Source organism: Schistocerca gregaria, chromosome 3 (assembly GCF_023897955.1).
Source record: "Schistocerca gregaria isolate iqSchGreg1 chromosome 3, iqSchGreg1.2, whole genome shotgun sequence".
NCBI classification, from domain to species: domain Eukaryota; kingdom Metazoa; phylum Arthropoda; class Insecta; order Orthoptera; family Acrididae; genus Schistocerca; species Schistocerca gregaria.
In genome coordinates, this window is record NC_064922.1 from 278,384,281 (window position 1) to 278,456,369 (window position 72,089).

A 72,089-nucleotide genomic window follows, 5' to 3' on the forward strand; every position below is an offset into this window, starting at 1 on the left:
TTTAAGTAGTTCTAGGTTCTAGGGGACTGATGACCTCAGAAGTTAAGTCCCATAGTGCTCAGAGCCATTTGAGTCCCCATCTGTTGACTCAGGGATCGAGACGTGGCTGCACGATCCGTTACAACCATGCGGATAAGATGCCTGTCACCTCGACTGCTAGAGATACATGGCCGCTGGGATCCAGCATGGCGTTCCGTATTACCGTCCTGAACCTACCGATTCCATATTCTGCTAACAGTCACTGGATCTCGACCAACGCGGGCAGCAATGTCGCGATACGATAAACCGCAATCGCGATAGGCTACAATTCGACCTTTATCAAAGTCGGAAACGTGATGGTACGCATTTCTCCTCCTTAAACGAGGCATCACAACAACGTTTCACCAGGCAACGCCAGTCAACTGCTGTTTGTGTATGAGAAATCGGTTGGAAACTTTCGTCATGTCTTCACTTTGTAGGTGTCGCCAACGGCGCCAACCTTATTTGAATGTTCTGAAAAGCTAATTATTTGCATATCACAGCATCTTCTTCCTGTCGGTTCAATTTCGCGTCTGTAGCACGTTATCTTCATGGTGTAGCAATTTTAGTGGCCAGTAGTGTATTTTGAATTTAAGTGTGCGAGTGTAGTCATGAAGTTGTAATTAGCCTTCCTAAAATACCAAGCTATGAACAGAAGTCTTGGTGATGGCATTAGACCTTCTGTACATATTCAGCAATAGCAAGCTATGAACAGAAGTCTTGGTGATGGCATTAACCCTTCTGTACATATTCAACTTTAAGTGCGACACATTTTTCCCCATAAGAGACGAATTTAGGAAGTCTCTGTCGCTACGTTTGTGCGTTTTTGCAGTTCACGAAAGGTTTCTCCTCGGAGATAAACCCGTTCTCAGTCTGGAAGTGCCTGCCACGGAATCATTTCTTCAGCTAAGGAAAGAGGAAGGGCTGGCCTGGTGTCATTTCAGGAGAATACGTGTGGTGAGGCAAAATTTGATAGCCCAAAGAAGGATATTGTGTGACTGTTCTGTGCAGAAGGAGCTGCTCGTTATTGTGGGCCAAAAATATCCCACGAACACCTTACCGCCACTCTTTATCTTGACAGCCTCCTGTAACCGTGTCAAGAGATTTCCGTAGTACGCTGCCATAACAGTTTACGTATTAGGAATATAGTATTTAGCACCACACCGTGGCAATCCATTCCCCACCTCCCCAAGAAAAAAGTACCAAACGTGGGTATTAAGTTGTTCGATGATAGCTGGGTCTTAGCCTTTTTCAGCGGTGATGAACGCATGTGCTCCTGCAGCTTGTTTTTCACCTTTGTCTCGGGATCATAATGATGTACCCAGCACTCGTCCATGGTGATTAGGCTGCTACACAGTGTGTCCCAGGAGGTAGGTCAGTATTGAGGGATAGAACAAGAATGATAAGTCGAAGCAAAAATTTCCACTAAAGCTGTGCTCTAAAATGCACACCTTAAGGTCTATGAGCACGTTTTCGTACTCGATACTGTGTAAGTAATCTGTTCCACTGCAGGCTCTTTCCTATCCGTATTTTGACAGGTGGTCGTATGGACTAAAACAAGGAAAAAATGCCCGGTAAACATGGACTATGACTGTACATACCTTAATACCTATGAACACGTATTCATTTTCTGTTCTACTGAATAAGTGCCATTTTAGAGCCCATATTTCGTTGACATTTTGTTGTTGTTTTGGTCCGTACTATCTCCTCCAAAAATAGGGAAAGCAAAGAGTTTAGAGTAGATCTTTGTTTCACAGTATCGAAGATGAAGAAGTGCTTACAGCTCTTACGCTATAAATTTTTGAGCCCATGTTTACTGGAGTTGTTTGCTTCTAATCATGGCTCTTCTCATATCCCTTAATATTGACCATTCCTTCTAGGACACGCTTTTTAATTCATCAGGATTGAACGTCACAGCTGCAACATCTTCTCCTTTTGGGGCATTTTTTGAGTGGGTGTGAGAAGACGTGGAATCCAGCGGACGGCGACCTTTGTCATCATCAAAAGAACATGCAAGATATTTAGAACTGGTCCATCACTGATTTGCACTTTTGCGACTATCGCTTCGATTGTAATAGTCCGGCCTTCGAGCACCAGGATTGCACATCTTTTGCAGTTTCCGGTTCTTCACAGGGAGTGGGCGGTCACTTCGTTCATCGTCACTCAGACATATCTGACTACAGTGGGAGTACCTGAAGCATGAACTGTTGTTACGCTGTGCCCCTTCAAATGCAGGAAACCACTTACCCCACGATACTCTTGTTGTTCTGGTCTTCTATCCGAAGACTGGTTTGATGCAGGTCTCCGTGTTATTCTATCATGTGCAAGCCGCTTTATCTCCGAATGATTACTCCAACGTACATCCTTCTAAATCTGCGTAATGTATTCATCTCTTGTTTTACCTGTACAATTTTTGCCCCCTACACTTCTCTCCATTACTAAAGTGATGACCCCTTGATGTCTTCGAATGTATCCGATCCCTTCTTTTCGTCAAGTTGTGCCACAAATTTCTTGTCTTCCCAATTCTATCCAGTACCTCCTCATTAATTACATGTTCTACACATCTAATTCTTCTGTCGCACCACATTTCAAGAGCTTCTAGTCCTTTCTTGTCTAAACTATTTATCGTCCATGTTTCAGTTCCACACGCGGCTGAACTCCAACACTTAAGTCTATATTCGATGTTTCCAAATTTCTCATCTTCAGAGATGGTACACTTGATCAGTATGTTGCGCCACTAAATTTTGGCCTCTCTAGCGGCGTCCTACGCTACTTATATGTACCAGGATTATGTGCCTGCCACGTACAAACAAACAAAGAAAATAATAATTACGTAGTTTTTATTTATCGAGAAGCTAATTAAAATGTTATGTTTCCTCTTCGCAATGATCAAATGTTTGCCAAGCTTCTCTTTAGTCTCCTGGGGCGTTTTGCCTTTCATAAAATAATGTTTAACCAACACACGAAATTCTTTTTCGTCCATTTTTTGACAATCACTCGACTTCCTTGATTCACACGAATGCCAAATACAAAGAAATAGACTAATATGGCTGAAACTTCGTGTGCGTTCTTTCCAAAGATGCTACTAACTAAACATGACCTCGATACGCGTCGGTGGTACCATCTCTCACATATATTATTTCCCTATCAATCGCTCTCTCTCGCTCCCTCGCTCTCTCTTGCTCTCTCTCTCTCTCTCTCTCTCTCTCTCCCTCTCTCTCTCTCTCTCTCTCTCGCGCGCGCGCGCGTACATTGGTGTGTATATAAGAAAACAAACTAGTAAACAAACTAGTAAACAAAGATTATATACGCACCAATGTACTAGTTTGTTTTCTTCATCACCGTCGATTTTAGAGAAAACAGGGAAGTTGTATTTATGGCTTACTGGTTTATCATTGGAATCCTATTCGCATAATTATTTAACAGTTGCGATGTATTTTCGGTTTCGCTAATAAATGATATACTCAAACCTACGTCGTAAATCGTTCTTTCTACGAGTGAAATCAGTATCAAAATCTCTACAGTAGTTCCTGAGATCAGGGTGCATACGCAGACTCTAACTTGTAGTATGTACTGATGTCTGTTTAGATCTAAGAGACAGCGTAATTGCTCTGATCTCGCTAGAATAAATGAATTCATAAATGTTCAGCCGTGTGAGAGGAGTAAACAGAATACGGTTATGGAGAGAGTGCCATCCACCAAGTCTGTGTTTTCGGGAGGATGCGGTGAAAAGCGTAAGAATCAGTAATAGAGTTGCAGTCTTGCCTACATGATAAATGAACCCTGCCATTTTTAGTCGCAGTTGACCGTGAAATATAACAGATTTAGTTCTTGCTCTCTACCGCCACGCGTGCCATGAAAAATTTGCCAGCCACCGTCTCCGCTGTTACTTTCGCCAGGTTGTGCAGCCTCCTCATCCCGTGGCTAGAACGGCGCATCCTTATGGCCCTCCCTAGTCTTCCGTCCCTGCACCCCGACCGCCTCGGCCCCATGCCTTGCACACTGCTGGCCCATTCTTCCGCGGCTTAACAAAAGCTCCTGCGCCAGCAGTAATGCTGCCAACTGCTGCAAACAAACATCCCCACTCCGTACTCCCGCATCCGGGCACAAATATTTTACTGTCGCGGGCACGCGGCCGAGGCGACCTCTGCGGTGTAATTCCCGGGCTCTCTTCCACGTTTCGGCGCCTGCTGCCCCCTCCCCTCCCCCCACCTAACGAACGGTAATTTAACTAAGGATCGTGCCCTTCCCCTCCTTCTCCTCATACCCTTCCCTCATCTACGCCACCCCGCTTTTCCCCTCCGCTTCTTCGCTCTCGCTGGCTGGTTAGTAGCTCATCTTTGCACCTGCTGTTTGTTGCGGCTGCGGGGGGATAAAACAGGCTTAAGAGCTGAATCCGCGCGCGACGCTTCACGATTATAACAGAGCGTGGCCGGGTGACGACGTCCCACGCACGTAGGGCTTTTGTTTCTCTTCTCCGCGCTCAGTGCAAAGGTAGTGTATTAGCGAAATCTGCTAGGAAAAAGGCACCTCTGTGTTTCGCTGCTTTTGCTCACAATGGCATTGTGTTCAAGTTTGTTGCCTCAACTAAAGCCTGTAAGACAAGTAAAGTATCATAGCTTGTTATTTCATCGTATTAAGCAGCCGGTGCAGAACGAGGAAGCCGTTGAAGCATTTGCAGTGCATTCGTCGCGGTACACCCCTGGTAGCAATAGGCTCCTGTCGCCTCACATTTAAACCAGTTGCGGACTCACAGCTGACAGTCCATCGCAAAGTATGGCTCTGCGGAAGCGATGTGACGTCCGTTCGTTAACAACTGTGTTCGTTCTGTGCGGAGATTTACGCTGTGAAAACATTTATTCTGCGATATTGAAGATCCTCCGTAGGGTCTGTTGACCTCGGAAACCCTAACTCTTCGACATGTTATGATCCAAGTATCCTGCACCGATTATCATCTCACATGTAATGTTGGTTTACTGGTGACGTGCTGCCATGTCCAGATCACATCTATCTGTGACAGTCTGCTTCGATATGACGTCTGCACTCACATCATAGGCTGCGTCTAGCTGCAGCTTTCAAGCATTATACATCTAAAGTGACAACCCTTCGCCGGCAGGTGTGGCCGTGCGGTTCTAGGCGCTTCAGTCTGGAACTGAGCGACCGCTGCGGTCGCAGGTTCGAATCCTGCCTCGGGCATGGATGTGTGTGATGTCCTTAAGTTAGTTAGCTTTAAGTAGTTCTAAGTTCTAGGGGACTGATGACCACAGATGTTAAGTCCCATAGTGCTCCGAGCCATTTGAACCATTTTGACAACCCTTCCCATAACTTTTGGCGACTCAGTTTGTCACGAACTGACCTCTTTGTTGATTTATTGATTACATGATGCACATGACCTGGTATCTAAAATGGTCTCATATTTTCCAAATATTTTTGTACTTCTGTTGCAACACTTGTAGAATGTTTCCTAAATTGGCATTACAGACAAGTGGTACTATCTTATTTCTTTCGAGTATTTAGCTTTGTTTTTCTACAACTTAACAGCTCAACACTTGTACAACTCAGTTTGATGTGTCTATTGCAACGACACCTAGACTTTTTCGATTACACAGTCTTTGATAAGCCATTTGTAATTCATGTAATTGTAACTTTTTCCTTTTTGGTGAAAGTTGTTGCTAACCTAAAGGCACGGCACTTTTTTTTCTACAGCACGTCTACAAAGTTCGCTTCTCCGACCTGTTAAGTTTACTGGGATTAATTTAATTCGCTGGGCTGAAATAATTAATTGTCAAATCTGAGTTATCTCTTTTATTCGCGGATTTTCTATGAAGATTGTGATAATTTTTGTTTACGTATAACGTGGTCTGGGCAGCGAGATGAAACAGAGAAAAAAAAAATTAATTGATGTCTGGGATTTTTAGTGCCTCATTCCTGTAGCCAACCCTTATGATCTTGCTCCAGATAGTATCGTACGTTCTCGTTCTCTCTCTCTCTCTCTCTCTCTCTCTCTCTCTCTCTCTCTCTCTCTTACACACAAACACACACACACACACACACACACACACACACACACACACATACTGCTATACATTTATAGATCTCAAGCATCTACATAGTGTTTTTTGCAGTGAGTACGTAAGCCATTGTTGACAGTGATTGGTTGACGCCGTTGTGGAGACAGGATGTGAACAGATGATCGGCTTAGGAGATGATCACGTCTCCTGCTGTTGATGTAAAGAGAGCTTTTCGTAACCACTTCGTATAGAGTTTTTAAAACAGATGCACTTACAGGCAGTTTTCGGGACGAAATTTGTGGTAAGATCTCATAGGACAAAACTGTTTAGGTCATCGGTCCCTAAGCTTACACACTACTTAATCTAACTTAAACTAACTTACGCTATGGACAACACACACACACACACACCCGTGCCCGAGGGAGGACTCGAACCTCCGATTGGGAAAGTCGCGCGGACCGTGACAAGACGTCCTGGACCGCGCGGCTGCCTCGCGCGGCTCGGGACGAAAAACATCACTGAAGCAATGGGAACGAGCACAAGGAAAGTAGCTGATAATGACATCATGAAAGTAAGACCTTCCTGTCCTTACCCTGGTTGCTCAATTTCTCAATCGCCGCTTCCAAATCCTCTTTCCCGCAACTATGGACAAGCATGTGCTTCCCAGTCCTCGTAGATAACTCTCCCGATGGGATGCCTTGGAACTGTTAACTGTAGTGCACCATGAGAATAGATGTTCGGCTACTCATTAATTTTTGGAGTCAACAGCATTGGTCCACGTCTGTGGCAATCGTCTTGTTTTTACTCTCTCTCGACTACTGCCATTCGCGTACTGCCAAAGCTACCTCCCACGGATTTTCATCACGACGGATTCGTTAAGATGTCAGGCAGCGCAGGCTGGAACATCGGCAGTGCCTCTGATCTAGACGATATGCGAGTTCCTTGAGTCAGTCCAGCAGCGGCAGCTACCTGAAGAAAATATCCATTCCACGCGTTTCCACTTACCGCCGATTGTTTGCTTCGGAATTCCAGACATACCAGTTAACACTGATAATGTGGTTAATGGTGCGAAGTGGTCTCTAATACGAAAAAAACCTTATCGGCCATAGTCCCAGATAGATGGACCGGAATTCCAGACATACTAGTTAACACTGATAATGTAGTAAATGCTACGAAGTGGTCTCTAACATAGAAAAAAAGCTCGTCGGCCATAGTCCCAGATAGAAGGGCCAGAGTGAAAGACTTTTCAGAGAACAAAATTGTCAAAGCTTTCGTGGCCACTTGTTGACAAACTGCCTATTGGGTTCTGTCTCGGGTTCTTCGGCCGACGTTCATCTAATGATTTTTCTGACGTTTCGCCAGCACGAGTGGCTGGCATTGTCAAAGTTTCACCTTCCAATGCCGGTGCTGAACTGGAGTCGAGCTCGCGGCCGCAGACTATATGTACCTGGCGCGCCAACGTCCGAGGGCTTCTCCGCGGTCATTTCCGGTACGGTTCTCCTCTTGTTAGCTGCGACGGTCGTTCGCTGCAGTACGGGAAGCCAGGATCCGTTTACCTTAAGGCTTTCCTTTTTCTTGTTGAAACTGTTCGCGTGTTTTTGTATTTCTACAGCTTCTCTGAACAAGCGCGTGTGATACTGCTTCTCTGCACCCAGAATTTCCGTGTCGGCAAATTTTATTACGTTGTCGGTCTCATTCAGTGCGTGCTCTGCCACGGCCGATTTCTCCACCTGCCCCAACCTGCAATGTCGCTTATACTCTTTGATTCTGTTGTTAATTGACCGTCCAGTCATTCCGACATAAACTTTTCCGCATGTGCATGGTATACGGTATATTCCCGACATTGCAAGTGGGACTGTTTTCTCCTTCGCCGATCTAAGACACTCTTTGATCTTCCTTGTCAGTTTGAAAAACGTCTTTACGCCATGTTCGCGCAATATACGGCCGATTCTGTCCGTCACTCTGGGAATGTATGGCAGAAAGGCCGTACCCGACATTTCTTTTTCTGGTTCCTTACTTCGCTGAGTGTTCGGCTCTGTTACACTTCTAATATAATTTGTGGCTTACCGATTGCTCCTGCGTTTGAGGTGTTGCGTCTCACATATTCGTCCTGCTCTCGTTACGAGCGTACTAATCATGCCTCTTTTTCTGGCTCGGGTGGTGGATTGACAGTTTGTGCAGGTATCGGTCCGTGTGTGTCGGTTTTCGATACACTGACCGCGGAGAAACCCTCGGTCTTGGCGCGCCAGGTACATATAGTCTTCGGCCGCGAGCTCGGCTCCAGTTCACCACCGGCAATGGAGGGTGAAGCTTTGACAATGCCAGCCACTCGCGCTGGCGAAACGTCAGAAAAATCATTAGATGAACGTCGGCCGAAGAACCCGAGACAGAAGCCAATAGGCAGTTTGTCAACTGTTCAGAGTACTACAGTAAGTACTATTTTTGCACTTTACAGCGATAATTTCATTAAGAGGAAATGATTAAGCAAGCGCTGTGCAAAACGGAGCAGCTCAACAGCTGGGGGAAGTTAGGCAGAGAACTGGGCTTAATCGTGAGTAGCTTATCTGTAGCACCGCGCTGGATCTTCTGTAATAACAGGCGTCTCGTAAAACTAAGTTGAGGGGTCTCTAATAAAAGCCGGAGACCTCTCGCTCGTGCCGGGCCAAGATAAGAATTTACTGGCGCTGCCGACGGCGTCAGTACGAGAGTAATGGACCGCGCACAGTGTCGGCCGGGGGCGGGACTGGGTGGCCCAACTGCAGGCAAAAGGTCGGCGCTGATTTGTCCACTGTCCTGAGTGCACTTCGTAATTCTACTTACAGTCTGAGCCACAGCAAGTGGCACGAGTAGATCACAGGCGAGGCGCAAGAGAAATGCAGGTGCTGACGAGTGTGTAGAGAAGAATATGGCTGCTGGAGAGATGTATATGACAGGTGAGAAGCAACTTGAAACGAGTGTTCAGGCAACAGGGCTCGCCAGAAGGGAGCTTAAGACTGTCCCAGAAGAGAGATCGAGAGGTAGACTAGTGAAGAGATTTTAAGACGAGCGGGATGCGGCCTAACAAACCAGAAGGCGTTACCTTCAATTTGAAAGGCATTGTGCGTAGTAGTCGATATGACGTTTATTTCATTACAACATGTTAATTTCGATTTGAGTGCGGCATTTGCAGACTAAATACAGCGATTGCGAGCGCAAGCCCTGAGCGATACGCTGTACTAGCGCACCACGGGCATATTTGTACGTGTGTAGATACCAGCTGTCGGATGGCTGTTTATAATAATGATTCCACTTGAAGATTAAGTTCGTTAGGACTATGCTTGAGGTATGTAAATTATCTTCTTCCGAACAATGTTTATCTTCCGTTGCTAAGTAGCAGCCAGCGATACTCAACACCGACACTCGCACACTAGCGTCAGTCTTCGGCAGCTGATAATTCTCAAGAAAGTCCGAGTTAATGTTACACGAACTGCTTTTCCTATTAGCGCCTTCAGTATTCGCAGTTGTTACGTTCCTCCGTTCAATATTACTTTTGCTGTAGTCCTTTCATAAATCTTAATTACTTCTGTCATGACTTAGTTCGTCAAAGCGTTCACCAACTAGTAATGCCTTTATCTTTTCCATATAAGTTAAAGTTGCAAATTCTTTTTTCTTTAAAATTCACTAACGTAGGTTTCACTCTTTACAATTTTTCCACTGGAAATTAAAGGTGTAGACTATGATTGCGGATTATTATTTATTTTCAGAAAATTCAACACTGTAAATACTTTTCGTTACATAATAAGTTCACGCTCATTTATTGTGCTACAGCATACATTACAACAGACAGTATACGCCATAAGGAACCTCTTTCAAGTATAGTCAAGCGTGGCTAAACATGAACTGAACAGGATCATACACTTTTTACATGGTTATCTCCGGTTTGTTTGTTTTTTTGGTTTTTTTGCAAGAAGAAAATAATTAGTGCAGCAATGCAGGACAAAACGGCGGCATGTTCTACTGGTCGCTGGCCGTCGGCTGAATTTGTCGCACTGACTGGCGCGGACGTGGCCGGGTCCCAGCGAAGTACTCTCGGCCGTGTAGCTCTGCTGCGGGCTCGCGAACATGAACCGTAAACAACGCACGAGAAAAATTCCTCAATGGAATTTAAATAAATTTGCATACCCCTAAATCACAAATTCGTGTAATGCTAAAAATCGCAAGAATGTAGTTAGATTCCCAGAAATATTCAATTTCATAAACAAAAGTGTTCTAGACTACGGATATACATGTACAATGGTCGAGGGGAAGTCAAAATGAAAAGGGACTCTTCCAGTTTCTCGCTATAGGGCTTGGTAACACTGCCGGTATCCAGTATAGTTGTATGCAACATTTCTACATACATCAAAAAATGTTTTGCATCACCGCGGTTCCCAGAACTCCTGATCATAATCGTTGACTGTGGACATTGTATCACAGACACAGCCCCTCTCACTGTTCAAAGACGTCACTAAACCGGCCAAAAACATGAAAACAACCATGCATAAGCAGCGCCTATTAGACCGAGGCGGTCCGTCAGTTGGTTAGTCAACGAGGAAGGAGCTACACGGCTCGTGTTGTCTGTAGTTCAACCACCCTACACGGTCAATTCCGCGGTTCAATCGCGTCCGCATTGTTACTTTGTGCCAGGAAGGGCTCTCAACAAGGGAAGTGTGCAGGCGTCTCAGAGTGAACCAAAGCGACGTTGTTCGGACATGGAGAAGATACAGAGAGTTAGCAACTGTCGATGACATGGCTCGCTCAGGCCGCCCAAACGCCACTACTGCAGTGGGTAACTGCTACCTACGGATTACGGCTCGGAGGAACCTGACAGCAACGCCACCATGTTGACTTATGCTTTTCATGAAGCCGCAGGACATCGTATTACGACTCAAGCTGTGCGCAATAGGCTGCATGATGCGCAACTTCACCGCAGATGTCCATGGCGAGGTCCATCTTTGCAACCAAAACACCACATTGCGCGGTACAGATAGACCCAACAACGTGTCGAGTGGATCACTCAGGACTGGCATCAAGTTCTCTTCACCGATGACTATCGCATATACTTTCAACCAGACAATCGTCGGAGACGTGTTTGGAGGCAACCCGGTCAGGCTGAACGCCTTAGACACACTGTCCAGCGAGTCCAGCGAGTGCAGCAAGGTGGAAATTTCCTGCTGTCTTGAGGTGGCATTATGTGGGGCCGACGTACGCCGCTGGTGGTCGTCATGGAAGGCGCAATAACGGCTATACGACACGTGAATGCCATCCACTGACCGATAGTGCAACCATATCGGCAGCATATCGGCGAGGCATTCGTCTTGATGGACGACAATGCGCGCCCCGCATCGTGCACATATTGTGAATGACGTCCTTCAGGATAACGACATCGCTCGACTAGAGTGGCCAGTGTGTTCTCCAGACATGAACCCTATCGAACATGTCTGGGACAAATTGAAAAGCGCTGGTTATCGACGACTGACCCACCAACCAGTCTGAGGGATGTGGGCCGAATCGGCATTGAGGAGTGGGACAATCTGGCCCAATAGTGCCTTGATGAACTTGTTGATAGTGTGCTACGACGAATACAGGCATGTATCAATGCAAGAGGACATGCTACAAGGTATTAGAGGTACCAATGTGTACAGAAATCTAGACCACCACATCTGAAGGTCTTGCTGTATGGCGTCACAACATGCAATTTGTGGTTTTGATGAGCAATAGAATGGGCGGAAATGATGTTTATGTTGATATCTATTCCAGTTTTCTGTACAGTTTCCGCTACTCTAGGAACCGAAGTGATGCAAAACTTCTTTTGATGTGTGTATATAACGTGTCACTCTTATTCCCGCGTTAGTCGTTTTATTATAGCAGACCGCGAAACATGGCAGCTCCATTGTTGATCTGCACCAAGATGGAAATGAGGGCATTGATTCGCTTTCTGTTTGCGGAAGGTGTTACACCTGCGGAAATTATTCGTCAAAAGCAAGCGCAGTGTAGTGACGTTGTTGGTCGCAAAGCAACATACACGAGTGGATAGGGCGCTTCAAACAGTGAAGACTGTCTCTTTGTGACGACGAAAGATGGAGCAGAGGACGATTTGGAAGTCGTTGAGGGTACGGTGGTGGAAAACAGGCGAATCACAGTGGACGAAATCGCCAATAGCTTCCATATCACACATGGTTCAACGTATTCCATCTTACACGACAGGCTAAATTTTCGGAAAGTGTGTGCAAAGGTGGGTACCGAAAGGATTGTCATCGCAGGATCGACATCTATCGTAAACATTTGCGTCTTTATCATAGCGAGGGAAATTGATTTATGTAGAAAATCGTTACTGCTGACGAAATGTGAGTGCATCATCACGAACCGGAAAGTAAGGCTGCGAACATGGTTTGGATACGCACATCATCAGAAGTTAATAAATTTAAACGTCAACCATCAGCTGGTAAGATTATGCTAACACTTTTCTGGGACATGAAAGGCGTGGTAGCCGTTCATTTCACCCCAAGAAGCGAAACTGTGAACACTGAGAAATATTGTAATGTGATGCGAACGAAACAAACCTGCAATCAGATCCGAACGTAGCGGAGAGCTGCGAAAAAGTGTTATCCTGCAGCAAGGTAGCCGGCCGCGGTGGCTGAGGGGTTCTGGGAGCTTCAGTCCGGAACCGCGCGACTGCTACGGTCGCAGGTTCGAAACCTGCCTCGGGCACTGATGTGATTTCCTTAGGTTAGTTAGGTTTAAGTAGTTCTAAGTTCTAGGGGGCTGATGACCTTAGATGTTAAGTCCCATAGTGCTCAGAGCCATTTGAACCCATTTGCAGCAAGATAATTCTCGACCACATTCTTCCAAACAATAGAGATGGGATTACAATTGCTGGAACAGTCGCTATGCAGTCCAGACTTGGCTCCAAGCGATTTCCGTATGTTTGGACCACTGATGGAAACGCTCAGAAGAACAAGATTTGCTACCGATGCAGAAGTCATGATGCGGTGCGAAATTGGTTGCAGATGCAACCAAAAACTTTTTCCCGAGAAATTCGTTACTGAAGATTCACACGAAAGAATGGTATTTTATGTACACACCCTATTTTTACACGTTATCTCCATCCCGTTATGTGGCCTTCCTCCAGAGCGAAACAAGGGCGTGTATGCCCTGTCGATACCAACCCTTCTCTTGGTGGCGGAGCCAATGCTTCACTGTGTGAATCACCTCCTCATCGTCCTCAAAACGTCTTCATCGAATGGCACCCTCTAATGGCCCAGACAAGTGGAAGTCCCAGGGGGCTAGGTCAGCGCTGTTCGGTGGATGGCATAACACTCTCCAACCCTGGTTTGCTATGTGTTCAGCAATTCTCAGACTTGAGTGGGGCCGAGCGTTATCGTGTTGCAACAAAACATCTCATGGGCTGCTGTGGCGCCGAAGTCGCCGGAAGCGTCTTGAGTTTTGTTAATTTGCTTCTGAATTAATGGTACCGCTTCTTGGCAACACATTAATGAATATCATGCATTCACAGTCCCAGAATACGGTGATCACGTTCTTACTGGGGGATGCAATTGCTTTGATCTTTTTCCTCTGTGGGAGAGGGGGCGGCGCCATTTCGACTGTCGTTTTGTTTCAGGCTCAAAATGGTGAATCCAGGTTTCATCACCTGTCACAGACCGGAACAAGACCCCCCCCCCCCCCCCTCTCAGCTTCAAAACGTTGCGACAAATCAATACAAATGTTTTTTTCTGTGCGATATGTGATCCATCGTTTAACACCACGGGACCCATCTTGCACACACTTCTGAATATCCAAGAGTGCGGATAATTGCACACACACACTTCCTTTGGCGACTGACAGACACGGCGCCACCTGCCGAGTCGTAGTGCGTCTGCCCTCGCGAATGACAATATCAGCTCGCTGCAACATGTCAGGTGTGACAGCCGTGGATGGTTTCCCCGGCTGCTGCAAATCGTGGAGCTCCGCCGAACCACCTTCTGACGACCTCACCCTCCGTGTCCAGCGACTAACTGTACTTCCGTCGACAGCAGAAGCTCCATAGATTTTGCACAAGCGTTTCTGAATACTCTCCACAGTTTCTTTCTCTGCAGTGAGAAATTCAATGATGGCACGTTGCTTGTAACGTATATCAAAACTGTTCTGCAGCTACGCTGTCTGTCGGAAGTGACCGAAACTTGGCGCGCTCACTCAGGACACTTCAGATAATACATACGTAGCGTTTCGCATTTGTAGGATTGTTTTCGGCTGAGAAAAAAGTGCGGCGCATTACTTTCTGGGCAACCTTAGTAGTAAAAGTGTTGTACAGTATGGACAGGAGATTGATAGTGCGACAGTTCTTTGTATCTTGTGGACTACCTTTCTTGTTTATTAGGAGTATTTAGGCTTTATTCCAATGACTTGGTAATTTTCTACTGTGCAAACAATTCGAAGATATTTTAGCTTTATAGATTTGTCATCCGGTAGCTTTAAGACATGGACTGACATGTCATCACTCCTTGGAGCGGTTCCTTTTTTCATCTTGTTTGTAGAATGTTTGACTTCTGAAGGAAGTACAGGACTATTACAAATGATTGAAACGATTTCATAAATTCACTGTAGCTCCATTCATTGACATATGGTCATGACACACTACAGATACGTAGAAAAACTCATAAAATTTTGTTCGGCTGAAGCCGCACTTCAGGTTTCTGCCGCCAGAGCGCTCGAGAGCGCAGTGAGACAAAATGGCGACAGGAGCCGAGAAAGCGTATGCCGTGCTTGAAATGCACTCACATCAGTCAGTCATAACAGTGCAACGACACTTCAGGACGAAGTTCAAAAAGATCCACCAACTGCTAACTCCATTCGGCGATGGTATGCGTAGTTTAAAGCTCCTGGATGCCTCTGTAAGGGGAAATCAGCGGGTCGGCCTGCAGTGAGCGAAGAAACGGTTGAACGCGTGCGGGCCAGTTTCACGTGTAGTCCGTGGAAGTCGACGAATAAAGCAAGCAGGGAGCTAAACGTACCACAGCCGACGGTTTGGAAAATCTTACGGAAAAGGCTAAAGCAGAAGCCTCGCCGTTTACAATTGCTACAAGCCCTGACACCCGATGACAAAGTCAAACGCTTTGAATTTTCGGCGCAGTTGCAACAGCTCATGGAAGAGGATGCGTTCAGTGCGAAACTTGTTTTCAGTGATGAAGCAACATTTTTTCTTAATGGTGAAGTGAACAGACACAATGTGCGAATCTGGGCGGTAGAGAATCCTCACGCATTCGTGTAGCAAATTCGCAATTCACCAAAAGTTAACGTGGTTTGTGCAATCTCACGGTTTAAAGTTTGCGGCCCCTTTTTCTACCGCGAAAAAAACGTTACAGGAGACGTGTATCTGGACATGCTGGAAAATTGGCTCATGTCACAACTGGAGACCGACTAAATCTTTCGACAGGATGGTGCTCCACCGCACTTCCATCATGATGTTCGGCATTTCTTAAACAGGAGATTGGAAAACCGATGGATCGGTCGTGGTGGAGACCATGATCAACAATTCATGTCATGGCCTCCACGCTCTCCCAACTTACCACCATGCGATTTCTTTCTGTGGGGTTATGTGAAAGATTCAGTGTTTAAAACTCCTCTACCAAGAAACGTGCCAGAACTGCGAGCTCGCATCAACGATGCTTTCGAACTCATTGATGGAGACATGCTGCGCCGAGTGTGGGAGGAACTTGATTATCGGCTTGATGTCTGCCGAATCACTAAAGGGGCACATATCGAACATTTGTGAATGCCTAAAAAAAACTTTTTGAGTTTTTGTATGTGTGTGCAAAGCATTGTGAAAAATATCTCAAATAATAAAGTTATTGTAGAGCTGTGAAATCGCTTCAATCATTTGTAATAACCCTGTATTTCTGGTATTTGGGAAACAGGGGCGTCAGTTTTGTCTTGCATTAAGATATCATCATTAACCTTACTATACAGTTGCTACAAACATTTTCAATATATTCGGGTCACGGAGGAATAACTGTGACTACTATACCCAGGAAACTCTGTGGAAGGATTATGAAACATTTTTAGAGGCTGACTTGATCAAAATGGAGGACGAAAACAAGCTGGCTTAAGAGCGGGAAGATCAACTACTTACTATTTTATTATAAACATAGCCTATACAAAAAAGATAAATTTATCATCAAAATTACGGACGAGGTAGTTAACAAAATGAAGGAATGCTGCTCTGGAACAAAAATAGCACGGATGAAGCTAGATAGTCGTAAGACGCAGACTGACACAGGCAAAGAGATGGTTCCCGGCAAAAAAGCCTACCACCATCAAACAGATACTACTTGGGTATAATTAAAGTGAAGCTACTCACGAAGATCCAATGTGGCTGTAATTTTCGTATGGCAGCGAATCTTGCTAGTATGCTAATGTATTACTGCGGAAGCAGTTTACACTGGAAAAAAAAAATAGTTGCATAATTGGCCACCAGATGCAGTTTGTATGACGGTATGACATCCTCGCTGTCATCTGACAAGCCGAACTTGAGTGAACAGTATGGCTATCGAGAAGAGAGTGAACGGCAGCAATTATAGTGCTGCACTGAGAGAGTATCGCCAACTGAAAGGTCCGAGGAGAGCCCTGATGTCACGAAATTGTTTAAATAAGACGGTAACGAAATTTTAAAACTTGGGTTAACTTGATGCGACACTTGGGAGAGCAAGGCTACCTATCCTGGTGGAAGTTATTGACGAGGTGATTATTGGTGTGACAATGCATCACGTGCCTGGGTAGTGCTAGTGCTCGTGGAGTGTTACGACGGTTGTCCATCCCATGGTCAACAGTACGGAAAGTTTTGCGGTTTATGTTATACTAGTGCCCCATAAGATCCAGGTGGTGAGCAACTGAAACGTTACAACCGGCAGCAACGTTCTGAATTTACTCTTCAATTTCTGGGACGGATCGATGTTGGTGACATGTAGCCGAACAATATTCTGTGGAGTGACGAGGCACATTTTACACTACAGGGTGCTGTGAATACCCATAACAGCCTATTTTGTGGTTCTGTTGAACAGCGTGTTGAGCCCGAAGAGCCATTTCACTCGCCACATGTAACTCTGTGTTCTGGATCCACACGCACCTTTAGTGTCGGTCCGTTTTTCTTTGAAGAGAAGACACCTAGGGGGCCTGTCATGGCACAGTGATATCCGCACGTTATCGAGACCTCCTTGTACAGCTTGTGATTCCTCATTTGGAAGAGCGCAACTGTGTGGAATCCCACTGTTAGATGGGCCAACACGTCATGCCGCTCCCCCAGTGAAAAATCTGCCTAATGCAGCCTTCTACGAACGTGTCATCCCCAGAGTTTTTCAGATGCTTACTTTCAAGATCACCTGATCCGAATCTATGTGACCTTTGGCTCTAGGGACATCTAAAAGAGCGCTTTTACGCCGGATACTTTCGGTCTGCCTGATCTGAAAGGCAGGCTCAGATTCCACCTGAACTGATGGAAGCAACTGTTGATCATGTCATGTTACGGTTGCAGCGTCTGGTCCACGTCTTCGGTGCTCATATTGATCAAACTGACAACTGAGGTTACAAGTGAAAGCGAACGCGTTTTACAAGTAAAATTTTGTAAGATCTGAAGATGCCAGCAAAGTATGTCGAAACCTGTTGTTGTAAATCAAGAAATATTTATCCGCTCTTTTCTGTAGAAAGTTTTTAGCAAGAAAAACAGATCGCTGTACTAATTTCTCAACATGAGAAAATTCAATTAAAGTTGACGACTTGCTCGACATGTGCAGCTGCCAATTATTTATTTATTGCCAAATTATAGACCTGTTACCTGATGTTTAAAACAGGTCGTACATCTTACATTTTCGTTTTTCATCGTTTTACAGTTTTCTTTCCTTTTTTTATCTACAACATTTACAAAGAATAATACTTGTCAAAATAACAATAATTTAAGGTTGAACTATAAATAAAATGTTGTTGTTCTTTAAGGAGAATGTAAAAAGAAGCTAGGATAGATCAGAGATTTGTTAGTACCATCACCGAATGTGACTGACGGTGAATACCTCGGAATGGTTTCTTCGAGCCGTTGACCGCCAATCACTTACACACACACACTAATGGTTATTAGTAGAGAAATAATGTTGCTTATTTTATTTGTTACTAATCCTATGTATTAACTACTTTAGGTGCCCATCCATGTACAGCAATTGGTGTTTTCTTGGCTAGATTGCCAGCACGTTTGCTTATTTACTGTCACATCTCAGCTTCCTCCTCCTGTTCCTCCTCGTTGTCACTATTTTCGCTGTCACTGTGGGTATCGCAGTCCATCCTCTGGAGATTGCTGGTAGGCTGCACATAGGCATGTCTGTTATGTCGTGTCCGCATGTACTCTTCATGTGTTGTTTTTGAAATACTGTTTGTCAGTGCGTTTAATTGTGCCCATTGTTCTTCGTCTGTTATTGCTGTGTATATATCTATGTCTGTATCTGTGTAATCTAAGTGTAGCGTATGTCTATTGTTCGCGCATTGTCCGCAGAAAAAGACAGTGTGTTCTGGGGAACCTTCTTCCCCGCATGTGCATGTAGGTGTCTGCCTCAGACTCACGCGGTTTAAGTGCGTGGAATAAGGTTGTGTCCGGTTAAGAAATGTACCATACCGCGGCTGGGATCGATATGTCTCATTCGCAACCGCTCCCTTATGTCAGGGAAGAAGTCGTGCAGTCTACGTCCCTTATGACTTACATCCCACTCACCTGGCCATGTATCCATACGCCAACTTTTAAGGTGGCGTATCGTCTCTATGGGCACACAGGTTATTGTGTGTACCTTATCTAGCCTCCCCATCTTTAACCAGTACCTTGCAGATCTGTATTTAAGCGTGATATCTGTGGGGCATATTTCGAGCACCACGCACAGCGCATCCGCTGAGGTGGTACCGAAGGCTCCAGATAGCCTAAGTAGGACACTTCTCTGCCCTCGTCTCACCGATACTTTGTTGGTGACCACGTTCAGTCTGTGTGCCCACGTGCTAGCTGCAAAGCTGAGTGCTGATTCGAAGAGCGCACAGTGGTATGTACGTATGAATGGTAGAGGTAGTCTGTACTGTTTTGAATTTATCCTCACCAGTTTGTGGAGTATTTTTTCTGCTTTGTCTGTTGTTAGCCCTATGTGTTCGTGGAAATTCAATTTTTCATCTATGTGTACCCCAAGGTAGCGCCAATTGCAGATGATGCGATCGATGGCCAACCGATGATCCGAATCAGGACAAAAAATAGTTAGCATAATTAATCATCTAATAACTCGTGCGGCTGCCTGTTTGTAGTATTATAAACAGATGTATACTCTCTTTCAAATTCTGAAGGTGGCAGGGGTAAAATACAGGGAGGGAAAGGCTATTTACAATTCGTACAGAAAGCGGACGGCAGTTACAAGAGTCGAGGGGTATGAAAGGGAAGCAGTGGTTGGGAAGGGAGTGAGACCTGGTTGTAGCCTTTCCCCGATGTTATTCAATCTGTATATTGAGTAAGCAATAAAGGAAACAAAAGAAAAGTTCGGAGTAGGTATTAAAATCCATGGAGAAGAAATAAAAACTTTGAGGTTCGCCGATGACATTGTAGTTCTGTCAGAGACAGCAAAGGACTTGGAAGAGCAGTTGAACGGAATGGACAGTGTCTTGAGAGGAGTTATATAACATGAACATCAACAAAAGCAAAACGAGGATAATGGAATGTAGTCGAATTAAGTCGGGTGATGCTGAGGGAATTAGATTAGGAAATGAGACACTTAAAGTAGTAAAGGAGTTTTGCTATTTAGGAAGTAAAATAACTGATGATGGTCGAAGTAGAGAGGATATAAAATGTACACCGGCAATGGGAAGGAAAGCGTTTCTGAAGCAGAGAAATTTGTTTACACCGAGTTTAGATTTAAGTGTCAGAAAGTCGTTTCTGAAAGTATTTGTATGGAGTGTAGCCATTTATGGAAGTGAAACATGGACGATAAATAGTTTGGACAAGAAGAGAATAGAAGCTTTTGAAATGAGGTGCTACAGAAGAATGCTGAAGATTAGATGGGTAGATCACATAAGTAATGATGAGGTATTGAATAGAATTGGGGAGAAGAGGAGCTTGTGGTACAACTTGACTAGAAGAAGGGATCGGTTGGTAGGACATGTTCTGAGACATCGAGGGATCACCAATTTAGTACTGGAGGGCAGCGTGGAGGATAAAAATCGTAGAGGGAGAGCAAGAGATGAATACACTAAGCAGATTCAGAAGGATGTAGGCTGCAGTAGGTACTGGGAGATGAAGCAGCTTGTACAGGATACAGTAGCATGGAGAGCCGCATCAAACCAGTCTCAGGACTGAAGACCACAACAACAACAACGATAATGACGGTGCTGCCTACAATTAACTGAGAGATTTGGGATTGTGCCTCTCCCCGAGGACGGCACAGCGCGTTAATGCAGGATCATCATGACGGTGTGCGAGGCGCGGTGTCGTGGTGCACACATCTCGCCAGCAGCGGAGGCGCCAGGCGCCGGGGGATGGAGCTGGCTGGCGGCGGGCCGCAGTAATAAACCATCGGCCATTGTTCGCTCCCCCCCTGGAAATGCGGGCGAAATCAGCGGCCTCTCTATCCGGCGCCCGCAACCCTCTCCTTTTGTAACGGATGTTGCTGCCACAAGGAATAATGAGAAATTGGAAAGCCGTGGAGCGTGGGACGGGTTGGCAAGGAGGAGGGGTTGGGGGGAGGGGCGGAGGGGAAGTGGGGGAAACGGAAGGGGAAGGCAGTGGTGAGGGGGGTGGGGGCAGACAGCCCGACGTGGATCACGCCGAGGAGACAGCCAGACTCAGAGAGCAAGTGGAAAGTGCTTTCGGAAATGATCTATTGCCAGTGAAATCAGCTTCACTCGCTGACAAGTGTCGCATCTTGATGAATAGGCCGATCCAAACGGCGTCTCCCCTCCGAACTGTGTAAAGACCCGCCGGCGACATCTTCTGTCGTTCAATTCCTTCTGCCATGTCTGAAAAATCCTCACTTCTTACGCAGCGGTCGGATGTTAACCAGCGCTGTTCCTGCTGTCCAAAAACTTCATTTGTCGATACACATTACTCTCCCAAATCTAGACTGACTGCCACTGTTTACGTATCCCACGCGGCCAGAATGAGAAGAACTTGCCCCAGTTACCGGGTGAGACAAATATTGCTACGCCATCAGAGTCTCATGTCATTACTATACCCAGTATCAGACCGCGGGAAGGCATGGACTACGAGTCTACGCTACTGGCTATTAAATATTCATTGGACAAATATATCATACTAGAACTGACATGTGATTACATTTTCACGGAATTTGGGTGCATAGATCCTGAGAAATCAGCACCGAGAACAACCACCCCTGCCCGTAATAACGACCTTGATACGCCTGGGGATTGAGTCAAACAGAGCTTGGATGGCGTGTTCAGGTACAGCTGGAAACACAGCTTCAACACGATACCACAGTTCATCAAGAGTAGTGACTGGCGTATTGTGACGAGCCAGTTGCTCGGCCACCATTGGCCAGACGTTTTCAATTGGCCAGACATTTTCAATTGGTGAGAGATCTGGAGAATGTGCTGGCCAGGGCAGCAGTCGAACATCTTCTGTACCCAGAAAGGCCCGTACAGGGCCTGCAACACGCGGTCGTGCATTATCCTGCTGAAATGTAGGGTTTCGCAGGGATCGAATGAAGGGTAGAGCCACGGGTCGTAACGTCCACTGTTCAAAGTGCCGTTAATGCGAACAAGAGATGACCGAGACGTGTAACCAATGGCACCTCAGACCAAAATGCCGGGTGATAACGCCAGTATGGCGATGACGAATACACGCTTCCAATGTGCGTTCATCGCGTTGTCGCCAAACACGGATGCGACCATCATGATGCTGTAAACAGAACCTGGGTTTATCCGAAAAAAAATGACGTTTTGCCATTTCTGCACCCAGGTTCGTTGTCGAGTACACCCACGTAGGCGCTCCTGTCAGGGATGCAGCGTCAAGGGTAACCGCAGCCCATGGTATCCGAGCTGATAGTCCATGCTTCTGCATACGTCGTCGAACTGTTCGTGCAGATGGTTGTTATGTGGCAAACGTCCCCATCTGTTGACTCCGACATCGAGACGTGGCTGCACGATCCGTTTCAGCCATGGGGATAAAATGCCTGTCATCTCGACTGCTAGTGATACGAGGACGTTGGGGTCCAGCATGGCGTTCTGTATTTCCGTTCTGAACCAACCGATTCCATATTCTGCTAATAGTCATTTGGTCTCGACCAACGCGAGCAGCAATCTCACGATGCCATAAACCGCAATCGCGATAGGCTACAATCCGACCCTATCAATGTCGGAAACGTGATGGTACGCATTTCTCCTCCTTACACGAGGCATTATAACAACGTTTCACCAGGCAACGCCGGTCAACTGCTGTTTGTGTATGAGAAATCGGTTGGAAACTTTCCTCATGTCAGTACGTTGTAGGTGTCGCCACCGGCGCCAACCTTGTGTGAATGCTCTGAAAAGCTAATCGTTTACATACATAGCATCTTCTTCCTGTCAGTTAAATTTCTCGTGTGTAGCACGTTATCTTCGTGTTTTAGCAATTTTAATGGCCAGTAGTGTATCACAAAGAGACCTATTCTGAGATCAGCGCAGAACAGCATTTTCTTAGCCGAGGGCAGCGTCCAGTGACATAGACACATCGACAGAACGACTTACGGAGATAGCATTGACTTATAACTAAATATACTGAACTGAGGACACATCGCAGTGGGAGTCCTGAACCATGAGAACTAGGTCTCGGCAACAAAAAGGGGGAGGGGGGGGGGGGGAGGAGGGTTGGTGGAATTCGGTGAAACCTTATCGCATGGCGGGGACTGCTGCTCTCCCGCTAGTATCGCGAAACATTCGCAATCGTCAAACGGCGTTCGATTCCGAACATCGTTATTAGACAGCACCGGAAGTCACGAAACCTATAGCTTTGCCTTCGCATGGCAGTGCGTAACTACCGACAAGAGGCTGTCGCAGGCGAGTGGGCATCGCAGGCGAGAGGGCAGCTAGTGGACCTTCCAAGAAGATGTTCCTGAACGATCCGGGGCGGCGGCGCTCAGGGCTTTTGTGAGGTTGTTGGCACCTCGCACTAGCGTCTCTACGGCTGGAAAAAGCAATTCCGGTGCCAACTTGCTGGGTAGTTAGGCGGCTAGATGTCGCCCGCTGGGCCAGAGAACTCGACGCTGCCTTTTTGCCGCAGGAGTTTCCTAACCTGACGCAGCCTCGGCCGTTGAATGGCGCGATGTCCCGTGTTCGTGCGTGCCTTCAAGAGCAAGAAGACGCTCCGTTTAAACTTGAATCTTTTTAACGGCCGGCACCATTCTGAACAAATTCCTCTCAAAATTTCGGCAGCAGAGATCTGTTTACAGATTTCGGTTCCTTTCAATGTAGTATTATAGTTTTTTTTCGTTTTTGTAATTATTTAGTCTTTCCTCCAGCCTCGACGTCAATCTTGTTGTGTCTAGGAATCCTGCATACTCGGTTTGCTAGACAAACAAACAACTGGTATTAATGAGTTTTATTACAAAAAGAAAATTACAATACTTAATTTTGCTAGATGTGTTGCAAGCAAAGGGAGGCGTACAAACGAATGTGATCTGCAGTGAGTGCTGATCTCTAACTCACAAAAGTCTGTCCCACAGTGCTATCGACGTTCCTAACAAAGAAGCTCCTATCCAAGTGGCTAATTTTGAAACTTCTATTGAACTGGGCCTTCACCAGTCGGTCGCGGCGCTTATGTCCTCTCCACATAGAGGCCGCTGCTGTTGCGTTGTCGTCCTGGAAGGAGGTCCGGTCAGCGTGCGGTTGGCTGACGTCTTCTCACAGTGCCGCGCGGGGTAGCCGTGCGGTCTGAGGCGCCTTGCCACGATTAGCGCGGCTACCCCTTCGGAGATCCGATTCCTCCTTCGAGCATGGGTGTATGTGTTGTCCGTAGTCTAAGTTAGTTTAGGTTAGATTAAGTAGTGTGTAAGCTTAGGGACCGATGACCATAGCAGTTTGGTCCCATAGGAATTTAAACACCAAAATTTTCATCTCACGGCCCGCTCTTCCCTGTCTTTCCCGACTGGCGTGCCGGCGCTTGAGCTTAAGCCGTAACATTTATCTGCTTTAATCCCCTGTTGTTTCTTTAGACAATTCGATATATAATTTATTCGTGAATTATGGATAGAGCAGCGGTTTGTTCCCCGTCGAAATGAGCCGAATCTGTCACCTGATTTCATATTTAGTAGTTACTTCTCGACTCATCTTTCGTTTCCGGCCGCCTACGCAGTCGCCACTGCACGTGGCGTTCTTGGTAAGGTTACATTATCTGTATCGGAGCATAGCACATTACACTTTCGTACTTGACAAACTTTGGCACTCGGATTCTTAATTATAGCCTCGATCATACTTCGGTAGGGCATCTTGCATCACTAAAAGGCTGAAACGGTCACCCTGTCCCAGTTAGGCGCCGTCCTACGTGAGAGAATTGTTGCGATCGCGCGGAAATGTGTAAAGAATTTGAAACCACTATGTAACGCAGCTACAACTAATACGTGAGGTAGCTACAACATATATGCCTATGTTCAAACGGAATGTAACTTGCACAACACTGTGTGCGTATTATATGAGTGTCAGTATCACTGAGCTTTAAGCCATCATTAGGATAAGCTATCTCACTGCGTAATTGAATATGAAAAAAAATGCTTAGAATCGCGCTCCCATGTTACGCTCTTATATTGTTGCTACACTAAACTCTTGCTAATACAGCCCTCAGTAGTCCGGCCTCTCAGTAATCCGGCACCCATCCAGCCTCTAGTCGTTCAATAAGAAATGACGTCTACAATAATGAAATTTCGTCTGAAACAATGTTGTTAGTTAAGGGGGATAGGACGTGAAACGGGCCGCCTTGGAGCAGGAGAGGCACCACAGGACTCTATAATTTGCACTGTCTATACTTTTACAAATAAATTCATAAAACTTTGTCAGCATGACCAGGAAGGATGCAGGATTCACACTGATAGCAGAGGAAGTTCAAAAACATAACAAAACAAATTTTTTTACATGTAAAATTTCATCATTTTTTCACTTGGTATTGGCTGCATTTGTTGCTGAAGGCACACTTTTCTTCATAAGTAAGAGAGAGTCTTCGATGAATTTCGCGCAGCATACAAACCGTACTCACTGGTGTATAAAACTCTAGAATTTCCCAAATCTGTTAAAAACTGTGGTAAAAATTGAGATATTTAACTATAAATTTCGAGTTTTCTCTAAACACGAAGTTTAAAACTTAACAGCCCATACATTTTTTCCATAGATTAAATAAATTCCAGAGTTTCATACACCTGTAAGTATGGTTCGAAAGGTGTGCAAAATTCATCGAAGAATCTCTCTTACTTATGAAGAAAAGTGTACCTATAGCAAAAAATGCAGCCAACAGTAAGTGAAAAAAGTCATGACATTTCACATTTAAAAAATATTATTTTTTCGTGTTTTTAAACTTCCACTGCTATGAGTGTGAATTCTGAATCCTTCCTGGTCATGCTGACAAAGTTTTATGAATTTATTTGTAAAAGTACAGACAGTGCAAATTAAAATGTCCTATGGTGCCATTCCTTCTCGGAGTCGGCCCGTTTGACGTCCTACCCCTCTTAACTGTAATGTTCAGCATTCCTGTACACATTGAAATTGTGGCTTCCCTTAGGAATCATTATCATGGCTTCTAAAGGGAAGCACGTTATGCTAGACCTCAAGCAGAAACTCGAAATTAGATATAAACTGAACCGAGGTTCTTCGCAGAAAGCCACTGTTCCTCGCAACAGTGTTGCACGAACAACTATTCATGAATAAACTTCTGCAGAAAAGAGGTAATCGTAGGTATGTTTCACATTGGGACCCTGGTGACGGTCACCAGCGACCGTCACCGACAGAGATACATTCGTTTGAACTGGAGCGTTCACACCGGGACACCACACCGCCTCACCGAGCCACTGTGACGCAGCACTGACTCACCCTCTCCACATGTGATGGTCAGGGTCGCTGTGTTCACTGCAGTCACTGCCGGACATGCTTTAGTTTGAGTGGGAGTGTTCGCACTGGCACTCAGATCACAGACACAGCGCTGCATATTTGCCAACAGACGGCAGTCATTTTTGAGACAGTGACACAAAACATTCATTCTCCATTATACTGTAAATATTGTAGCCATGAGTTTAGATTCGATTAACACGGAAGACTGTATAAGTGAAGTAGAAAGTCGTCCAGCTATTTGGGATATCGAAAGCGATGACTATAGCAACAAAGTGCTGAAAACGAATGCTTGGCAAGAAATTATAACTAAGTTTGCATCTGATTTCAATGAGAAGATCATGGATGAAAAAAACAAAATTGGTAAGTTGTATGTTGTTTTTCACATTTAATGCCTTACTTTTCAGACCATAAAAGAGTAGTGAAATTTAGATGCTGCGCGTGTAAAGGCTAGGAGTATAGTAACCTTGAAGCTCATTTGCATCCCTCACCCCCTTTTCTTTTGCATTTACCAGCAATACGTGAATCTTCACGCAGTCTTAATGCGATAAGAAGGGACAAAACGGATGAGCGTGGAAACCATGAACTCATCCCTACAGGGCGAATGAAGAAGAAACCAAAAAAAATACTTATATTTCAAAATTTTCATAAAGAAATTAAGTGTGCGTCTTATGGTTGTCTTAAGGTGCTCCATTCCTGTGATTTGTTCTTTCACTTCTCCTAGAAGTTCATCATTATGGTGACTACGAAAACTTTGGGACATGTTTCATAGTGAATTTCATTCGAAAATACCTAAAAAACTTCTCAGATTGTCTCAGGTCGACATAAAGAGTATAAAACAGTATTTTCTCCAGCCAGCCTCATAGCAGTGGATGTAAGTGTAATGAACGTTTTGTCTTCACCTCCTTCTGCTCCCCTTTCTTAGAAGAACAGAAGTTCCTCCTCGCTCGAGTCCATTTCGCTAACTCATCAGTTGGCAATGCTTGCGGTGTCGGACACCGGTGACGCAGAAGTGTTCATCACAATTGCCGGCGCCCGTTACTGGTGACCCTCACCAGTGTCCTAGCGTGAAACGGACCATAAGCTCAGAGATAAGTTAGGATGAAACTGATGAAGAAGACATAGGAGGAGATAACGAGAATTCTCAAATTGCTGGAGCTGAAACTGGAGGCGTCTTTCTAGAGTTTATTATGCAACAGTCTGAAACATGGCAAGACATATGAAATGCTCGTAAAGCCGTTGTGTGGTAAAGCATACGTCGCGTATCAAAGGTGACTACGAAAACTTTGGGACATGTTTCATAGTGAATGTCGAGTGATACTAATATGCATGTACACACTCAAGGACTAAGTTTTCTATAAAAATAAATGTATTTTTTGATTTGATAAAGTAGAATCTGGAAATTCTGGTAATCGTGCACCCATATGTGAGAGGAATGGCCGGCTTAGCAAGAGTCTAGTCTATCGATATCTGAGTACTTATACAGTGCAAAGAGTAGCGTTAAGTTGGCTATATTGTTCTCAATGTAATGGAGAGTTCTGCCACACTCCTTACACGTATTAAACAATCGCCAGCAGTTGAACTGTTCTACGTGGGCGCTCTTGTGCAGGGGCATCATGCAACGCACGATGCGAGGCAGCGAACGTTCCATCATTGGAGTTTGATATTTTCGCGAGAATTGGACGGATTGCGGTTTGTATTTCAGCTACACTTACACTAACTCTACTCACGACTGTTTGTAAGTTTAAAGCTTGCCCACCATATGCTGGAGGCTGGACAGCATGGTGACTTGTGTTCCTGCTCGTCAGGCGTGTTTTTAATGATTCAGTGTTTTACGTAAAAATCAGTTCTTGTAGTTTTGTCATTTTTTCTTCCTTCCTCACTGCTATGTGCAAATACATTTCGATCTTTGTAGCTACCGCTTTAAAATGTCGTAATGGTAGAAAGTAGCAAAGTGTGTAAATAAATAATAATGACGGTCAAAAAATGGTACAAATGGCTCGGAGCACTAAGGGACTTCACATCTGTGGTCATCAGTCCCCTAGAACTTAGAACTACTTAAACCTAACTAACCTAAGGACATCATACACATCTATGCCCAAGGCAGGAATCGAACCTGCAACCGTAACGGTCACGCGGTTCCAGACTGAAGCGCCTAGAACCGCACGGCTACACCGGCCGGCCTAATGACAATCGAAGGAAATGTTGTCATTTACGAAATTTTGTATGGCTGTGCTGCCTGTCGAAAGAAAAGTAGTATTCAGAATTTTTTCTGATGAACTTCTGCGTGTCAGGTTGAAACTGTATATGAAATAAAAAGCAATAGTGATTTTGGCAGAATCATTTCAGTACCGGTAAACTTATCTGTGATCACAATTCTCAAGGCGTTGCGTCTCTGTATGTGTGATGTTGTTTTTCCAAAAGTAAAAAAAAAAAAAAAGAAATCTCTTTTACAGAAAGAAATGCGTCTTTCTGATATCCGACGAATCCGCAACATCCGTTATTGTCTGTCAGATGCCCCATCGTGACCGTAAGTCTCAAGAATACATAAGCACTGCTGATTGTCTGACAGTGGTGCCATCAGCTCGTCGGATATCGGCAGAGTTATTCAGAAAACGCTGCAAGCCGTTTCTTCCGGCAGCGTAATGAGGCACTGGAGCTGAATCGTTGCGCCGTATGCGGGTCCTTGTTCTCCCGGCGCTGCCCCGCGACCCGTTATAGTATACGAGCGCTGTAATGCGCCCACCTTTTTCGGCCTGACCAGTTCAACATGATCACACTGACAGAACCACAGGCACATAGACACAGGCAACAGAGCATGCACAATGTCGGCACTAGTACAGTGTATATCCACCTTTCGCAGCAATGCAGCCTGCTATTCTCCCATGGAGACGATCGTAGAGATGCTGGATGTAGTCCTGTGGAACGGCTTGCCATGCCATTTCCACCTGGCGCCTCAGTTGGACCAGCGTTCGTGCTGGACGTGCAGACCGCGTGAGACGACGCTTCATCCAGTCCCAAACATGCTCAATGGGGGACAGATCCGGAGATCTTGCTGGCCAGGGTAGTTGACTTACACCTCCTAGAACACGTTGGGTGGCACGGGATACATGCGGACGTGCATTGTCCTGTTGGAACAGTAAGTTCCCTTGCCCGTCTAGGAATGGTAGAACGGTGGGTTCGATGACGGTTTGGATGTACCGTGCACTATTCAGTGTCCCCTCGACGATCACCAGAGGTGTACGACCAGTGTAGGAGATCGCTCCCCATACCATGATGCCGGGTGTTGGCCCTGTGTGCCTCGGTCGTATGCAGTCCTGATTGTGGCGCTCACCTGCACGGCGCCAAACACGCATACGACCATCATTGGCAACAAGGCACAAGCGACTCTCATCGCTGAAGACGACACGTCTCCATTCGTCCCTCCATTCACGCCTGTCGCGACACCACTGGAGGCGGGCTGCACGATGTTGGGGCGTGAGCGGAAGACGGCCCAACGGTGTGCGGGACCGTAGCCCAGCTTCATGGAGACGGTTGCGAATGGTCCTTGCCGATACCCCAGGAGCAACAGTGTCCCTAATTTGCTGGGAAGTGGCGGTGCGGTCCCCTATGGCACTGCGTAGGATCCTACGGTCTTGGCGTGCATCCGTGCGTCGCTGCGGTCCGGTCCCAGGTCGACGGGCACGTGCACCTTCCGCCGACCACTGGCGACAACATCGATGTACTGTGGAGACCTCACGCCCCATGTGTTGAGCAATTCGGCGGTACGTCCACCCGGCCTCCCGCATGCCCACTATACTCCCTCGCTCAAAGTCTGTCAACTGCACATACGGTTCACGTGCACGCTGTCGCGGCATGCTACCAGTGTTAAAGACTGCGATGGAGCTCCGTATGCCACGGCAAACTGGCTGACACTGACGGTGGCGGTGCACAAATGGTGCGCAGCTAGCGCCATTAGACGGCCAACACCGCGGTTCCTGGTGTGTCCGCTGTGCCATGCGTGTGATCATTGCTTGTACAGCCCTCTCGCAGTGTCCGGAGCAAGTATGGTGGGTCTAACACACCGGTGTCAATGTGTTCTTTTTTCCATTTCCAGGAGTGTATATATATAAATGACCTAGCAGATAGCGTCGGAAGTTCCATACGGCTTTTCGCGGATGATGCTGTAGTATACAGAGAAGAAGCAGTATTAGAAAATTGCAGCGAAATGCAGGAAGATGTGCAAGGGATAGGCACTTGGTGCAGGGAGTGGCAACTGACCCTTAACATAGACAAATGTAATGTATGGCGAATACATAGAAAGAAGGATCCTTTATTGTATGATTGTATGATTGTATGATAGCGGAACAAACACTGGTAGCAGTTACTTCTGTAAAATATCTGGGAGTATGCGTGCAGAACGATTTTAAGTGGAATGATGATATAAAATTAATTGTTGGTAAGGCCGCGGGTGCCAGTTTAACATTCATTGGGAGAGTCCTTAGAAAATGTAGTCCATCAACAAAGGAGGTGGCTTAACTAAACACTCGTTCGACCTATACTTGCGTCTTGCTCATCAGTGTGGGATCCGTACCAGGTCGGGTTGACAGAGGAGATAGAGAAGATACAAAGAATAGCAGCTCGTTTCGTCACAGGGTTATTTGGTAAGCGTGATAGACTCTGCAAGAGAGGCGCTCTGCATCGCGCTGTAACTTTCTGTCCAGGTTTCGAGAGGGTGCGTTTCTGGAGAGGTATTGAATATATTGCTTCCCCCTACTTGTACCTCCCAAGAAGATCACGAATGTAAAATTAGAGAGATTCGGGCGCGCACAGAGGCTTTCCAGCGGTCGTTCTTCCCGTGAACCATACGCGACTGGAACAGGAACGGGGGATAATGACAGTGGCCCGTAAAGTTAACTCCGCCACACACCGTTGGGTGGCTTGCGGAGTACAAATGTAGATGTAGATGTACATTCTTAACGGTAGTATAAAGATACTGTACGTTAATAATAGGGCCTGGATCATAGCAAAACAGGGGTACGTGTTGGCGTTTATTCAGTTATGTTTCTCCACGGCTGTAGCATCGTCAGATTGCGTTTATTTCCTCTGAACATATAACGGTAGAAATTGTCGAATTTAAAACATTTTTATTTATGCCTTATGTGACTTACATTTGAATCTGATTTTGTGTATTTTCCGACGATCCATTTGTCACTTATCTGTAATAAGTGCCAAATGCTAAACAATTGTACCTTGACAATGACACTGGAAAACTGTGCCTAAATTATAATGTCGGACAGAAAGAAAACATGAGATTCAAAAAATGGTTCAAATGGCTCTGAGCACTATGGGACTTAACATCTGAGGTCATCAGTCCCCTAGAACTTAGAACTACTTAAACCTAACTAACCTAAGGACATCACACACATCCATGCCCGAGGCAGGATTCGAACTGCGACCGTAGTGGTCGCGCGGATCCAGACTGAAGCGTCTAGAACCGCTCGGTCACAACGGCCGGCCAAATATGAGATTGAGGAAAAGTCTTTCAATTTGTCAACTTTCATACTTCGATGTGCTCCGCACCTTTTTACAAGGATTATTAGCCACGTCTAATATCTTATTGCAACATTTTTATATTTGGCCATGTAATGGCTTAATCATGGTAGATTCCCAGAAAATAAATAGGAAGATCGTACAAGTATGAATATTGACTGTAAGCTTGGTATGAGGTAAAGACATACAGTGCACACCGCTTTTGTCAACCCATTAAAAGGTCACATGCATTGGGCAGACGCCGGTTTCACGCTCATTGATTGCGAATTAGAGGTCAAAATTGACGCAGTTACGTTTCATCTATAAGCAGACAGCCCCAAAAGTCGTATATAGAGTCTCTCTAACGCCAAGCGAGTTAGTGTTCGGCAGAGTTCGAGAGTTCCAGAGAACGTCAGCACCGTCGGTTGAATGAGCCTACAGCAGATACTATGTAAGTGAGCAGTCACACTCAATTAATTTTGTGCTCTAACAAGAACTTGCAAAGCTTGCCTGTACGTACCTCTCGTCTAGGGTTATTGGTTTCCATTGTGCATTTGTCTAATGTACCTATGTCTGTATCTTGCTTTCATTGTAACGAGTAGTTCAACTTAAGGGTTCGATTAAATCAATAGAATCTGGCAATTTGGTGGTTCGTGCTCTGTAGTACCTTTCATTACTGTGTATACCTGATTTTTTAATCAATGTTACAGGCAAGGGTAGCCATTTGTTCTGGTAACTGATCGGAGAATCCAGTGAGCCTCACCTATGTTTTTATAAACCACTGCCTGAGGTCTTCTGCACGTTCATTGCTAACACAAGAAGAAGCAATAAAAAGCAGACTAGCAAACCAAACGAGAATCTCATTTTACTATAATGACCTGACATCCAAGTCTTTCAGTACTGCTTTACTTGTGCATTGCAGCGTTCAGTTTTCGGAATGTTTCTGTGAGATTGCCTCTATACTCTGCTGCGGCGTGGTTGAACGTAGGTCAAGTGCGGCATATCGGCGATGGGTACATTTAACACCTGGAGGCGTCAGCGACACCGTGGTATCTGCAATAACATTTATTTATTAGGCAAAGTGTAGAGTCCGCGCACAATACCACGGCCGGTAGATGAGCAGACGGCAGAGCATGTGTAAGGAGAGAGGTAGTGGTGGGGGTTACAGGCAGGTGCTGTAGGGGAAATGCCGAGCGCTGGAGGGGACGTGGCGCTCACATTTTATGTAAATGTTAAGTGGAGCATTTCCACACTCACACTTAAATAGTCCCCGTTCAAAAAGATTTGTCACCTCTGCTTCGGTTAGTATCTAAAAAGAATTCCGCCAAAAATGCAGCAATATATTTTCATCTGGCTTGTTTACCGTTTATAACTTTCAAAGAAGCGTCATGAGTGGTCAATTTTTGAGTAAAACTTACACATTTCTCTTGTTGCGATGTTAAAATTTGCTCCTTGTGGCAAAACACAGCAGAGTTTACACAATCTCACCTCAGGAACAGTCCACCGCGATAGCTGAGTGCAGCCGGCACGGTAGCTCAACAGAGTAAAGCCGGCCGCGGTGGTCGAGCGGTTCTAGTCGCTCAGTCGGGAACCGCGCGACTGCTACGGTCGCAGGTCCGAATCCTGCCACGGGCATGGATGTATGTGATGTCCTTAGGTTAGTTAGGTTTAAGTAGTTCTAAGATCTAGGGGACTGATGACCACAGATGTTAAGTCCCATAGTGCTCAGAGCCATTTGAACCATTTTTTGAACAGAGTAAAGAAAACAACGATGAACTTGAACGGATGTCATCCGACGTCCACCTCGACCAAACGCAACGAACAGTACCGAAAAAGATGAGAGAAAATTTTGGTAGAGAAAAAAAAGTGGTCAGCGTGACGGATTGCCGTCCTACGAGCCCGGGTTCGATTCCCGCCTGGGTCGAGGAATATTCTCCGCTCAGGGACTGTGTGTTGTGTTGTCTTCATCATCATTTCATCCCCATCCGGCGTGCAGGTCGCCCTATGTGGCGTCGAATGTATTAAGACCTGCACCAAGGCGGCCGGACCTGCCCCGCAAGGGGCCTCCCGGCCAATGATGCCAAACGCTCATTTCCATTTTACCTCACTAACACGTTGTGCAGACGTAACTGCGAGAGAATTCTGAAACAGTAGGCTATTAAATTTACCAGATCAGGAACTGAGGAAGAGTAAGTTCAGAAGCTTATGTAAAAAGCATATCTTCGGTACAAAATAAGCGTGTAATGACTTCACTTATGTTGTTCCAAAACCCGTAGCATTTCTCGTTTCAGCAGCTATCGATGGCCCTTAAAAATTAAATTATTATATTAAAAAAGTAAGTAGTTGTGGAATGATACGGTAGATAATGACGTTTTGCGTAATAACCATGTGGCAAAGTGCTCTCCTCCCTCGATGCTATCATTAGCCTAAATTTCATTTCGATAACTCAAGCAATTTGTGAAATATGAGGATATTTCACTGTGGCTTTATCGCTGGCGCAGCGCCATCGCAATTGAGTATGCTACGTCAGATCAGTTTTCTCTAGATTGGCGACAAATAGAGACCTCCACGCAAGTCTGAAGAAAAATTCAATATGTCAGCTAAATTCCGTACACACCAATATATTATGTAACATGGACCAAACGCAAAATAAAGCACCTCTATTCTTCATTGTAGACTTTTTCGAATTTCGCGCAGTGTCTACTTCCACTTAAATATCACAATAAATATGACCATTAACAAAAGGTGGGCACATCTTCGCCGATATGGCATGTAAAGCTGTAAGTTAATCAAAAATGGATATTTTTACCGAATAGTTTGTGTAAAATCGTTTGAGAAAGTTTGCTGGGGTGCGCCTTGATTCTATTATCGCTGACAGGCCAAAGGCTGCAAATATTGTCTTCCTCCCCTTCCGAACAAATGAATGAACTCGCCCAGCTCTTATGGACGAAAATTTGTCACTGCGCGACGGCCACCGTATCTTGCACGGACTCTACATATAAGTGTCTTCAGAACTGCTGTCGGCAGCCAAGCGTAAACGCACGTGCCACGAAGAATTGCTTTTGCCTTGTGAGAGAGTCATGACGTCACTGCCATAGGTCAGTGCCAAGACTTTGAGCTGTGCTGTTGACGGAGGTGCTAGAAAGGCGTCACCTGCTTAGACATTCCACAACCAAGCGCGGCGTGCTCAAGTGGAGATTGCCCGCTACGGTCCAGGATGTCAGTTGTCATAAAGATTAAGGCCCTAGCCATTCACCATGGATCGCCCAAGACTACGGCAGATGCTTATGAGTCGGCCAGGAGAATGCACGGTTGGCCTCGCCTGGTCCGCGTGGATATGGCAGTTTGCAGCGACACGGACGTAATAGCAGAGCAACTGAATGTGTCTTTGAGCTCTGAAAGCCTCATTATTTAAAGGGTCGAGTGCCCACCTTTTTACGTGGTGACTCTGGGTGTACGAGCGCATTTGCACTGTTTTATCACACCTGTCAATGCTTCTTATCTCACTGTGGTAACCCAGTAATTATTCTGGTTGACCGATCTCCATTCTTTTCTGCCTATGTTTGCAGTGGCGATCGGGCGGCGAAAGCACGTAGTGTTACCCCAAAGTGACCTGTTAAGTGGCACAGCAATGTTTGCAATCTCTGTCAGCCTCGCTCTCAGGTTCTGTGGCAACACTCAACTCGTGGCCTGGCATTTGTTACATTGGCGGTCCGGCTTGTTGACATTCCAAATGGCACTTTGGTCCAGCACTAACCTTCTCTTCTCTGAGGTGGTAGAACTTTTAAAACATTTAAACATGTAGAATACAATTACTACGCTGCGCAACCAGTTTGTAAATTGGAAGTGGTGATGTGAAATTAAGCAAAAGTTTTCACTAGACAGCGGGTGATATGATACATCGAAAACACCTTGCATATGCTATTGCCTGTGGCTGACGCACCGGTGTGTAAACCAAATATGTAATGTGTCTGAATAATACTCTACTATAGTTCATCGTTTGTCCAAAATTAGATAGCTAGTAGAAAATAACATTAGTTAAGAAATACCACACTCTAGATGTAAGGGCTATGTAATGACACATCATTGTTCATATAATAATAATAATTACGTAGATGATAGACAGTGCTATTACAGAAGACATCCGGTATGAAGCCTAGAAGTAGTTGCTGAAACTCATATTCACCCACTGTCTATGACAGTTTGACCAATTATTCTACACATTGGGCTGGATTGTAATAACATAATCTATTATTGGCTTTGGACATACATGAATTAAATGTGTTAATTATATCTTAAACTTGCTCCCTGTTTCACGCATGAGTAGTGTTGCTACTACATCAATATGAAATGGCATACTAGATGAAAAATTAGTTTCGCAAAGTGCTGAAGTGATTTTGACCTATTTCGTCTCATACTAAATCCTGTTTCCTTTGTTTTCTTGCAGGTAAGATGCTGCTGCATTTCATCATGGTTGGCAAAACGTGAGTGTAGTACATATTCACCGGGACGAAATCATAGTTAATTTACTGTATCTTTTTTAGTTCTGTGCATGTGGCAGTACTTGCCTTTTCCCATCAACTCAACATCATCTTCTCAATATAAAATGTTAGAGATGTTTGTAATTTGAAACGCGCAATGGGGACCATCTTAAAATGAATTCGTTCATATATCATCTCTGTGCGCATGTGTGTGTGCGTGCATAGACTAAAATACTAAGAACCTGGTTGTAAGTTATGATCATTTTATTAAAAGGCGCTGGCACGTGTTGTGTTTCAAATAATGCTCGACGTTGAAGTGGGAAATATGGAAAACAGGAGTGAGAAAATCAGGAAACTCTCTGTTGTACGCCAATACTGCCTTTGTCAGATACATAGGTGTTCGCCAGATGAATTACTGGTAATCGCTAAAGCTTCGGAGCTGATGGTAAAAAAATCGTTCTTTCACGCTGGCTCCCAGTAAAATTACGATAATGCAACACTGATTCTGCAGAAGCTGTTGGTCTCCCTGGAGTGTTTGAGGGCCGCTGTGAGCTGTGGAATGCAGAAGATCAGCAGATCCTAGAACAATAAATTGCACCCTAAGGAAAACCCATAGTGTTTACAAAAATAGAACAACAATGCACAAAGAGAAGAGCAAATTAAAAGCTGTTAATCCTATCATATGCTATGTAGGAAATCGCGTAATGAGGGCACATGTTGCACTTATATTTAATTGTTATGGATGGTGAGGCATCTTCAACAAGCTGACACTTTGTCCAGATCTGCGAGTCTTCCTGAGGTGGTGAAAATAAAGCAAATCTTCGTTCCGAGGTCTAGCACATACATCATAGAAAATAGGCTGTTATAGAATACACTCAATAAGCAACCATTAAAAAAATTATACTGGTGAAAATCACGAAGAAATGACTTTCAAATACGCACAGAAAGGTCAAGAAAAAGATATCCTGAACTACACAGGGTAATTCAGTTGGGTTTTATACAACGCGCGATGTATTCAAATACCATACGCTAGATTTTCATATTCTCTTTCTCTCTACTGTAAGACCATTAGTCCTACAGAAAAAAATGAACTGAACCTTTTTGTAGCAAATTTAATTTATTTAAATTTTGTGCTGGTATACGTTTTCACTACAAGCCACAGTTTTGCATTCATTAAAGAAACGTAGAAAAGTGACCTTCAATGTCACCCCTCATTCCTACTCTCAATACTCACCAGCCAGGATTTCTAGTACGTTATTCACGGCACTCCTTCCTACTAATGTAAAAAAATGTGCGACTGCACGAATTATTTCCAACATTCGAAATTTTTGAGTCTCCATTACTGGCCATATTACACCGCCGGCTTAGTCTAGCACTTACAAAATGTAAATTTTACATAACAGTTTTGTGACTTTTAGCAGCATAAAGTAAACAATTACATCACTGTATTGGTCTGGCCTTCGGACTACGAAACTACTGTGCTTGTATGGGTCCAATTGTCAACGTAATTGGTTTTAGCGTAATGTTTACAAAAGTAGTTTCTCTTTGATTACTCTCATGAGCGCGTTTAAATTGATAATATTTACGAATAGGCAGCTATTCTGGAGGCATAATAACCCAACCAAGAGAGACCAAAAAGCTGGAATATCGGGAATAGATGGTGTAGTCGGAAAAACTGTACTGTGATACGAGATAGTTCCACGAGCAAAATACTAGAAATCCTGACTGGAGAGGGATTAATATTGGGGGGAGCAGGGAGCATATATTTGCAGAACACTTCTGTAAGTTTTTCTTGAATAACTCGAAACCATGGCCTCCAGCGAAAACATATTCTAGTACAAAAGTAAACAAAGTAAAATTGATACTAAAAGGTCCTGGTCATTTTTTCTGTAGCCTAATAGCTGGTGTGTAGCGGCCAGCAGAATATGAAAATGTCATGTGTTGTTTTTGAAGGCGTTGCAGATTGCATAAAACCCATCGGTAGGGACAGCTGAATCACCTGGTGTAAAACTACAATAGATGAAAAGGACCACATGAAATTCCTACTGAAGATGCTTCGAAAATAAAAGAAGTGAGATGCGTCTGGTAACCTGAGAAACAGCTTTTTGTTTATAACCACTTCATAAATGAGCCCATGAAAGTAATCAAAGAGAAACGGCTTTTGTAAACCTTACGCGAAAAATAGTTATGTTGACAATTACCTATGCGTTTATAGTATGAACTGTTCTCGATGCACTTGTCACATAAACTGCCTACAGAAGTTCGAACTTTTGAGAAAGACCACAGTTATCAATCATTTCCCTGGCGAAACGGCGCTATTTATTATCGATAGCTCCAGTTTTTATAATCAGTGAAAACGACAACTGCACAGAGAACACTCCGTGCAGTGTTCGTTTCGTCGCGGAGACGGAATTTGTATCGTAACAAGATAACAGTGTTCGGTGTCGTGACTAAGGAACGACAGAATATGGATAAAATACACGTAGTTTTAACTTTCAGCCTGACGAAAACATCGGGCGATGTTACAATTGAATCCGTTTTTCGCCACATCTAAAATTTGGTACTGTTACTCACTGGCAGTGGAGGCGATACGACGGCGATAATGTTCAGTGACATGTTGCTACATTTCCCATGTTTATCGGTTCAGATATGAGCGTCGTTTCCACGTCGCACCGGTCGTGGTATCCGTTCTGTAGAAACCGCGCCTGAATTTATAGTACTGAATACTTCAGAGTGGGAGATAGGGCGCTGTAACGTACAGGGGTTGGGGATGGAAAGAGACCTGGTATTCGAAACGGGAATTGAGCGCTTCGCAAGGAGACAATACTCGTCTGGCAGAGGTTCGCGTTCAAATACGGAGGAAAACGCGCGGATGAATAGGCGCGCGGCCTAAATTCCGAGCGCCTTACAGGAGTCCGCGCGGAGCACAGAGGCAGTCAGCCAGGATTTGCCGGGCCCGCTATAAAACGGACGCCCGCGGTCGAAAGCGAGGGACCCGGAGCTCATCCCGGCTCAGCGCCGTGCGCCAGCCGGCAGGCGCCGCCAGCCTCGCCTCGCCTCCGCCCCCCGCCCCCGCCTCCGCCACGCCCCGTGTGCCGCTTTGAAAGGCGCACCGCCCACCCCCGCCGGCCGGCAGGGCCAGCTCGCCACTCTAGCGGGCCGGCGGCTGGGGCCGGGGAGTCCCCGCCGCAGCCACTCTGCCGGCGTCAAAGCGGCCCGCGAGCTGCGAGCCGGCGGCCTCGCCACAAGTGGGGGCTGGCCTTCCGGGAGCCCGGCGCGCCGACACTGCTGCCAACCTCCCGCACTGTTTCCCAAAACGGAGTACACCCGACGCCGGCCACACCCGCGCAAGGCCACTTATCCCTGAGAAAGATTGTATTCTGCACAGGCCCAGGACAGAAACTGACAATCGGAAGCTACCCAAAAACGCCAATGAAATGCTCTCCGTCTTCTCATAGCATCAGATAAGAATACTGGGCCCAAAAATTAGTCCTACTAGAAGACATTGTGTTAATATCGTTTAAAACTACCCCTAGACTCGATAACAGCCTCCGTTCAGCGAGGGAGTGAGTCCACAAGTTTTTTTCGGCTACAGTACGTCATATCCAGCAGAAGTCATTAACGTGGGTTGGATAAAAGGTAGTGGCAACACTGCTATATTCCATACCGGACATGGGCACTTACACGTTCGCTTATCAACATTAGTATTAATAATAAAGGGACTGGAAAGGGCATCAGATCATGACTCTATTGAATTATGATAAATATCTACATCTACATCCATACTCCGCATTTACCTGACGGTGTGTGGCGGAGGGCACCATGAGTACCTCTATCGGTTCTCCCTTCTATTCCAGTCTCTATTGTTCGTGGAAAGGAGGATTGTCAGTATGCCTTTGTGTGGGCTCTAATCTCTCTGATTGTATCCACATGGTCTCTTCGCGAGATATACGTAGGAGGGAGCAATATACTGCTTGACTCTTCGGTGAAAGTATGTTCTCGAAACTTCAACAAAAGCCCGTACCGAGCTACTGAGCGTCTCTCTTGCAGACTCCTCCACTGGAGTTTATCTATCATACCCGTAACGCTTTCGCGATTAGTAAATGATCCTGTAAAGAAGCGCGCTGCTCTCCGTTGCATCTTCTCTATCTCTTCTATCAACCCTATCTGGTACGGATCCCACACTGGTGAGCAGTATTGAGGCAGTGGGCGAACAAGCGTACTGTAACCTACTTCCTTTGTTTTGGGGTTGCATTTCCTTAGGATTCTTCCAATGAATCTCAGTCCGGCATCTGCTTTACCGACGATCAACTTTATATGATCATTCCATTTTAAATCACTCCCTAATCCGTAATTCCAGATAATTTATGGAATTAACTGCTTGCAGTTGCTGACCTCCTACATTGTAGCTAAATGATAAGGATCTTTCTTTCTTCAGCACATTACACTTGTCTGCATTGAGATTCAATTGCCATTCACTGCACCAGGCGTCAATTCGCTGTGGATCCTCCTGCATTTTAACACAATCTTCCATTGTTACAGCCTCTCGATATACCACAGCATCATCCGCAAAATGCCTCTGTGAACTTCCGATGTCATCCACCAGGTCATCTATGTATACTGTGAATAGAACAGTCCTACGACACTCCCCTGCGGCACACCTGAAATCACTCTTACTTCGGAAGACTTCTCTCCATTGAGAATGACATGCTGCGTTCTGCTATCTAGGAACTCTTCAATTCAATCACACAATTTGTCTGATAGTCCATATGCTCTTACTTTGTTCAATAAACGACTGTGGGCAACTGTATCGAACGCCTTGCGGAAGTCAAGGCACTCTCGAGCAGTATTCCCTGCATGTCTGCATGATTGAGCCACTAACTTAAAGCGTTGGTGAAAAGGGTCGGAAGTTGAGAATTGTGGAATCTAAAGTCTGCAGATGGCGTAGCTCGCCGGGCCGCAGTGGGCGGCAGGTAGCGGTAACCGGAAACGCGGGACAGTGCTGCGCTTTTGGGGATAGCTCGTCATCCGGAGCCAACTGTGCTGGGCAACACGTGGCGTTATGACCTACTCGATCGTTGGGTAGATCTCAGAAATGGCGTTGGAGGGATCCCGGCGATGATAGAGCGTTCGACATTGGCCGAAACTGAGTATTCTTCCGCCGCGTTTTCGTACGCGTGGGAGACGGGAGAATTGTGGAGAGAGTGGACTTCGCCTTCAGCCAACGAGTGGTACGGACCTAGAGACGGCGTCTTGGCCATCGTCTTCGATATGCTGTCTGAATCGCAGCACTGCACCAACGCGTGTTCCCGGTAATACGGGCTCGTAATTGCAAATTGTTAAAGTGCCATTCTCAGGAGTGTGTGGATGTACAAAGAAATTCACATTTTTTTTTGTAAATTTTGTCAGTTGTGGGGGATATCAAATTAAAATGCCAGTATTACAATCGTATTATCGACTTCATTGTAGCTAGCATTTACCCTGTCCCAGTTAGCTTTACATGTACTCTACCCACTGCACAGCTTACCCAGACTGGAAGGAAAGAAGGTTTGCGGTCTTCTATGTCAGTGACGGACAAATAAGCTTACAACCGTACTACATGCCCTCAGTACGATTGCCCCATAACTCGGTCACCTTTCCGCACACAGGTGGAAGGTCTCGTACACCGTCAGCGCGTCCATCTCTATCGATATCTGTCAAGGACTGCCCTGGGTCGCAGGCGATGTCGCCTATTGTGTTGTAGCACATGCCACGAAGGGTTTCACTAAAATTGGTGAATAGGCTGTAACGGCGCGGAGTCTTATCGGATGAATACGGTGGATGACCTAGTATCTCTCACCTTCGCACACGCAGGAGCTTCTGCACTGCGTTTGCTGGGTGACATTGTGCATTGTCATGATAGATGATGGGATGGAGTACATCGGCGATCCACATACGGCAGGGAGGCAAGGAGCTCAGTTGTCATGTTGTTCAAGAGAGGACGTCCCAACCGAGGCCGGTCTGGAATGACGTACCTGCGATCGCGATACACTTGCACTCTCCTCGCCACCGTACGATATGGCAGTGCTATATTACCACACGGCTCATGCAATCCTTGAAAACATTGTTGCGAGGTCCGACAACGTGCCGCCTCATTCTTGACCCGTGCATGTTGTTCGTGTTTCCTAAATATACTTTTCGGGCGCTTGAACCGGCCTCCTGCACTTTCAGACAGTAAACGCTGCAACTGCCACAAACACAGCTGCTGCCGCTGACTGTACTACTTCAACTAATCTTCTGCTACCAGCTACAGGCAGCACACGTGAAACTGCATGTACATCATGTTATGGCAGTGTTGCCACTTCTTTTCATCCAAACCCTAGTATAACGGGAGACTTTAGGCTCACCACAGTCATACTTCTCCGTGACGTCACTGTGACGTGTACGTGTTCAGTTTCAAATGGTCGGGATGTCAATCGACTTTTGTGGTTGTATCGAGTTCTGAAAAGTGGAAGGAGACGCCGTACTGGATTTGTCGCTTTAGTTAAAGCTCGCATTTGAAAGGTTTCACATTATAACTTATGTCCTATAATTATACATTGCCTCAGAACACCATCAGATTAAGGATCACTCAAAACCGCGACGGTAATGGCACAATTTATTATAATTAAATGTATGGTAATGACATATTGGCGCTCAGGTGAAAGGACACACTTATAAGTCATATGTATTCATCCTGGTGTAGTGGTCAAAGGTGTAAAGTAACGCAATCAGAAGCAAGTGCTTTGCAATCAGAAGCAAGTGCTTTGCATCCTGCTACTTCTAATATTTTTTTTAACTATGGTTTTCTTAAGGATTCTGAGGCTTCGTTATTAATGTAATGAAAGTATGTTCTGTGTTATTCGACTTTATGTACGTATAAAAGCACTCTCTTCCAGGAGTGAGTTGTCATTGTCATTATTTACAAATTAAGCATGAAACAAGTGCTAGTAAATCTTCAGAATTCTTTGATGGTATGGTAAAACAAAAGATTAATAAATTTGAAAACTAATTGAAAGGTAACTTAGGCTCAGGCGTCTATAAAGCATATGAGAAAAATTTACAAGCTAACTATTTCAAGAATACTTATTTTCCAAACAAGGACATCTTCAATTAAAGTACATATGTAGAGCAAATGTATTTGGTACTGGTACAGGAATGTTCCTGCTGCTGTTTGTTCTAGTGGTTTGTTATTTTCAAGTGCAAAGGAAGAACTCTATTTTTCTTGCAGTGAATTGTAATTTTTCCCATAGCTACGGATCGTACGTCATACAACTTGCACACTTCTACCACTGGGGGAGCGTAGTGCTAAGCACTTGCTGTAATACACTACTCGCCATTAAAATTGCTACACCAAGAAGAAATGCAGATTATAAACGGGTATTCATTAAACAAATATATTTTACTGGAACTGACATGTGATTACATTTTCACGTAATTTGGGTGCATAGATCCTGAGAAATCAGTACCCAGAACAACCACCTCTGGCCGTAATAACGGCTTTGATACGCCTGGGCATTGAGTCAAACAGAGCTTGGATGGCGTGTACAGGTAGGGCTCGAAATGCAGCTTCAACACGATACCACAGTTCATCAAGAGTAGTGACTGGCGTATTGTGACGAGCCAGTTGCTCGTCCACCATTGACCAGACGTTTTCAATTGGTGAGAGATCTGGATAATGTGCTGGCCAGGGCAGCAGTCGAACATTTTCTGTATCCAGAAAGGCCGGTACAGGACCTGCAATATGCGGTCGTGCATTATCCTGCTGAAATGTAGGGTTTCGCAGGGATCGAATGAAGAGTGGAGCCACGGGTCGTAACTCATCTGAAATGTAATGTCCACTGTTCAAAGTGCCGTCAATGCGAACAAGAGGTGACCGAGACGTGTAACCAATGGCACCCCATACCATCACGCCGGGTGATACGCCAGAAAGGCGATGACGAATACACGCTTCCAATATGCGTTCACCACGATGTCACCAAACACGGATGCGACCATCATGGTGCTGTAAACAGAAACTGTATTCATCCGAAAAAATGACGTTTTGCCATTCGTGCATCCAGGTTAGTCGTTGAGTACGCCATCGCAGGCGCTCCTGTCTGTGATGCAGCGTCAACGATAACTGCAGCCATGGTCTCCGAGCTGATTGTCCATGCTGCTGCAAACGTTGTCGAACTGTTCGTGCAGATGGTTGGCGTCTTGCAAACGTCCCCATCTGTTGACTGACGGATCGAGACGTGGCTGACGATCCGTTACAGCCATGCGGATAAGATACCTGTCATCTCGACTGCTAGTAATACGAGGCCTTTGGGATGCAGCACGGCGTTCCGTATTACCCTCCTGAACCCACCGATTCCATATTCTGCTAACAGTCATTGGATCAACGCGAGCAGCAATGTCACGATACGATAAACCGCAATCGCTATAGGCTACAATCTGACTTTTATCAAAGTCGGAAACGTGATGGTACGCATTTCTCCTCCTTACACGAGGCATCAAACAACGTTTCACCAGGCAACGCCGGTCAACTGCTGTTTGTGTATGAGAAATCGGTTGGAACATTCCCGATGTCAGCACGTTGTAGGTGTCGCCACCGGGGCCAACCTTGCGTGAATGTTTATTAAAGCTAATCATTTGCATATCAGAGCATCTTCTTCCTGTCGGTTAAATTTCGCGTCTGTAGCACGTCATCTTGGTTTAAATGGCTCTGTGCGCACGTCATCTTGGTGGTGTAGCAATTTTAATGGCCAGTAGTCTACATATGTAAATAATGAGTATGATGTTGGCGGGTTCTTACTTCCAAGTAAAAGAAAGGCTGCAATAGTTTCCAAAATTGCAGTAAATGTACCAACTGACGATAGAATGAGCTGAGGCCGCTCCACTCGAACTATAAGCCGCTGCTAGGGCTATTCTACGACTTCTGCATCGCTCTCAGTGGGTTATGCACAGTGCTGGTGACACCTTTGAAGGATAGGAGAACTTACAACTATCTTTTACAGGTTGTAAATAAATAGTTACCACTATTACAGATTGAGCCCTCGTATCACTTACTGACAACAATATTAACTAGGCTACAAAATCGTGCTCATATTAGAATATCTTTATTTAATTCCTGTGTTACACACCGAGGATTGCCAAGTAAGTGTTGGCTACTTGCAGATAACAATGAAAGTAATGCGTTTACCTGTCAGCCAGATTAATGCGTTGCATAGTGTGAATGGAGGCACAAATGTTGAAGCTGTTTTGCGGCACAGTGATGTGGATCATACGGTGAGCGAAACTTGGCGAAAGGTGTGAACATGGAACTGCCTCGTACTGAGAGAAACTGTCACTTTGGAAATATTTGGCAACCAATGCCGTACAATCGCAATAAAGTCATGAGATGTTCAATTGACTCTTTTATTAGAACATGTTACGCGTTTCGGGATTACACCCATCTTCAGACATCTGCTACAAAAAAGTACAAAACATAAGTTTGCAGCACACTCAACACGTCTCAACGTTACAGCAAATGAGATCTGGTCATATGAGCTACATACCACAAACTCGTATGACCCTATCTCATTTTCTGTAACGTTGAGACGAGTTGAGTGTGCTGTACACTTATGTTTAGTACTTTCTTGTAACAGATGTCTGAAGGTGGATGTTATCCCGAAACGCGTAACATGTTTTAATAAAAGAGTCAATTGAACATCTCATGACTTTATTACGATTGTACGGCTTCGGTTGCCAATTATTAACGTGAAAATGATCGCAGGCCTCAGACGGGATTTTATGTGCTGTATATGTCACTTTGGAAACACAAAGAGGAAGAGACATCTTTCATAGCCAAAACGGCTACAGTACGAGCGTTGTTTGTGCGTGGAAATGATCTTCACGTAATGAATTCGTCTAACACTAATTAGAAGAGGCGGTAGGTCTTTAATTATCACACAGACGAGTCTTTTTCAGCTGAACGATCAGTTCCTTTAATAAGGACATTGGGAGAGAACTTTAAAATGAAACTTCTGTCTTGAGCATCTTCGGTACTTTTGCCGTAAAATGGAAGGAATAACGGGCCGAAAGAAGAAAGTAGGTGATATTGGCCTGTCTGTATCACCTCCGTTAAACTATGAATGTCAATATCACTTTGCTCTATCTTGAAGGTTGATTCTAGGAATCTGGAAGTTCCTGTGGTTTGGGGCATTGGCACGTGCAAAAGTACAAGTAATCATATAATACTCGTATAAGAGTTCTTTTTTATTGTAAAATTACGGAACATCCGTCGAGGAATAGCAACTACCGCTGCAATTCGTTGCGACATTTTTATGACCTTAAATATTGTTTCCTTTCGGTTCAAACGGCAAAAATACTTACATAATTTTTTATAACGGTCTAGGTCGTTAACCATCGTTGCGCGGTTGATTGCTTACTCCAAATTCTCATAATGTAATGCTATGGTAAAAGATATTTTGCACTGCTAGTTTCTTCTTGAAAATTCTTCAGTGACCAGTTAGCTTCTAAAAAAAATTTCATTGATTGCCACTTTGTGCAACAAACCGTGGGAGAAACATCGTGGCTTGTAGATGAGCGTCTGGTGAAAGACCTTGTACATGTTGAACGTTATACGTAAATATTCAGTTTCTGTGAGGTACCGTCGATGCGCCGCTACGTTCTGTAATAGGGGTGCTAGGCCGACAGGTTTTGTGCTGACAGTTTGATCTTTCACGACAGCCTGCAGAATATGTTATCATTCTTCACTCGTTTGATTTAATGTTGATCTAATTTTGTCTACCGTTTGTGACGCTACGGACCCTGACTCAGTAACGCGACTGTAAACAGCAGCAGAAGTCGGATGACTTGCCTATCTTCTGTGAGGAAACAGCTGAGCAGCCTCACATACACTGATTGTCTGCCAGAGTGTAGCGAACTAATGTCAGCGAAAGGCTCAGTGCTTTCTGGTAGCTTCTGTTCGAATTGTTAAGTTTGATAATGCAAATCCTAATCTTAAAGGCAACAGAGCTCCAATTATGTATTTATTTTTTGCTTTTTGTTTTAATGCGAATTTTGTATTAATATGGACAGATAGTGTGCTTACCGTGTGCTGTGAGATGGCCACAGTACAAGAACAGCTGAAGATTGTCTGGCCATGGTCAGCCGTTTGCAGCTGCAGTCTCAGGATGGGTGTAGCGGGAAAGAGGCGAGTCGCATACCCAGCCACGGGTATCTCTTGTTTCGCCTAATGACTCAGCTGCCTAGGGACCTTCGAGGTTGTGGGAAGATTGCTCGCACTTCCGGACGAGTGCCCTGTTGTAACCTGGATGTGCCCTGTTGTAACCTGGATGTGGATCATACGGTGAGAGAAACTTGGCGAAAGGTGAGAACATGGAACTGCCTCGTACTGAGAGAAACTGTCACTTTGGAAATAATTGGCAACCAATGCTGTACAATGGCAATAAAGTCATGAGAAGTTCAATTGACTCTTTTATTAGAACATGTTACGCGTTTCGGGATAACATCCAGCTTCAGACATCTGTTACAAAAAAGTACAAAACTTAAGTGTACAGCACACTCAACACGTCTCAACGTTACAGAAAATGAGATATGGTCATATGAGCTACATACCACAAACTTGTATGACCCTCTCTCATTTTCTGTAACGTTGAGACCTGTTGAGTGTGCTGTACACTTATGTCTTGTACTTTTTTGTAACAGATGTCTGAAGATGGATGTTATCCCGAAACGCGTAACATGTTCTAATAAGAGTCAATTGAACATCTCATGACTTTATTACGATTGTACGGCTTGAATTGCCAATTATTAACGTAAAAATGATCGCAGGCCTCAGACGGGATTTTATGTTCTGTATACCTGTCACTTTGGAAACACAAAGAGGAAGAGACATCTTTCATAGCCATCTCTCATGACTTTATTTATTGTAACCTGTTCCCGTCGCCCGAGATGGGAAGTGAGCGTGAGAACTGGCCGTCCGGTTTCGCCCGTTCACCATACGAGTGGACAAGTGGCCGCTCCTTCAGCGGTGTCCGAGCAAGCACATATGGAGAGGAGTTCACTAGTTATCGGGGGATCCAATGTTAGGACCATTATCGAGTTGCTTACAGGAATAGCGTCCATGACTGGGAAGAAGTACAGTGTCCACTTGGTATGTCTCCCTTGTGGCCTCGTACAAGATGTGCCTGCAGCTATCGAAGCTATCCAGCTCTGGGTGGAAGGCCTACAATCGTGTGTTGGTTTTGCTTAAACATAAGAAGTAGCAAGACGGACGTTGGGACACCTGACCGCTGGGGCACAACAGAGTATCAACCGGCTGGCTGTAGCCATACGGGAAGGATTATACTTTTAACTACGAAAATCTTGGACGCAGCTCAGAGGAAGTAGGAAGCGTCACCTCGGAAACCACGCAGGCTGGGTTATTTCCAAGGATTTTTACTCAGAAGCGTACCATTGTTCCTCGCAAACTTTACGCGCTGGACGACAAAACACTAAAATATGGTCGGTCGGCGTTCGGAAGAATCCGTAGAGAGGGAGAATATTCCGTGGTTTCGGGAATATGATTCGTTTTATGAATTACGAGGGTGGGGAGCCGAGCCTTACTGGGATGCCAGCGGTGGAGAGACGTGGACTTTCGTTGTGAGCGCCCGTGTGTGACGATCGCTCGATATCAGCTTTGTTGTTACAGACGGACTTGTTGTCTTTGCTCTCAGGAGAGTTTATGTTTACAACAGTTAGGCACTGTACTGTTGCGAACCTGTACGATTCTGCATTTCTCCTCCGGGTTGGAAGTCGTCGTTGAGTATGCAGCGTTCAGTAATTGAGAGCACTACCTCTGCCTCTACTTATGTTGAGACGTTATCTGATTCCGCCCTCGTGGCTGGGAGTTCGCGTTTCTCGTCTGTAGAACACAAGAGGAGAAGACAGTATTAAAGTATATTAGTCAGAGGACCGCCTTCTGCCGTCCTAGTGTTTGAAAGAGTTTATTTGTGGCTGGAGTTCTTCCATCGTCGCAGACGAGAACGAGAACCATCACTTCGGCGCACCGGGCGCAGTACATACGGTGATGTCACAAATTGCTTCTGCTTATAAGGGATATAAAAGCTAATCATCTGTGATCACGTTAGTTTATTTCCACTGAGGTTCCACACCACCGTAGATCATCTTTGAAAGTAGTGTCTTCCAGTGTTTGGTATGTAGATGATGTCAGTCGTTTCGCGTTATTGATATTAGATCGCGCAGTCAGAATAAGGGGCAGAGTTGGACAATTGATTAGTAATTTTACTTAGGAAATATAAATTTTGTAATATAAAGGTTTTTTTAGTCTACAATAAATATATAAGCAGGAACAACGTTTATTATTAGTAGTATTAGTTCCCTTAATCATTCATTTATGTTTAGTTGTAATTTATATGTTAAACTCCATTAAGAGATCCTAAGATCTGCTTCAGGAGATAGTCAGACAGGGCCAAATCTTCATTTCAGCGTTTATTATTTTCCGTTGCGCACATTCATTTTACACTCGCTTGGAGTAGCATCTTGGAAGCAATGTTAATCACTTAAATATGTTACCCGGAAAAATGTATTCCTGGAATTTCAGTACTGTACAATAGTTATTTGTTGGTGTTTCGATTGTTTTGCGGCAGTTTATATTTTCTGTAGTTGTGTACCTGAGCAGTGCCGCGGGCCTTCCAGTTTGTTTGTAACATAATGTAAAATGGTAACACATTATTATGAACCAGTGAAACATTTGCGATGTACCTATATGAGTCCTAAAAAATACTAGTAATACACATGAGCGTCGACAGAGTTGCTGGGTTAAAGAATAGAACGGGCCAGTAGGAAATTATGTAGCAGAGAGAAACCAACATCAAGAGTTATAGTTGTCAGTTCTGAATCTAGCGTAAGAACTTTAATAGTTTCATCTGGTAAGTGTTCGCAGGTAATCTTCACAGAAGCCGATGAAGACTGTGTAGGCCTCTTCGTTTCTGCTTAACTCGTGCGACCTACATCCATTTGAACCTGCTTGCTATAGTAAAGCATTGGTCTGCGTCACCAAACTACCTATTCCTTGGTGGTTCGGAAAGTCTCGTGTCAACCACACCCTTAGTTCAATCATAAAGATCTTTTCTCCCCCATTCGACAGAACTTTATCTGCATGAGCATACTTCTTCATTTTTAGTGAAAGAAAACATTTGTCGCAGATGGAGGAAAAAAAAAAGCAGCACTGGAACTAGTTATCTTGCTTGGCCCGGACTTAAAGGGCGTCGAATGCATTGTAATCACGAAGAAAGAAGTTCTTCTATGGTCGCACATTTCATCCGCTTAACGACTTCCAAGGAAGAAGTATTACTGGGGTAGTACTAACGAACCAAAAGAGGATTTTCTTTGCAGCAGATAAACATCTTTCAGCATTATCAGACAACATGGCTGCCGATAAAAGCTGCTCGTTCCTCTTTTATACCACCACTATTATTATTGCGTCGATCTGCTTTTGTGGCAGGCTCTTTTTCCTCTGGCTATATTCTCACTCTTGTTCCGAAGTATCGGGTACACAACCTCTCCAAACCCGTTTGTGCAGATCGTGCTGTCAGGTGTTACCAATTAGAACAAAAAGTACTTGCTAGTAGGTACTACATATATTACTTGCTCGTATATTAAAAGAAAGAATAGTATTGAACTAAAAAACCGCGAGTGCATTGCAAACACGTAATGTTGTGTTCCTCATTTGTTTGCTTCACCATATTGTGAGCCACATCTTACCCTCTTTTAACAAATGCAGCCAGTAATTTTCGATTGTCATTTCACAAATAACGCACGGATTACGATGACTGAGAACTGGGTGCGATAGAAAACAGCGAAAATTACGCAGGGTAACGAAAAAACGAATCCTGTTTCTCATCCATGATCGGTACTTTGCGTGGTAAAAATCCCAAAAGACATCCACAATACTTTAAATGAAGATGCAATGTGGTACTGTTTCCTGTAGGTTAATCGTTTACAGGCCATGCACGGGTGAAAGATGATCTAATATGTGGCCTGAAAGCAGCAATAGGTGACTTCTGTGTGGAAACTGTGGCTGAGGATACTGACGAGGACTTTACAGGGGCACTTACGTAGCATCGGGATTCAACCACCGCTGCTATTCCTATTTTTGGCGAATGATGTTAACAAGAAGGGAATTTCTGCAAAGTGAATCTCTCGCTATGATAGCTATTTATTACAGATGAGTCTTGCTTTTTATGATCAAAAGTAGCTTCGGTAGCCTAAATTATACAAACATGAAAGAATTTCTTGGCCTCGTTGTTTGTTTTCCTGAATTTCCCACAGTTGCACTTCCAATTTATCAGTTATCCTCTTATAAGAAATGGACAGTCACTTGACCCATAGCATATTACTATATTTACGGTGAGGTGCCATTTTCATGTACGGTGTAACACGGACATAGACAAATATTAGCGTCAGGCTGATGTTTTTATACACACATCAAAAAAAGTTATGCATCAGCTCGGTTCGGAGAGTTCCGGAACCTGTACAAAAAATTAGAATAGAGATCAACATAAACATCATTTCCGCCCTGTTTATTGCTCAAGAAAACCACACATTGCATGTTGTACCACCATACAGCGAGACCTTCAGAAGTGGTGGTCCTGATTGATGTACAGACCGGTACCTCTAACACCCAGTAGCATGTCCTCTTGCATTGATGCATGCCTGTATTCGACATGGCATACCATCCACAAGGTCATCAAGGCACTGTTGGTCCGGATTGTCTCACTCCTCAACGGTGATTCGGCGTAGACCCCTCAGAGGGACTGGTGGGTCACGTCGTCCATAAACAGCGCTTTTCAATCTATCCCAGGCATGATCGATTGGATTCATGTCTGGAGAACATGCTGGCCACTCTAGTCGAGCGATGTCGCTATCCTGAAGGACGTTACAAGATGCGCACGATGGGGGCGCAAATTGACGTCCATGAAAACGAATGCCTCGCCAATAAGTTGCCGATATGGTTGCTGTATCAGTCGGAGGATGCACGTATCGCACAGCCGTTACGGCGCCTTCCATGACCACCAGTGGCTTACTTCGGCGCTACATAATGCCACCCCAAAACAGCAGCGAACCTCCACCTCGTTGCACTCGCTAGGCAGTGTGCCTAAGGCGTTCAAGCTGACCGGGTTGCATCCAGACACGTCTCCTATGATTGTCTGGTTGAAGGCATATGCGACCCTTATCGGTGAAGAAAACGTGATGCCAATCCTGAGCGGTCCATTCGGCATGTTGTTGGGCTCATTTGTACCGCGCTACATGGTGTCGTGGTTGCAAAGATGGCCCTCGCCATGGATGTCGGGAGCGAAGTTGCACATCATGCAGCCAATTGCCCACAGTTTGAGTCTTAACACGACGTCGTGTGGCTGCACGAAAAGCATTATTCATCATGAGGCGTTGCTGCCAGGGTTCCTCCGACCCATAATTCATAGGTAGCGGTCATCGATTGCAGTAGTAGCCCTTGGGTGGCCTGAACGAGGCATGTCATCGACAGTTCCTGTCTTGCTGTATCTCCTCCATGTCCGAACAACATCGCTTTGGTTCACTCCGAGGCCTGGACACTTCCCTTTGTTGGGAGCCCTTCCTGGCACAAAGTAACAACGCGGCCTCGGTCGAACCGCGGTATTGACAGTCTAGGCATGGTTTGAACTACAGATAACACGAGCCGTGTACCTCCTTCCTGGTGGAATGACTGGAACTGGTTGACTGTCGGACCCCCTCCGTCTAATATGCGCTGCTCATGCATGGTTGTTCACGTCTTTGGACGGATTTAGTGACATCTCTGAACAATCAAAGGGACTGTGTCTGTGATTGAATATACATAGTTAACGTCTGTCTTCCACAGTTCTGGGAGTCAGGGTGATGCAAAACATTTTTGGTGTGTGTAGCTTTTCGTCTGCTTACCTGTTACCTGGTATAGAACGGGAGCAAAGGAAGATGGGTTGAACTATGAAGTTATGGAAAGGTGATCAATCATCGTCTCCTAACTGTTCCTCTTCTGTACACAGAAAGTGCTGTAAAATATGTTCATATCCTTCTACTTTTAGCGCTTTCTTAAGCGCAGTAAGGGGACAACACCCTAACCACAGCCCGCCCGGCTAGCCGCGCGGTCTAACGCGCTGCTTCCCGAGAGGGAAGGCGGGCCGGTTCCCGGCACGAATCCCCCCGGCGGATTAGTGTTGAGGTCCGGTGTGCTGGGCAACCTGTGGATGGTTTTTAAGACGGTTTTACATCTACCTTTGCGAATGCGGGCTAATTCCCATTATTCAACCTCAATTACACTGTGTCGGCGACTGCTGCACAAACACCGTTTCCACGTACGCGTACACCATAGTTATTCTACCACGCAAAAATTGGGGTTACACTTGTCTGGTATGAGACGTTCCCAGGGAAGGGGGGCGGGGACGGGGCCGTCCGCTGGGGACTGAACCGCTCAAGAACCCTGGGTTCGGTGTGGGGCGGCAGTGGAGTGGGAGGTTGTAAACCACTGGGGGCTACGGCGGGACGGAGCCTCTCCGTCGTTTCTAGGTCCCCGGTTTAATACATACATACATACATACCATAACCACAAAACACTCTAATACCATAACATAACGTCTTCTATACTTAACTGTTAGCACTACACATAATGGCAGGTAACATCCTTAAGGCATCGACTAACCCAAACCCATCCGTCGGTTTGCCACGGGTGTAGCATCAGCCATTACTCCAAATTAGTCGTTTCCGGCCATCCACAGTCCAGTTGCGTCACTTTGTACTGACCACGGAAATGTGTGGCTTATGAGGACCTGCTCTAACGTTGTATTCCATTCTTTTTAGCTCCCTACGCTCAGTCATTGTGATAGCTGGACGACTGGTAGCACTTTTAAACTCAAAAGTGATTCCTTCCGATGATTTCGTGTGATTTTTTACCAGCTCCCTCCGGAATGATCGAATTTTACTGTCCATCAGTACATGGGATTCTGCCTGATCTTGGTTGAGCTGTGCTTGTTCCTTCTCGTTTCTGTTTCACAGTCACATCACCACTATCCGACTTGGGAAGATTCAGAAGGGGTGAAGTGTCTGTGATGGATTTGTTCAGTTGACATCCAGTGCCTAGCCTATGTTTGGAGTTACTGAGCTCTCCCGACCGAACGATTCTGCTTCTTTACTGACAACACAACACTCGTTGCCTCCTTTTATACTGGCGGGTCCTATTCTCGTGCCATCTAATGACCAATTCTGTATGAACAGGGGCGTCCGGATACTTTTTATGGTTTGCATATACACTATGTGACCAAAAGTATCCGGACACCTGGCTGAAAACGACTTAAAAGTTCGTGGCGCCCTCCATCGGTAATGCTGGAATTCAATATGGTGTTCGCCCACCCTTAGCCTTGATGACAGCTTCCATTCTCGCAGGAATACGTTCAGTCAGGTGCTGGAAGGTTTCTTGAGGAATGGCAGCCCATTCTTCACGGAGTGCTGCACTGAGGAAAGGTATCGATGTTGCTCGGTGAGGCCTAGCACGAAGTCGGCGTTCCAAAACATCCCAAAGGTGTTATATTGGATTCAGGTCAGGACTCTGTACAGGCCAGTCCATTACAGGGATGTTACTGTCGTGTAACCACTCCGCCACAGGCCGTGCATTATGAACAGGTGTTCGATCGTGTTGAAAGATGCTGTCCCCATCTCCGAATTGCTCTTCAACAGTGGGAAGCAAGAACGTGTTTAAAACATCATCGTAGGCGTGTGCTGTAATAGTGCCACCCAAAACAACAAGGGGTGGAAGCCTCCTCCATGAAAAACACGACCACACCATAACTCCACCGTCTCCGAATTTTACTGTTGGGACGACACGCGGTGGTAGGCGACATTCACGGGGCATTCGCCACGCCCACACCCCTGCCATGGGATCGCCACGTTGTTTACCATGGTTCGTCACTCGAAACAACGTTTTTCCATTGTTTATTCGTCCCATGTTTACGCTCCTTACACCAACCGAAGCGTCATTTGGCATTTACTGGCATGATGTGTGGCTTATGAGCAGCTGCTCGACCACGAAATCCAAGTTTTCTCACCTCCCGTCTAACTGTCATAGTAACTGTAGTGGATCGTGATACAGTTTTCAATTCCTGTGCGATGGTCTGGATAGATTGTATATTACACATAATGATCCTCTTCAATTGTTGGCGGTCTCTGTCAGTCAACTGACGACGTCGGCCTATACGATTTTGTGGTGTACGCGTACCTTCAATTTTCCACTTCACTATCATATCGGAAACAGTGGACCTAGAGATGTTAAGGAGTGTGGAAATCTCGCGTACAGACGCATGACGCAAGTGGCACCTTATCACCAGACCACGTCCGAAGTCCATGATTTCCCCGGAGCACCCCATCCTGCTCTCTCACGAAGTCTAATGACTACTGAGGTCGCTTATACGGAATACCTGACAACCTAATATGAAATACGTATGTTTTTTTAGTGTCCGGATACTTTTGATCACATTCTTTTGATCATATAGTGTGGTGTAGTGTGAATGGTCACACGTTTCTCTACTTGGTGGGAGAGTGAAATTGAAATGTTGAAATATCTCAAACGGCAGAGACTGGATAAAAGGCGCCATACACCCCGCGAGAATATGGCTGTAAAATGTCGAGATTATTCTTTAAAGGCCGAAACTGTTAATGTACTACAGCCTCCTACAAGTCTATCCCGCAGAGGGAACAGGCTGTCATTCTTCTCTTAATGTATGGAAAAGTACCAAGTACCCACAACCTCGCACTTCAGTGAATATATATAGTAGTAGTTGCAGGAGTAGATTGAAGTGGAGGAAATTGTCTTACAATGTTAATTTGGTTGACTGAAACGACAATAATATCTTAAGTTGATAAGCTACTGTGCGTTTATAAAGGGCAGGAATTCCGTCGCCGTAACTTTCTGTAAAAGTAGGTAACCGAAGTTCTTACCAGGAAGTGGAAGTGGATTCTGCAGTCGGCGGTACAAGGTGTGGTCTCGCCAGAGGAGAATATTCGGAATATTGTTGCAGCGAGCGAAGAATAAATCGCGTTCTCACAAAAGAGGTGACCGGATGGCTGCCTCTCTGCCCTCTTGCAGGGCAAACTTGGCGTTGTTTAGGACTGTCTTCCCCTTCCCTCTCGCATTCTGAGGCGAGTGCTGCTGACTCACTCTGGCGGGTAAATACATTCCTGCGCCCGCAGCGACAATGAGAACAGGGAGAGGCTGGCCGCGCCCGCTGTTTATTTCATTCCGCGGTCCTCGGCATAGCAGCATAACTCGAGTATCGTCAGAGTGTCGCCGGGAGTGTTCCGAGGGCACAGCCAAGTCCTCTGCGTACGGGACGAGACGGCGACCCAGTTGCAGAGTTAGGAAAATCAGTGCCCTCCGTAATTCAGCGGGCCCGGTCACGCCGCTTCCCTGGGGAAATAACCAGTGTGCATCTCGTCTAGAGCTTCGATGACGCAGTGCGGTGCAATAGCTGCCCGTCGCTTCCAGCCCACTGTGCCAGCTTTGGCTTGAACAGTACGCTTTCAGTTTGGCAGTCTTTCTAAGGCTGCTTTTCCATTTATCGGAATACTGCAACATTTACCGGATGACCAGTCTGGAAAAAGACTGATAAATTTTGACATGTTTAATATTTCCAGCTGCAGTCAGACAGTATTCGTCGAATCTTAAAAAATGAAGCCACAGAAACTGAACACTCTCGCCCTTTCTCTAGCGAAGACACAGAAAGATGTCAAACCAACAAAGGCACCAGGTTTCGACAACGTTCACCCTGAATTCATAATAAACTGTGGCAAGTATACAAAAGTGTGGTTGGCTCAATTTTTCACAAACATCATGCAAACTGGCAATATCCCACAAGAACGTAAACAATCTAAGGTAATAGCTATTCTAAAGCCTGGGAAGCCAGCTGACAACCCAAAAAGCTACAGACCAATTACCCTGCTGTCTGTAATTTACAAATTACTAAAGAGGCTTATATATAACAGAATTAGCCCAGAATTGTTCAGGGCGATCCCAGTTGAACAGGCAGGTTTTCGGCCAGGAAGAAGTTGTACTGACCAGGTGTTGTCGCTCACTACTTACATTGAGGCGGGATTCCAGAGAAAACTGAAAACATCAGTCGCCTTTATTGACCTCTCAGCAGCTTAAGACACTGTGTGGAGAAAAGGCATCATGTACAAAATTCTTCGAGTAATTCCTTGCAAATCTATAGCACGCTTAATAGACAGCATGCTCAATGACAGCGTGTTCCAAATAAGTAGGGACACTGACTTCAGCTCCATAAAAAAAAAAAAAAAAAAAAAAAAAAAAACCTGAAGAATGGCTTACCACAAGGATCAGTGCTTGCACCACTGCTGTTTAGCCTCCGTATTGCAGACCTGCCGGAAACACAATCAAGAAAGTTCGGGTATGCTGACGGTTGGGCCCTCGCTACAAGATGTAGCACAATTGAAGCATCTGAGGATATCCTAACGAAAGACCTGAAGATAATGGGTGAATATTTCCGTAAGTGGACACTTCAACCAAATGCTTCCAAAACAGAGTTCAGTTGCTTCCATCTCAACAACAAACTCGCAGGAAAGGAACTCAACATTCCATTTGAAAACATCGTTCTCATGCATACTAAAACTACGAAGTACTTGGGCATGACGCTGGACAAAACACTATCTTTTAAAGAGCACCTAACAAAGACTGCCGAAAAATTAAAGACAAAAAATGGTTCAAATGGCTCTGAGCACTATGGGACTTAACTTCTGAGGTCATCAGTCCCCTAGAACTTTGCTTAAACCGAACTAGCCTAAGGACATCGCACACATCCATGCCCGAGGCAGGATTCGAACCTGCGACCGCAGCGGTCGCGCAGTTCCAGACTGTAGCGCGTAGAACCACTCGGCCACTCCGGCCGGCATTAAAGACAAGAAACAACATTATTCAAAAGCTCTGTGGTACTACCTGGGGAGCAACGGCCTCCACTCTCCGCACCTCTGCTTTAGCAATTGTAGTCTCGGCTGCCGAATACTGTGCTCCGATTTGTCTAAACAGCCTACATGTAAAAAAAGGTGGATGTCCAGTTGCACAACACTCTAACCTGGTTTTGACCTACCACGCAAAACATGGGCCACTCTAAATAGGATTAGAACTAGTCATGGCAGATATGCTTACTCCCTGTATAAACGGGGTGAAATACTATCCCCTCAGTGTGACTGCGGAGAAAGTCAGACCATCAGCCACTTTGTTGAAGAGTGTTCCAGAAGAGCCTATAATGGGAGCCCCGACGAGTTCCTGCTCGCAACTCCAGAGTCGATAGATTATATTAATAGACTTGATGTTTGTTTGTAATCCGTAAACTTTGTTATATTAGTAATGTTTGTTTGCAATTATTAACGTTTGTTATATTAGTGATTTGTCTGTTTCTTTCTTATGTGTCTGTATTGCCATACGATAAATAAAATGACCTAACATTATTATTCAGTGTTTCTGCATTTCACTTTTTCTTCAGGTTCAAACAGGGCTCGCTGGCTCCTCCAATTTATTATACAAAGTGAACCAAAACTCCTGTTGGAGGTTGACGATGGGTATTTTTTGAGTATTTTGATATAAACGAACAGTCGCCTCCATTTACTCATTGCAGAATAACCGTATGATTATGATTTATTTGGCTTATTAATCCAGATAACACTGTCCGAACAGGCCTTTAAGGCCCAACGGTACGACCGGCCGCCGTGTCATCCTCAGACTTCAGGCGTCTCCGGATGTGGATAAGGAGCGGCATGTGGTCAGCACACCGTTCTCCTGGTCGTTGTCAGTTTTCGGGATGGGTGTCGCTACTTTTCGATCAAGTAGTTCCTCAACTGACATTACAAGCGCTGAGTGCACCCTGCTTGCCAACAACACTCGGCAGTCCCAGACGGTGATCCATCCAAGTGCAAGCCGTGCCCGACAGCTCTTAACTTTGGTGATCTGGTGGGAAGTGCTACCAGTACGTCAAGGCCGTTGGCAATGCGGTAATCCTCAGATGAAACCAAATACTGTGGCGTGGTTGCCGTTGGGCAGCTGTACCGTTGCATTCAGTGAACCTGTACACGAGGTAGCTATCGGTCAACTCTTCATCAGTAAATTTATCCATACTGCTGTGTGTCAGTGTTGACGCACAACTAACATTGGCGGAGAAACAAACCCTAAACAGAGCAGAACAGTACTGAATGCGAGCTTGTGAGCATTTCCGTTGTCTACATCGAGTACCGCGAGTGAATGGGACAAGTTTGTTCGCAAACAACACTCACAGCGGATACCGTGGATATTAGCTGTGTCGTGTTGATATTTTCAGTGCAACACAAATTAAAAGATAAACGAAGGTAAGAAATCAAACTAACTGCAATGAATCTGTACCGACCCAAAGGAAACCACGCATTCGTAATACCAAAATACGCCGAAAATATTCCTGAACTAGCTCTGAAACTTTGACAATGATGTTCTGATTCAGACTGTACTTTGTTTTAATTTACTATGTGTAATTCTTTTAGTGCAGGTTGTCGAGTTTGGACCAACTGTAAACCGATATTCCTTTCAGCCAAATACTAGGTGAGCTCTGTTTAGTAATTTTTAGTTCCGGCAGTTGCTTGTAACTAAAGAGCAAGAAAACGTGCCGAAAACCTTGGTCAAAGCCTCGGCATGCGAACTGTTTTTAATTTAATTCTGGGTCAATACATCCCCAAAATTTGAGACCCTAATGCGTGTTTGAGTATTTTTTCATGAGTATGTGAGAGAGGACTACATTACATACACGACATTCTCTTACCATGTGTGTTTTGTTGTTCTTACGTGCTTGCGCTTTATTTCGATAACATAGCACGATGACATGAGATTCACTATGGTGCCCAGTGTCCCGCCAAACTACTGTTGCCATTAGGACGGTCGTAACATTATGGCTTTTAATTATTAAAAATGTAGATCTAGTTCTGCTATTATGTAGGGTGGGAGTTGTTTTGTTTCTGTTTCCTAAATGAATCATAGTGGCTAACTGTTGCGCAGTTCTTGGTCGAATTAGTCTAACACACAATCAACGCTCTGATTCATCGGCAGATATTAGCTGTAGTTTACGTCGTCGCTTTGATAAATAATCTGCATTTTGTTGACCAAAACTTTTCATAAAGTATTTGAAGCCATTTTATTATCGATCAGACTAATGATCGAAGCCCGGGGAACACATTCCCAAAATATCACGCCGCTTTTATAGCATTTGACTGTCGCTAAAACGTATTCATTTAAGTGTATTTTCTGCTAGATATCTCATGTGACATTTTGGGGCTGCTACTGTAGGTGTGTTGAGAACACAGAAAACTCAGACTTCTTTGTGAGTTAATATAAAGCTCAAGGTGTTAACTTAGAACCTGATGGCGGTACTGCTATCATGGTCAGTCTAAAATGTCCGTACCGCTGGAGATTTCTAAACGCCTGTTTCATTAGATGATAATATTTGTTCACAAGGTGAAGGATCGAGTGTTTTTCTGCACAGTTAATATTCGAAATGTTGTCATTTATCTTGATATTAACTCCATAATGCCTCAATAAATTGCTAGATTAAAGATAAACATCATAAATTGTGATGCTTTATAGATAGCCGAAACATCGAGGAGAAAGCAACACTTCTCAGAAGGGTTGGTAACTCCATAAAAAATCAGCATCTACCGCCACCGTAATTCAAAGACAGTTAACCTTCCAGTTTTAGCGCAGCGCAGCGCTCGGCATAGAGGGGTTAAGTACTTACAGGACGAGGTAGGTAAATCGTTGCGCGGAGAACCATATAGGCAACCCGTGCAACCGCGCTTCGTCATAAAGCTGGCGCAATCGAGCAGCGACTCCCAGTAATGCAGAGGAGTGCCTCACACAGAGAGCATCCCAGAATGCCACTGAGAGATACAACACCTAGAATCGCTTCTCGGATTTTGGCAAGATCAATGTGTCCTTTTTTGGGAATCAGGGGCTCATTATTTATGATCATATACAGTCAAATTAGCCGGTCGAAGTGGCCGTGCGGTTCTAGGCGCTGCAGTCTGGAACCACGAGACCGCTACGGTCGCAGGTTCGAATCCTGCCTCGGGCATGGATGTATGTGATGTCCTTAGGTTAGTTGGGTGTAACTAGTTCTAAGTTCTAGGGGACTAATGACCTCAGAAGTTGAGTCCCATAGTTTTCAGAGCCATTTTTGAACAGCCAAATCAGCTTCACAAACACCAGATTCTTTGCGCCACACGTAAATAGCTTCATCTTGGTCCACCTAACGACGTCCACGAGTCCTTAGGGCAAAAGTCATTGGAGAGTAGGAATATGATGTACCAGTATCCTTATTGAAGACCTCAGCAACATTAAAAGGACGATAAGTAATGAGGTCACATTTATTGAAACGTTCAAGCCCACCAACACTCTCTATGTCTCCACAACAAACAACAGCCACGGTAAGCCATCCACACTTACCGCATACATTCACGCCCAGTCGTACCCACTCGTCTCGGCCACTTTTATTTGCCCTACCTTGCATTTTTTTCGGACAAAAGCTTATGACTGCTATAACAAATACAATGACCATAGTCAGTGAACCGAGTACAGAAATAAAAGCCTCCAACAAGAAATGAGCAACGACCTGCAACAGGAAGGCCACCCTACAAAGCAGAATACTGAATACACTCCTGGAAATGGAAAAAAGAACACATTGACACTGGTGTGTCAGACCCACCATACTTGCTCCGGACACTGCGAGAGGGCTGTACAAGCAATGATCACATGCACGGCACAGCGGACACACCAGGAACCGCGGTGTTGGCCGTCGAATGGCGCTAGCTGCGCAGCATTTGTGCACCGCCGCCGTCAGTGTCAGCCAGTTTGCCGTGGCATACGGAGCTCCATCGCAGTCTTTAACACTGGTAGCATGCCGCGACAGCGTGGACGTGAACCGTATGTGTAGTTGACGGACTTTGAGCGAGGGCATATAGTGGGCATGCGGGAGGCCGGGTGGACGTACCGACGAATTGCTCAACACGTGGGGCGTGAGGTCTCCACAGTACATCGATGTTGTCGCTAGTGATCGGCGGAAGGTGCACGTGCCCGTCGACCTGGGACCGGACCGCAGCGACGCACGGATGCACGCCAAGACCGTAGGATCCTACGCAGTGCCGTAGGGGACCGCACCGCCACTTCCCAGCAAATTAGGGACACTGTTGCTCCTGGGGTATTGGCGAGGACCATTCGCAACGGTCTCCATGAAGCTGGGCTACGGTCCCGCACACCGTTAGGCCGTCTTCCGCTCACGCCCCAACATCGTGCAGCCCGCCTCCAGTGGTGTCGCGACAGGCGTGAATGGAGGGACAAATGGAGACGTGTCGTCTTCATCGATGAGAGTCGCTTCTGCCTTGGTGCCAATGATGATCGTATGCGTGTTTGGCGCCGTGCAGTGAGCGCCACAATGAGGACTGCATACGACCGAGGCACACAGGGCCAACACCCGGCATCATGGTGTGGGGAGCGATCTCCTACACTGGCCGTACACCTCTGGTGATCGTCGAGGGGACACTGAATAGTGAACGGTACATCCAAACCGTCATCGAACCCATCGTTCTACCATTCCTAGACCGGCAAGGGAACTTGCTGTTCCAACAGGACAATGCACGTCCGCATGTATCCCGTGCCACCCAACGTGCTCTAGAAGGTGTAAGTCAACTACCCTGGCCAACAAGATCTCCGGATCTGTCCCCCATTGAGCATGTTTGGGACTGGATGAAGCGTCGTCTCACGCGGTCAGCACGTCCAGCACGAACGCTGGTCCAACTGAGGCGCCAGGTGGAAATGGCATGGCAAGCAGTTCCACAGGACTACATCCAGCATCTCTACGATCGTCTCCATGGGAGAATAGCAGCCTGCATTGCTGCGAAGAGTGGATATACACTGTACTAGTGCCGACATTGTGCATGCTCTGTTGCCTGTGTCTATGTGCCTGTGGTTCTGTCAGTGTGATCATGTGATGTATCTGACCCCAGGAATGTCTCAATAAAGTTTCCCCTTCCTGGGACAATGAATTCACGGTGTTCTTATTTCAATTTCCAGGAGTGTATTTTCGACACAAATGAAATGTCCTACAGCTCAAGATGTATTCCTTTACGGCTTTTGCTGATAAGACTTACTTTTCCTACTTTTTACCAGTACTAATTCCCGTAAGAATATGGTAGACATTTTTAACCACCCTGCCTACACTTGATGCAGGCCTGTCTCGTGCTGTGCATTCTCCGTGACGGCACCAGCCAGACATTTCTGTCATTTCGGGCGATTGGAATGGGTGGCAGCCTCCGTTACTCACTAGGCTGTTGCCTTTTTTGCTGAGAAGCGCTTTAGGCGAGAAGAAGCGCTCGCTCGTGTGTGCGGTTGGGGAGCTGCAGGTGACAAGCGTCGCCTGACTGCCTGAGTGACAGCGACAGGTAAAACGCAGACAGCGCTCCGCTTTCCGCCCGTCTGGAGCACCCTCCCCGGGGACTACGGTCGGTTCCTGGCGCTTGTCGCAGAGTACACACGCCGTACCATCGTGCAGCTTCTTAATCTTACCATCAACGGTTCCCAAATACACTTTAAGACGAGAGAGAGAGAGAGAGAGAGAGAGAGAGCGACCGACGCACCACGAAGAAATTATCCGAATAGGATGGAATGTACAGATACCAAGTGATTTCTTCAAGAGAAAGAACTTCACTAATTGTGCAAGTGAATAACGTGTTGCTCCACCTCTGACTGTTACGCAAGCAGGTATTCGGCTTGTCATTGATTGGCAGAGCTGTTGGATATTCTCCTGAGAGATATCGCGCCACATTTTGTCCAGCTGGAGCGTTAGATCGTCAAAATGTCGGCCTGCTTGGAGGGCCTTGTCCATAAAGCTGCAAACGTTCTCAAATGGTTAGAACATTACGGAAGGCGAACTACTCGCTGTTGAGAGGAATGTCGTCACACGTATTGCCAAATGCATTGAGGCTGACGGACATCATTTTGAGCATTTATTGCATTAATGTGGTATTTACAGGTAATCACGCTGTAACAGCATGCGTTCTCAGAAATGATAAGTTCACAAAGGTACATGTATCACATTGGAACAACCGAAATAAAATGTTCAAACGTACCTACGTTCTGTATTTTAATTTAAAAAACCTACCTGTTACCAACCGTTCGTCTAAAATTGTGAGCCATATGTTTGTGACTAGTACAGCGCCATCTTTCACAAAGCGAAAAAAGTGGTCCAAATAAAACATTCATATTTCTTTACGTACTACACGAATATGTAATAAAAATGGGGGTTCCTATTTTTTTTTTAATGCAGTTGATATCCGTTTCACCTATGGCAGCGCCATTTAGCGGGCCAACCATAGCGCCATCTGGTTTCTCCCCTCAAGCTAGACGAGTTTCGTTCCGTGCAGTTTTTTCGTTTGATGCTTATTTCGTGAGATGTTTCGCCCGGTCAACGTCAATGGACGACCCCGCATACAAGGTATGTTACTCCTACCTAATTTGTGTGAATAAACTTAAATGCTAATAATTTGCATGCATAAGCATTTAGTGCACTAAACGTTTGTTGCATTCCATTTTTATTGCAATATTAATGGCTAGCAGGATACACAGGGAATTCACGAACGATTCTATCTGTCGTTTGGGTGATGATTCCTAGTGTCAAAACACGGCAACAATCTCCTTATGAATACGTATATCGTTACAGAACCTACAGTAGCCTCGTACTAGACATGTTCAATGTATCTGCGATACATGGCTGGCAGTGACTCAGAAGCGCTAGCGAAGCCACTTCATTATACACGGGTGCTGTCGAACAGCTGCATTAGTGTTGCAAATTCGGTGTTCATGGTCGGTGATGTCGTTAACTAGAGTTCTGTACACCTCTCGCTTCATGTGTCTGCACCACCAACACTGTACTGGATTAAGGTACGGATATTGAGCAGGGAGAAACGCTGGTCCTCGGTACGCGATCCACCGTCTTGAGAAGGTCGCGTCCTGACACCAGATTCGAAGCTTAAATGCACGGCAGCCCTGCCATGCACGATCTACGGGGTGATTCTTATCAACGGTGAGGAGCCCCTGAAGCGACGTAGATGACGCTGAGACAAGTACTTTGAAACGTCCCCTTAGAAAAATTTATACATGACTGTGCTTAAACTGACACACAATATTTTTGGCGCAACGCAATCTGACTTTCAATAATCCTTACAAGAGAATGGCCCTGACTAAATTAGCCTATACGTTTCACAAATCACTTACCTCACAAAAATCTTCGTTACTCGAACTACTGCAATACAGAGAGCGCCAATACTGCTAGCTAAATAAAAGATTCTAACTACGGAAGGCACTAACAACTGATAGGTATAGTTAGCAAATGAAAGATTTTAATAGAGAACAAACAATGTATTTACCTTAGTAGTCATAATATATATAGCAGTTCATGACATCCATTCTTACAAATTTCAAAACTCCGCCATCTCTCTCCCCACATTCACCACTATTGGCGGCTCACCTCCAACTGCGCAACGCTACGTGCTGCTCACATCCAGCTGCCCAACACTACAATGGCAGACAACAATGCAAACTAGCCACAGACTGCACACAGCACAGCCAGTGATTTTCATATAGAGCGCTACGTGGCGTTACCAACAAAAACCTAAACATCCTACTTACAACTTTAATATAAGATATACGGGGGCGCATATGTCGGGCAACACCTCAAAAGTGGGTGACAAATGTTGAGCGATTGGGCCTGTCGATCCTATCCTCCCTGATAGAGGGCAGTGCTGCACATCGCCCCTCTAGGCTACTCTGTTTTCGAACACCTTTTGTAAATGTGAGCTGTTGTAAACGTAGAAGTTACACAATTATAGTCCTCGCTGTAACCAAACAAAAGCTGTTATTATTTTCATTCTTTCCTTTTGTCCCTTCTGTTTTGGTTACAGACTTTATTTAGTAAAGAACGCGTAGATCATTTATTGGTAGCGGTGCAATTCAAAAGCTTATACTGACTTACTTGCGGTGCAATTCGGAAGGTTTTTGCTATACTGTGTTTTGTAGTTAACCGGTGGAGACGACGAGGCCGGTAAATAAAATAATAAATCTTGCTTCAAGCTAAACACACAACGCGCTAATACTGTGAAAAAAATCTTAGATTCCAGCCGCAAAACTCGAACCCTGAGATCCGAGCGCTATAGTGACGAGCGTAGGACTGGAGCCACACCGGCGTGAATGATGGGACGTTGGGATGTTTAGGTGTGATAGACCGATAAGCTCCACCCCTGCACGTGCAATGAGGTGCGTCATCTGGTGACGTCACATTTTCAACATCTTGTCATTCACTTCTGGGGTATTTCTCGGCATTTTCAGCCCCGTGTGTCTTACGTTAAATTACTTGTCTCCTCGTCATCTGCATCGCTTTGGGGATTTTTAAACGTTAATAATCATCCTCAATATTACGCAGGGCACTGGTAGGGATTCATTTTGAAATTATACAGGAGTCTCCCGCAAGACGCGCAGCGATGTGTGTAATTCAGTAGTCGGCATAGGGCGTGTGACATGATCAGATTATACATAGCAACACACCACACATTAGTGTTCATTACACTCAAATGAAAATACCACAAAAGACATTTTTTGGAGACAATGACTGTAGTTTAGGAGGATGACAAATACGGTAGACCTACCAATTTTTCAAAGTCACCGTTCTTTCGCGTTAATATATTAAAGAATAAATCGTACAGTGAGACAATGGTCGTTGCAATACCGCGAGATGATGTTCGTCTGAATAGAAGAAATATCCGCCACACATACACTTCCTTCCCTCCGTGTACTATTACTTATATGTGTCCATTTACTATGAATGTCTGTGATTGGGGAGGGCAGTATAAGCTGCGTTTGTAATATTGATGGGAGAATGGAAACTGTTAAACCCGTAGTATAGACACTGTCTACTCCCTTAGAATAGCACCAAAGAGTTCGCACAGTTCAAAGCCCCAGCCCTACAAACGTTAACATTAACGCCGTTTGCTACAATTTAATGGAGAATACGCTGTGATGAACAGCTATTTTTTGCCGGTCCAGGATGTAGCCGAATCTCCCCATTTTGCAGGCAGTGCACTGCCAAAAAATTGTGCACCAATGGGATCCGCATCAATTTCTATAGACAACTATTGTGTGTCAGTAATCTCGCGTACAGAGGAGAGAACTTAAATATATGATATAGTGCGGTACCTGGTTTACTATATGTTACATATATGATTCCTTTCGTATTTGGTAAAGTAAGATGAAGACCCGTAGATGCGAAGGGAATGACGCTCTGTCGACTGACTGCAGTTGCAATTTTCGGTGGCTAAGGTGCTTTATTAGGAAGTACGCGGCGACTACGACGCAAACGATTTCTTGTTCATTCAGTTACATCGCTGCGACGAACATTTTCAATCACTGGTTCTGCACAGGAGCCAAATATTTTTGAAGCTAAAGTTACTCCCGCTGAGAATGAATAGACTTTGACGTCTGTCCCGTAACTTTCTTTGCGACTCGCAGCAGGGGCTCCCAATACTGTGACGCCAGTGCTAACAAGCCAACACTTTCGAACGGGGCGAAGTAGGAAGCAGCTCGTTAATTTCTGCCAGAATGTATTCCAGATTCAAGTATAGCGCAGCGGATATGACGGCATTCCAATTAAAGGGAGGCAGTAATCGAAACTTCTGTTGTTGCATATTTTGCAATTTTTGGTCACTTTGAAAAACTGAAACGAGAACTGAATTGGTGGAAAATGGGAAAGATAGTAATTTAATAATCTAGAATCTTTGTAAAAAGGACTGTCGAAGGCCACGGGGGGGGACGTTTCGAACGGCTGTAGAAAATCTGGAAAGGCGCAGCGTACAATACAGACACAACGCGTGATAACGGTGAAGTTTTCCAATTAGACGCCTCGCCCTATATTCATTATGGCTTCTTTCGAAGCTAATACGTGCAGTATATACAATGCGAAAAACAGTTTCTGCGATACAGAGCAATCACTCCACAGCTTCTACATCTACATACATACTCGGCAAACTACCGAACGGTGCGTGACGGAGGGTACTATGTTCCACTATTAATGGTTTCCTTTCCTCTCGTCTCAGCTTTTTGGACGTCTTGTGTTTGAAAATGGTGTCCCTAGACCGTTGTTTTGACTGTTGGAAATAGAAAAAAGTCGCACGGAGCGATATCTGGTGAATAAGGTGGCTGTAGTAGTACTGAAATTTGTTTTGAGGTTAAAAATTGCTGTACTGACAGAGCAGTATGGGATGGCGCATTATCGTGATGCAGAATCCAATTATCAGCAATGTGGCACGGACACGGAGAACTCTTTTACGAAGTCTTTCTAAAATTTCTTTGTAGTAATATTGGTTAACTGTTTGTCCAGGAGGCACCCACTCTGTATGAACAATTCCCTTGGAATCAAAGAAGCACACAAGCATGCATTTCACTTTGACATGCGAGGTTTTTTTTTTTTTTTTTTTTTTTTTTTTTTTTTTTTTTTGTCTGGGTGATCCCTTTGAGCACCATTGCGAACTATGGCGTTTTGTCTCTGGATCGCACTGGTAAAAAAAATAACTTTCATCACCAGTGATAACACGGCTCAACAATTCTAGATTGATTTCCGTTTGCTCTTACAGACCGGCTGCCACATTTCTCCGTGTTCCTCGCTGTTGTGGTGTGAGATTATTGGGGACCATTTTTGCACAAATCTTTCTCATACCAAGATCTTCAGTTATTATTAGACGAACCGTTTCTCGATTGATGTTCAGTTCTTCTGCAATCATTTTCACGGATACTCTTCGATCAGATCGTACGAGTTCATGCACGCTGGCCAAGTTGACATCGGTCCGTGAGGTTGATGGTCGTCCACTGCGGTCTTCATCTTCAACATTTGTTCTGCCAACGAAAAACTTGAGCTCTTGACATAACCTCCTCTCCAAGAGCCTTCTGAAGCTTACCGTAAGTTGTCGTCGCGTTTTCACCCAATTTAACGCAAAAAGAAATGGCATACTGTTGCGCAATATTTTGCGATGACGAGAGACACAAACACGTGTCAACTTATTACAGCACAACTCTCGACTGAGAAGTTACATCAATGTGATGCTTGGACTAGAAGCATCTAATAGACCAAGGTCAAAGATATCGTGCCTACGCAAGCCTGCAGGGTTGCCACATCTTGCAAAGAAAATCAGTCTCATTATTTTGTTGTCACACCTCATATGAACACTAATTTCTTGTATCTTGTCTTCGTGCTCCTTACGCGAAGTCTACGTTGGCAGCATTAGGATCGTTCTGCAGTCAGCTTCAAATGCTGAGTCTCTAAATTTTCTCAATAGCTTTCGGTGAAAAACGTCATCTTCCCTCCAGCGATTCCCGTTCGAGTTCCTGAAGCATCTCCGTAACACTTTCGTGTGGCTCGAACCTACAGGTAGCAAATCTAGCGGCCCTCGTGTGAATTGCTTCCATATCTTCCTTTAATCCGACCTGGTGCGGATCCCAAACCCTCGAGCGGTACTCAAGAATAGGTCGCACAAGGATCCTATGCGCGGTCCACTTCGCAGATGAACTACACTTTCCTCCAATTCCCCCAATAAACCGAAGTCGACCATTCGACCTGCGTACCACAGTCCTCACACGTTCGTTCCATTCTGTTCGCTTTGCAGCGTTACAGCCAGATATTTAATGACTTCACTGTATCAAGCAGCACACTATTAATGCTGTGTCCGAAGATTTAGGATTTTTTTCCTACTCGTCTGTATTAAGTTACATTTTTCTACATTTAGTGCCAGCTGCCCTTCATCACACCAACTACAAATTTTGTGTAAGTCATCTTGTATCATCTTATAGCCACTCATGTTGGATACCTTCCCGTACACCAAAGCATCATCAGCAAACAACCGCAGACTGCTGCTCACGCTGCCCGCCAGATGTATGTAGAGAATAATAGCGGTGCCATCACACTTCTCTGGAACACTCTGGACGATACCCTTTGCGGCGGGGTGGGTTCAAAAAAATCGTCGTACTTTTTCAAAATAAACGTCCACCTCCTCAGTGCGGCTTCTGCTCGACGTCCCTTAACTCTACAAGCGTAGATACTTACTAGACGGCGAAAAAGCAGAGTTGAAGGAAACGCCTCTAATATCTGTACTGCAAAGTCCGCGTCAACTCTAGTAGTATTTCAGTTTCTGCAATCTCACATATATCAAGATTTTGTAGATAAGACTTTTTATTGCTTATAGCATACATGAAAATGGGCTATCAAGTCCGCAGTTACCTGACTAACGTATCTATAGTGCTCTGTTATCAGTTCATACAATCAATTTCACATGCAAAGGAGCCAGAAATTTACACAAGTCCGACCCGTTTGATGACGCGATCTCACAGTCACAGATCTGCTATTATAAATGATTTTAAAAAAAAAAGGTTCAAATGGCTCTGAGCACTATGGGACTTAATATCTGAGATCATCAGTCCCCTAGAACTACTTAAACCTAACTAACCTAAGAACATCACACACATCCATGATCGAGGCAGGATTCGAACCTGCGACCGTAGCAGTCGCGCAGTTCCGGACTGAAGCGCCTAGAACCGCTCGGCCACCACGGCTGGCCTAAATGATTTTCACATTCGGTCCTTTTCAGTGGGCTTCTTTAAAAGAAACTGCTCGCCAAATACTCCATAACTGAATACGAAATACATCACACGGAATTTTCATAAAGGCCGAAAGTTAACACGCGACTAACTTCCCAACAAAACACTCCCGAAACTTCAAACTTTCATCAAATTGTTTGTAATCACATCAGCCTTAGTCACGACATGTATTAAATGCGAGGAACTCAATATTCCTTCATTTTACACATAGTCTAATGAGAGGCACCACATTCAACATGTCCTTCCGCGAGCGACCCTCTCGATACTGCCTCACACACAACATATCTAACTAGCTATGCACGGGAACTACTTATTTCTGATTGGCTGATCAGTCTGACGGACCAATCAGAATGATCCTTGGAGATCATTCTCGCGACAAAACTCGCCTAAGCCAGTCACTGTTCAGAAAGTAATTTACGTCACCCCAAAATGCAAATACTAACACAATGTTTAATAAAACAAAACTAAATAAAATTAGTCTTGAAAATAATTAAGAAAACGATTGCACTTTAAACTAATATTCTGGCTGCCTTCTTACAAAAGCAATCACCCCTATGTCATCAGCAATGTGGGTAAATTACATCTTTCCCATGTTCCAATTACGTGATGTTGTACATAATATAATATTGATTTTTTTCATATGTCCCACATACACACTCACACTCATTTTCATTTTTCCACACAATAAGGTAATAAACAGATACTAACTTTTTCTGAATTTTTATACTACGAAATGAAGAATAATTAAAGTTTTGAAAATAAAAATCCAAACTAATTGATTTGATATATTGAGAACTCTGTGAATGATTTCAAATGGTAACAACAGACAAACTGTAATCGTTCCTAACTGAATTTTTCACCCTGAGTGTCGGTTTTATGGGTTTTAGGTAATTTTCTGAATCTCCCAAACTATTATATGTAGAGCTTTGAAATTTGGAGGAGATCTCCTGAATACCTGAGGTTTTCTTTTCGCATTTTTCCATTGTAAACAAGCAAACTTTTTCAGAACGATAAATCGATTTTCACAGAAGTACAACTGCCAGTGACTGCACAAACATATCTCTCTATTACAATCGAATCCTCATGAGTCACTAATATATGATCTCTTCATGCCAAGTGTCAGGTAGAATAGGAAAGATACTACATCTGCAAGCAAAGCGTCAGTGCGTTTACATGAGTGGCGAC